Source organism: Eulemur rufifrons, chromosome 2 (assembly GCF_041146395.1).
Source record: "Eulemur rufifrons isolate Redbay chromosome 2, OSU_ERuf_1, whole genome shotgun sequence".
Taxonomy (NCBI): Eukaryota; Metazoa; Chordata; class Mammalia; order Primates; family Lemuridae; genus Eulemur; species Eulemur rufifrons.
In genome coordinates this window covers 116,098,560-116,155,113 of record NC_090984.1, presented here as the reverse complement: position 1 = coordinate 116,155,113, position 56,554 = coordinate 116,098,560, and the positions used below count along the sequence as shown (strand labels likewise).

General features: G+C 42.8%; 5 protein-coding genes across 6 annotated transcripts in view; 3 read left to right on the top strand and 2 right to left on the bottom strand.

The window, feature by feature from the left end:
- The window catches only part of BTBD7 (BTB domain containing 7), an 81,388-nt gene extending 79,014 nt beyond the window's left edge, over nucleotides 1-2,374 (top strand). The window contains exon 11 of the mRNA XM_069465251.1: nucleotides 1,236-2,374. Within this exon, the coding sequence (XP_069321352.1) occupies nucleotides 1,236-2,051 (816 nt within the window). The 3' untranslated portion in view covers nucleotides 2,052-2,374. The remainder of the gene's footprint in view (nucleotides 1-1,235) is intronic.
- Nucleotides 2,375-16,342: 13,968 nt separating this feature from the next.
- UBR7 (ubiquitin protein ligase E3 component n-recognin 7) lies at nucleotides 16,343-35,415 on the bottom strand. The gene is made up of 11 exons (XM_069465250.1): nucleotides 35,182-35,415; nucleotides 33,035-33,168; nucleotides 31,936-31,996; nucleotides 30,944-31,039; nucleotides 28,871-28,924; nucleotides 28,549-28,654; nucleotides 26,164-26,372; nucleotides 25,839-25,988; nucleotides 24,673-24,835; nucleotides 23,448-23,509; nucleotides 16,343-18,623 (listed from the first exon to the last, which is right to left on the bottom strand). Exons 1-11 carry the CDS (start codon nucleotides 35,329-35,331, stop codon nucleotides 18,531-18,533), a joined length of 1,278 nt encoding a protein of 425 aa, XP_069321351.1. The 5' UTR covers nucleotides 35,332-35,415; the 3' UTR covers nucleotides 16,343-18,530.
- A 109-nt stretch (nucleotides 35,416-35,524) lies between these two features.
- On the top strand, nucleotides 35,525-38,649 carry GON7 (GON7 subunit of KEOPS complex). The gene is made up of 2 exons (XM_069465249.1): nucleotides 35,525-35,793; nucleotides 37,859-38,649. Exons 1-2 carry the CDS (start codon nucleotides 35,586-35,588, stop codon nucleotides 37,951-37,953), a joined length of 303 nt encoding a protein of 100 aa, XP_069321350.1. The 5' UTR covers nucleotides 35,525-35,585; the 3' UTR covers nucleotides 37,954-38,649.
- A 10,783-nt stretch (nucleotides 38,650-49,432) lies between these two features.
- On the bottom strand, nucleotides 49,433-50,987 carry LYSET (lysosomal enzyme trafficking factor). 2 transcript variants are annotated; one of them, XM_069465248.1, is made up of 2 exons: nucleotides 50,940-50,987; nucleotides 49,433-50,031 (listed from the first exon to the last, which is right to left on the bottom strand). In XM_069465248.1, the coding sequence occupies exon 2, from the start codon at nucleotides 50,013-50,015 to the stop codon at nucleotides 49,620-49,622; it is 396 nt and encodes a 131-aa protein (XP_069321349.1). In that variant the 5' UTR covers nucleotides 50,016-50,031; nucleotides 50,940-50,987; the 3' UTR covers nucleotides 49,433-49,619. The 2 variants fall into 2 exon arrangements, with proteins under 2 accessions (XP_069321349.1, XP_069321348.1); XM_069465247.1 differs by lacking the exon at nucleotides 50,940-50,987 and adding an exon at nucleotides 50,483-50,933.
- Nucleotides 50,988-51,109: 122 nt separating this feature from the next.
- Nucleotides 51,110-53,234, top strand: MOAP1 (modulator of apoptosis 1). Its single transcript, XM_069465246.1, has 2 exons — nucleotides 51,110-51,365; nucleotides 51,567-53,234. The coding sequence occupies exon 2, from the start codon at nucleotides 51,687-51,689 to the stop codon at nucleotides 52,746-52,748; it is 1,062 nt and encodes a 353-aa protein (XP_069321347.1). The 5' UTR covers nucleotides 51,110-51,365; nucleotides 51,567-51,686; the 3' UTR covers nucleotides 52,749-53,234.
- The last annotated feature ends 3,320 nt before the right edge of the window (nucleotides 53,235-56,554 follow it).

The following is a 56,554-nucleotide window of genomic DNA, read 5'->3' as shown; positions in this document are numbered from 1 at the left end:
AGTCCTAACACATGCCTCTACACTCACAAGCTCATCCATCAGAGCACCTGTTTGACAGTAGCTAGTAGGGAATAAACTGAGACGATTCTTTGCTTGAGTTTGCACTGCATTAGAGATTGAACTTCTGTTTTCTGTAGTATATTGGGAAAAAAATAGTCTTCCTACTCAGTCACATGCCATCAATAACATTCAACACAGAGAGGCCAGGTGCGGTGGCTCATGCCTGTAATCCTAACACTCTAGGAGGCTAAGCCAGGAGGATTGCTTGAGGTCAAGAGTTCGAGACCAGCCTGAGCAAGAGCAAGACCCCGTCTCTACTAAAAAATAGAAAGAAATTATCTGGACAACTAAAAATATATAGAAAAAATTAGCCGGGCATGGTGGCGCATGCCTGTAGTCCCAGCTACTCAGGAGGCTAAGGCAGAAGGATTGCTTAAGCCCAGGATTTTGAGGTTGCTCTGAGGTAGGCTGATGCCACAGCACTCTAGCCTGGGCAAAAGAGCAAGACTGTGTTTCCAAAAAAACACAGAGAAAAACACGATTCATCTGTTCACAGAAGCTTCATTAAAATATGGCTTATTGGAAGCTCTGGACTAGTATACGCCTCAGGTCAAATTACGATCCTGCCTTATCTTATACGTACTGTCTGCCTGCGGTCCCTGCTTCCCCCCACCCCCGGAACAGCAAAGGTCGGTGGTGTTTGATAAACCAAATTCCAATCATATTGGCCTGGCGCTCAGTTCTACAGTTACAAAAGCTCCACTACTTTATATTTTAAATGAAACTCCCTTTAAGGAAATTTATTTGTATGTTAATTGCAGTGTTGACTATGGTAATGAAAATTGGAAATAACCTAAATGTCCAACAGTAGGAGAATGATTTAATAAGTCATGGTTCATGAATACAGTGGAAGGTTACATAATAAAATGGTGATCTCAAAGAAAATTTAGTGGCAGAATTATATATGCATTATTTTGTGAAAATTAATATACATGCAAAGAAAAAAAGGTGAGAGAAAAACCTCAAAATGCTAACAGTGTTATCTTTGTAGGGAAGGTTAGAGGTTTTGGTTTTGGGGGGAGGTTTTGCCTTTATAGTGTTTTGTATTTTTATAATTCTTAAAAATACGCATGTATTACTTTTATAATTGGGAAACAAAATCAATGAACATCATTTTTCCAAGAGGAATTCATGAGCCTTTTTTGAACCCTCCTGCCCTTTTTGTCCCTATGCAGCGAACACAGCCTGTGCTGAATGATCTGATGCCAGACATTGCCGTGGGTGTGTCCACACTGTCACTCAAGGACAGGAGGCTTCCAGAGCTTGCTGTAGACACAGAATTAAGCCAGTCAGTTTCTGAAGCAGGACCAGGGCCTCCCCCGCATTTGTCGTGTATTCCACAGAGGCATACACACACTTCTCGGAAGAAACACACACTAGAGCAAAAAACAGATGCTAGAGAAAATCAGCAGGAATACCCGGATTTCTATGACTTCTCTAACGCTGCTTGCAGGCCTTCTACTCCTGCTCCTGGCAGACGCACTCCTTCTCCTTCGCAAGGTGGATATTTTGGTCCTGATTTGTATAGCCACAATAAAGCATCACCAAGTGGCTTAAAGTCAGCCTGCCTGCCTAGCCAGACCTCTCCTAAAAAACAGGAAGAACCTAGGAGAGAATATCCACTTTCCCCTGACGGGCATCTGCACAGACAAAAGAACGAGCCAATACACCTGGACGTCGTTGAGCAACCTCCCCAGCGGTCAGACTTTCCTTTGGGAGCGCCAGAAAATGCTGGTACTGGCCCAGCCCATGTCAGGGGACGAACCACAGTAGAAACTGACTTGACTTTTGGGCTGACTCCTAACAGACCTTCACATTCTGCATGTAGCTCTGAAGCTCCAGAAGAGAGATCCAGTAGAAGACCGGCAGACAGTGAGTCCCTGGGCCATGGAGCTCAGAGAAACACAGATTTGGAAAGGGAAGATTCAGTTAGCAGAGGAAGGAGGTCACCAAGCAAGCCAGACTTTCTCTACAAAAAGTCTGCCCTCTGAGAGCAACCTTCAAGTCGTCTGTGCCTGAGATGTGAAACATCCCATTCTATGATGTAACCCAACAACTTACCAGTTTATCGATGCCAGCTGATAACTCAGTTTCACATTACTTTCTTCTAGTTTTTATGTGTGTATATATGTTTATTAGACATGGCATGCTAAGAGGGGTTTTTTGTTTTAATGCTGCATCTGTCTATTTTGTGTTTGAACAATTGTGTGGGAAAGCATTTTTAAGAGCAAGCAAGCTGGCACTTTTTTTCTCTTTACAAATGGAATTTTTTTGCACTTATACTTATTTTATCTGTATTGATTTTATATCAGTATGTTAAACTTTATTGCCACATTTAAAGGACTGTATTTTCATACTTTTTTGCATTTTATCTTTCATCTACCAATCCACGTGCATTGGATTGCACACTAAGATGTATTTTCTTATGAAATAGTTCTGTGTTTATTTTTTAATTATAGAAATTCCAAAGAACAGCACATCAAAATGCTCCTCTCTTTTCAGTAATTGTTTTAGTTCAGACATCTTCCTGCTCAGTCTCCATAAATCTCGTGTCATTTTTGTTTAATATGTCCTGGAAGCTGGTCTTCACTCCCCCAGCAGGAGTCCAATCAGGGTCCTGCAGTTTGCTGGTTCAGTAAAGAACAGGAAGGAGAGAAGCCTTTTGTCCCAGGCTCACTCCATTGCATTATTCACAACGTGGGCACTGTCAGATTCCCTGCAAAGTCCGGTAGTGGGGATTAGAGTGTCACTAGATAAGTTATCTTTAGAGATCGGATCCTTGGCATTACAAAGCAGTGGAAATAGTGAAATAACTTCCAAGGTCGCACTGATGGGATTTCAGGTCCTGAGCATCAGCTCTCAGCTGCGATGTTGAACTGACTGCTTGCTGCCTTCAGTTGTCTTGCTCTCTAGGGAAAAAAACAAAAAAACAAAAGGGCTTCAGTCTTATGGATGTTATTTGGTGTTTGTAAGCATATGTTTTCTTCCGAATGTTTTTCTAAGTATGTCTGCATCTTGGTGTCCTATACAAAGTTGTTGTATAATGCATAATGCTTTGTCACCAAAAGAAAAAATTTATTTTCAGTTAAACACTACATGTCCTACTTGAACTCCACTAGGGACGCTGGTTTGGCATTTACTGAACCACTGAGCACATGGGATCTTTTAAGATCCTCTCCCTTGGAAGGGCAACGTGTGAGCTAAGGACTGTTTTTTTCTTACTCTCCAGTGTAAATATATTAGTATTTGAGTTTTTAAATCACTTCAACATTATTTGAGCTTTCACTTTGTGTTTTTACAAACATACATACACAGCCGTAGCACTTAGAAGAAAAGAGACTTTCTGAACATTCCCTCACATGAAGGATATTTGGGAACCTCTTTTCTATGTATGTATATATATATATAAAAAACTATGAATCACTCACACTCACTCTAAAACTATGCAGGGCTAGGGAGCCTTTACAAGCTACCATATAAATGAATTACATGCACTTTGAAGTAAATAGGTTTCTATTGGGTGTCAACAACTCTAATTTCTCCCGAAACTGTAGTTTCTCTTACAATCTTTTCCTACTTTACCCTGTGGATATACACTCAGGAATAATCTGACGTTTTTTAAAAATCCTAACAGTAGATAGTCTCAAAGATGGGAACTTGTCAGTGTGTCTGTACACACCGCAAACTGCCGCCACTTGTTCTGCTGCCTGACTAGTTAGCTGCTGCTAGTGCACTTGTGATGCTGGTGACGGTGCAGACGAGCTCCCAGTCTCCCAGAGTTAACACTCGTCTACTGTAAGGTTGGCTGCGCATCACCTTTGGGGCTCCTTTTTTAAGACAGAAAAACACAGGACTCTGTTCTCATTTGTAAGAGGTTTAACTTTCATAATAGTTGATGGTGTCTTTTAAAGCCCAGCCTCAGTCTGTCTCTCTTCTGAAACAAGAGTTGTTAATTCCATCATATTCCTTAATATGTATTTATATATATGTGTGTTGTCATGAATTGTTTTGATATGGTTTTAAATTTCTGTTCCGAATCAGATTATACTATATTGGTACTGCAGATAAGAGTGAGTAGCCCTAATTTGGATGGGGAAAAAACTTTCTCATCTCTGACCTGTTTTGTTCTGTTGTTATTTGTTATTTTTTTTCTTTTCCCCCCTAAATGTTAGAACAGGGCTGTTGACCCCACACATTAATTTTTCTGAAAATTCATGAAGTATTCTTTAATTACCTAAAACATAATTATAAAAATAAGTGACCACTCTAATTTATGAAGTTTGCTTTTAATGGTTTAGTAGCTTCCCTGGCTAAACTACGTATAGAGGGAAAACTTGCTTTAATCTGTGGGATTGTGGACTGAGGTGACTTGCAGAAGATAAACAAATGTGGGTTTTATGTGCATTAGGGTGGTAGGTGTCAGTGAACTTTTAATGTATCTTGTGAAGTATGATTAATAGGCTAGGTTGAATAGCCATGTGCCTCTGGCTTTTGAACCCATCTATAATATTAAATCTTTCTTAATGCTGTCCTAAGATAAATATGAAGTCTGAGCGAGGTTGCTCTCAGAAAAAAAAAAATTATATGTATAATATAAAATTTAGGCCACGGGAACTGGCATTTTACTTGGTATAGAAGCTTAATGAGAACCAAATCACAAAAATACCAGATCTCCTTTTGAGGCCAAGGACAATCAGGCCGATGAGACAATCACCACTTCCGGTGCCCGCTGTGTGTTGAGGTCAGAGAACTGCCGTTCAGATGTTAGAGCGGAAAAAAAAGATTCGAGTCTCTTAAAGATGTTGTTGGTCTTTCTCCTATGTTATTGTTTTAGTTTTGTGATCTTGGTGAATAATTTACGTTCTGAGTCACCTGTGGCTCCTGAGGAAAATAGCAGCATTAAAGGCAAAAATTATCGAAAACATTGTTGACGTTCTCCACGCCCATTCTCACATGCCCCCCCTTTAGCTTTATTTCTAGAAACCCTGGCCCTAAGCCAGCCTGATGTTTCAACAACCCATTAGGCTTTAAGGATTTTTAGTGAGTTTTTTATATTCACATTTTTTTGTAGAATTCTCTATGAAGCTTTACCTAATTCTCGTTTTTGCTTCCTCAGAAACTCTGTTTTTGTTACACTTGTCATCCTTTATTGGGTTTTCTTTTGATTTGTTGTTGAAGCTCTAGCAATGGGCATGATACACGTATGTCTGAACTGAGACGATGGCGCGGAACGTAGAGAAGCAGCGGCGCTCCCTGAAAGCTGACCGCCGGGCTCAGCGTCTAGAGTTGAAGGGTTCCCGTTTCTCAGTAACTCCCCAGCAAAATAAATGTTTTCTTGTAATGTCGAATTTGCCTTTTAGGGAAAAATATGTTTCATGAAATACTCGTAAGATACTTATTTTGCAGTTAATTCAGAAGCATTCGTATTTTTGTGTTAGGACTGAATTCAAAGGGAAATGCTTCTTTGACTTTTTTTTAAGTGTCTGGTTGACTGTCAGCCCTCTGTAGTTCCTATCAAAGCAGCAGTCATGGGTGCTATTCCCGGTTCTGCAAGGGTTTACTTTGCCTGCTAAGTGATTTACTTTAAAACCTCATTACAGATAATCTTACTAAAGAGTTACCATGCACTCTGCTAAAAGGTGTTTTACTGTTTTCCATTAACACTGTTGTATGAACAATGTTTTATGAAATGTCTTTTTGTCCTGTAGATGGCCATAGCTGTTATGGAGTTACCATATTGGCAATCTTTCGATTGTTTTTTCCTCTAGAAAACCCTCAGACTGTATGTCAATCTTCCATATTCTGAATATTATAATGGTGTGGCCGTTTCTGTTGAAAGATTACTTGCAAGTGTGTGTCTTGGAAATAACCTCTTGTGTTTGTGTGTTTATGTGAGTTCTAAGAGGTCAGATAAGCTCTGGAAAATTCATCACATGTCCCTGCACGTGACTGTGTATCTGAGTTACATGGTCAGGCGGTATGGAATCCTGCTCTTAGACCAGGTGGCTGAAAGATAAGGGTTTCTGAACTCCACTTGCTGCGTATGTACCACATCTGTACTTCAGAGAGGTGACATCTTCTATAACATTGCATTTCCTCGTGGTTGTGCTGTTACTGGTATAAAGTCAAGTGCCTTCAATGCTAAAGGCTCAGAAATTTTTCTTAAACTGATTCCATGTCCTATGCAAGTGTTTTCTACAACCTGCATAACCAGTACTTTGTAAAACTTGTTTACGCTTCAATTGTACATAGTGATTTTTAAAGAAATATATAGTATTTTTATTTAGGTACCTCCAAACTTGAATTCGTCTGTGTGAAGCATTGTAAAACGATACATTTCTCTTTTGAGTACCATTACAGTTGTACAGAGGTTTTCACTGGTTCTATTTTTCTACTGTTACTGATAAGCATGTAACACTGACTTTATCCTACATATAGTTGGCATTTCAAATAAATGGCTTGTATAGAACCTGCTGAGTTGGATACAGTCTGTTTTAGCAGTGTAGCATATGGCCTTCAGTTAGAGAAGCGATTGTACCCTTCGAGGGTAGGATTGGGAGTTTTCTAGCCTGATTCCCTCTTCTGTGTCCCTAGGGTTTCAATCAAAGGCATTTAATTTTTATTATTATCATCATAGTTTTCTTAGAAATCACACTTTTATTCTGAATCATCAAGTTATTTTTTATTTCAGTGAAACAATTCTGAGAGATTTCATTTTACAAATTTGAGCAAAAAGTTACTTGCACAGGGTCTCCAGAGGAAGCTCAGCATAGCACCCAGGTGAACCAGGCACCTGGACGTGTCCCACTATTCAGGGACCTCCAAGTGTCAGAGACCTGGCTTACATTCTGAGCTTTCTTTCTCTTTTAAACACAGGCTCATTAATATTTTTCAATTTAAAAGGGAAATGGAGTCATCAGCTAGAGTCTAGGGTTCTGAAAAAGCATGCAAAATGGGAAGCTTTCTCATTTTCATTTTTAAAAATTGCTATCAAATAGCTCCTATTTTAAAATTTTGTTTTTATCATTTCACTGGTAAGTTCTGTCCTAGCATTTCACTCTTCATGCCTCACTATGGAATAATCTCTTTATATTTTGTAACCATCTTAGGTTTAACAGAGGAGTGTCAAGATAAAATAAAATCCAAGGTTTTTGTGGGTGAGCTTAAAAATCTAAAAAAGAAAATTGCATAAATCAACTTTTATTTCTGTACTTTTGGATTATCCCTGGAAAAGCAAATTCAGGGAGCTCTTCCCTAGCCACGTTGGGCCTTAGCTCTCCTCGGTGCACTAGGAAATAATTCTTGAGTCCACTCTTCCCAGGGTCTAGGAGTATGGAGCAGCAGACAAAACAGATACCTATTCTCAGAAACTTTAAACTCTAGCTGGAAATACTTTTGTCCTAAAAACAATCAGAACAGCACAGGGCAGTTACCATGGCTGAGGGGAGCCCTGGTTTGAAATGGCCCAGGAACGAATGAGTGGGAGGAGGAATGCTGGAGTCAGTGCTAAGCACTTCGTGTGTTTTTCTTTAATCCTTCAATGAACTAGGTACTGTTATTCGTGCCAGTTTACACAAAGATACGGAGCACTTGGTCCAAGGTCAAACAGCCAGAAAGTTGGCAGTGGTTGGGCTCAAACCCAAGCGGTCTGGCTCCAGAACCCAAGTCCTCACCCACCACGTGCTGCACAGCAGGAGGTGTGGCGGCCCAGGCAGGGCGTGTGTGCTGCCCAGGAGGTGGGAATAGGTGTTCGTTTGCTCCTCCAGGCAGCACCTACCCGCTAGAGACCGGAGCAGCAGTGATGAGCAAGACCGTCATGGTCCCACTCGATATTTTAGAGTTTCCGAGAAGAAAAGACTGAATCACCACAGAGGTAAGGCTGGGTAGCTATTAATAACTGGTCTCAGGGGTGGGAGGACATCATAGTGTGGGAGTGACCTTGAAGGTGCAGGTGAAGGAAGAGTCAGGACAATGGGGCGAGGAGGGGAAAGGGGGTTTCCAGGGAGAGGCAGAGCCAGGAAGCTCAGGGTGGTCAGACCTGGCTTGGGGCCTGAACTTTCCAGCCCTTATAAGGCAGACTAAGGATTTTGAAGTTGACGCTTACGGCAACACGGAAGCTACTACGGGGTTTTAAGCAGGTGCATAGTTAATCAGATGTGCATGTTCCCAAATCACTCTGGCCAACGTGAGAAGTGGGTTGAAGAGAAGCAGAAATGAAACCAGATAGGAGGCTGGCGCAGCCCTCCAGGGGAGAGCCGGGAGTAGCCAACAGAGGACAGATTCTGACTTTGATGAAGGGGCAATGTCTACATCACTTGGTGACTCTGTGCGCGTGGGAAAGGAGGAGGAATCGGATCTAGGGGAAAGATCACGAGTTTGACGTTGGTCATGTTAACTTGGAAATGACTGCCGGGCAGCCCGCTGTGAAATGGCAATTCAGTGTGAGCGGGAGGTCAGATATGCATGTTAGCCACGTATGTGGGTGGCACGTACGGCCTTGGGAGTAGGTAGAGTGATTAGTGGGAAGGTTTAAGGAGGATGAAGAGAGGGCTCGAGTGATGAATGTGGAGGAGCTGCAGCCTTTCCAGGTCAGCCAGAAGGAGTGGCGGCCGAGGCAGCCTACCAGGCAGAAGAGAACCAGCAGGGTGTGGTTCTCGGGCCAAGCAAGGACTGTTTGGAAAAGGAGGGACTATGATCTTTCAGTAAAGGGAAAGAAGTAAAATACAAGATAGCGTGTACATATCCTGCCAATTTGTGGAGAAGATAAGAAAAAAACGTATGTAGGAAACATATACATAAAGATTTCTGCAAGAATCTATGAGAATGTTTACAGGACTGCCTCTGGAGAGCGACATTGGCAACCTGGGGTCTGGTTGGGGGCTACTTCTCATCGCATCCTTTTTGTTCTGGTTGGAGTTTTAAATGATGTATTGCTTTTTCTAGTTAAAGGTAAGGGATTAAGGTTCAATTCCGCTCCTCCCCAAAAGCTAACTCTGGCTGCCGCTCAGAGGTTTTGGAAGATCAGGTCCCCAAGATGCCCTGGGTCGGCCGCGTGGAGAGGGTGCGGGGTCAGTGAGAGAAGGCTGGTGGCTGGCTGGAGAGAGAAGCCGGCTGGGGCAGGTGCGCGTCTGCATGGGAGATGGGAAGGTGGAGGCCAGCTCTGGAGACAAGCTCTGGAGCAGCTCAGTGGTAGAGAGGACGGAAACTGAAGGGGTCATAGGTGCGAGGGGATGTCGGAGGCACCCACGGAGGCTGGGTGGGCTCGTGGTTATTCATCGTTACTAGCCAGCCACACCTGCCATCCCACGGCCTGTCGTGACAGACCTTGTCACACGCTCAGGCTTTTCCTCCCACTAGAAGACGGCTGACCCTGTCGATGTGGAAGAGGAGGCCAGTTCAGCGTCACTTGTTCTTAAGGACTATCTCGGTTCCCACTCACGGCTGCGTTCTCCGGGTGTGCAGGAATCACTGCAGCGGCTGCCAGTTTGTTTTAGAATCCCCTGGGGAACACTGTTCAGATCACAGTGTCCAGAAGCCACCGTCCCCCGGCTAAAAATATAGAAGGAAATGAGACTTTTGGTCTTTTCTGCCACGTGGACCCCTGTCCCTTTCTCGGTCGTCCTGTCCAAACAGCCAGTCGCTTGCTCTGGGCCCCAAGGTTCTGCCCATTCTCGCTTCACATTTGCTCTGCTCCTCCGGGTCCGAGGCTGTTCCCTGACCGGGTGGAAGTGAGTTGCGTGGTTCTGCCCTCCCTGTCAGCAACTCGCCTTGCACTAACTGTCCTTGCTCTAAACTGGCTTTGTACATGACACTGATGACATTGCTGGGGCTTTTCATGGGCCTCACCTCAGTCTTTTTTCAGCTCACTGTAACCTCAAACCCCTGGACTCAAGCGATCCTCATGCCTTGGCCTCCGGAGTAGCTGGGACTACAAGCGCACCACCACGCCCAGCTAATTTTTTTCATTTTTTTTTTTTTCTTTTTTCCTTTTCTTTTTAGAGCTGAGGTCTCACTATGTTGCCCAGGATGGTCTCAAACTCCTGGCCTCAAGAGATCCTCCTGCCTCAGCCTCCCAAGGTGCTGGGGTTACAGGCATGAGCCACCACGCCCGACCCATCGCCTCAGTCTTGAGTTTGGCTCCATGACCCACCCAGCAGGTCCCTCTGTCTCCCTACCTCTTGCCTACAGTCCCCTTTTCAGTCCTGAAAACCGGTGCTCACCTGTTCCTCACAGCCACGTGCACGTCCTCAAAGCCCAGCTTGGGCCTTTCCGTCAGCATCATGACTGAGACGTCCTCCTCGGGGGTCTCTCCAGTGCGTTGAGCCTCTTCTTGCAGAGCCTGGGACGTGGGGCCGATGTGTCTTGTCTCCAGACTTTGGGGAATGTGCACCCACAGTCTCGTTCCGTGGTGCTGTGGCCACTGCTGGTTGGCGGCAGGCCTTCGGAGGAGGCCGAGGGCCTGCTGGGCGAGGGCCTGGCTGTGGGACCTGCGGCACAGCTGCTGACCCTCAGTTTCCTCATCCTTGGGTGACATTGGTTCACTTACTGAGCGCTGGGTATGGACTTTCTGTATCTGCTCACAGTCCTCACGTCACCCTGCGCGACAGGCCTTCTTGTCCCCATTTTCAAGTAAAGAAACTCCTCCTCGACACCTGCCTGAAGGGGCTGCTGCGAGTCCGCGGGCCTCGTGACATTGGTACTCTCTGAAGTCCCTCAGCCCTGAACCTATCTAGCTGTGTGAGTATCCTCCATCTCTGGAATCTTCTATCAGGTACACTGTAAATGCCTCCCAACCTCTGTGCCTGAACTAAAAGTAATTGTTCTCATCTCTCCGCGTTCTGACAGATCCACACAAACCCTTGAGGAGTCCGTGGTTAGTCCAGGTGTAGGTGACCCCAGAGAGACTTCAGTGTCCCCCGAACATCCCACCAATCCCCAGGGGCTGCTGGGACTGTGTTCTTTGCAACCTTGCTGTCACCTGTCCCCTGTGCCTGCCACTCCCGCTCCCCTGCGTCACCCGCTCAGCCTTCTGGACACCCGTGGGAGTCCCTGACTCCACCCACCCTTCCCCACCCTGCCGTGGCCCCTGCACCAGCACCACCCCTTCGTCCTGATCCTCTTCCTCCTCCCCCCCTCCTGCCCCCGCTGAGGCCCAGCTCGCCACATCCACTCGGGCTCTCCCAGGATGTGGCTCCTCTCACTCCTTCCATGGACTCTGGGTCAGGAAGGGCGGGGTGACGGTCTCCCTTTGTCACCCCCAGTCACTCCTCTCACATCCTGAAGGCCTTGGCTCCAGCCTCACAGTGTCCCCGTTCTCCAAGCCCTGCTGTCACCCTGGTAGCAGCCTGGGCCATATCTAGCCCCCTCCTCCATGACACAGCCCCTGGGCCCAGAGGGCTCCACCTTGGAAATCTTAACCTCCCTTCCTGCTCTCAGCCCAGATCTCCTCCTGCCGGCTCCTCCCAAACGCCTCCTTTGTCTCTCCAGCCTCTGCCCCCCACGGGTGTCAGCCACCTCACCTTACTCAACTCCTGACCCATCCTCCTGGCCAAACTCTGTCCTTAAATATTAGTGGACACGTCCATCTCCTGTGCTGGGCCCAGCCCCAGCAGACTAAGGACAGCTGCATGGGCCCAGCCTCTTGTGGCCTCAGTGTGCCTGGCCTTTGGGGTCAGCCAGGCCCTGTTCCCCCTGGGGCCACTTTTGCTCTCCCCCTCCTCTCCCTGAGCTGCCCCCAGCTCCCTTCTCACTCTCCAGCCTCTCTGGCAAACAAAGGCCTTCAGATGGGAGTTGCTCCACGTTGGGGGCTCAGACCACGCCCTCACCTGTCCTCCCAGCGCCCTGTCTGCCGGCCAAGTCCACCCTCCTGTCCCACCCCATTCTGTCTTCTCACGGCTCTTCCTTATCCGTGACCCGCTCTCAGCTGTGGCTCCACCTTAGAGATCTGAGTTGGCCCAAGTGTCACCGTCCGTAGCAGACAGGACCAGCCCTGTCCTATCCTCAGCCCCTCGCTCGCCGGCCTCTTGCAGTCCACACCCCGTCCCTCCACTCATGGAGGCTGCGCCAGCCAAGGTCACCCACTGATGACCCTCCTGTTGCTAAACTCAGTGGACACTGTCATGGGGCCCTGGGCCCAGCCACATTGTCCCTCCCCCTGGGAGCGCTCCTGCCTCTCTGCAGGCCCCGCTGTCCTCTGGCCTGCGAGCCAGTGAGTTAGGAACAGGCCTGAGGCCCTGCCCTGCCTTCATCCTTCCCCTGCCTCCCTCCTTCCTCTTAGGAACCAGCTTCCCAAAGATGACATAAGCTCTAGAGTGTCCCCAGCCAGTGGGGGGAGCTTGGCACAAGGGCCCTGGACTTTGTCCCGCGTGGAGGGGCCTGCCAGTGGGGCCATCTGCAGACTCCCAGGAGCCCAGCCGGAAAAGGCTGCGTTACCCAAAATCAGCTTTATCAGAACTAAAATGGCGGCGGCGGGGACAGGGTGGGGACTCATCTTACCTGTCTCATTTCTAAGTTGGCTTAGAACTTACCTAAATCTCCAGGGGCCCTTTTCCCCTCACGGATTCTGCCACTCCGCCGCCCCCGCGCCCCCAGCTCCTGCAACGCGGGCTCCTGGCTCCTCCTCCTCAACCTGCATCTCGGCTTCCTCCTTCCCGACTGGTCCCTTCAGCGCTGCTGTTCCCTGGGGTCTGTCCAAGGCCCTCTCTCCTCCTCACTTGTCATGTCCTCCGCAGAGAAGGGCTCATTCGTCTCCGTCGCTCGACACCCCGGGTGCTGCTAACTCCCAAGGGCCTACCCCAGCCTGGACCCCTGGGCCTCAGACCCATCCGCACACCAGCCCTCCGATGCCCAGCGGGCACCTCCAGCCTGCTCGGCCCCTGTTCCTCATTCAGCCTGTCCTGTGCCCTGACAAAACAGTTTGTTTCTCCCAAGCTCTTCCTCTTCAAAGACCTCAGCCTGCCACTGGGAGGGTGGCAGGTCCATGCCCACAGTTTCCTACTAGGACTCTGAGTTGTCACACACACTGCGGTCTCCCTTGATGACCTCGGCTTTGATGGATTCTTGTCCCTGCGGCTCCCACAGCACAAGCTCCAGGGAGTCAGCAGCCTCCCGGCTAGTTGGGTGTGGGGGGGGCGGCTCAGGCAGCAGCCCCCAGCCTCCCAAAGGCTGCCGGGCCCCAGCGCTCTAATAAGGGGCAGGAAAGACAATCCGTGACCTCACAGAATTTATGGTGCAGTGGCGAAGACACAGATAGTAGCAAATAAACTCACAAACACATTACCACTGGGGCCAAGTGCCGTACCAAAGTGAAATGGCCATTTGAGGATTAGCCACATCACGATGGGTCTAGTCTTCCCTGCCCATAATTAAGAGGTCCCTGAGTGAGAGGGGACGCTGGGCAGGAGTCCTCAGCCAGCAGCATGTGACCTGCAAATAGTCCAAGGAGGGCCCCTGGGGAATGAGATTAGTGACTTTTGCCTGTGCAGCCTCTGTGGATGAACCGTAGGGAGGCCAGTCCGTCGTTCTAAAGCAGCTCCTTTCCCCGACGCCGCCCCGTTCTGTGCACAGCTCCAGGCCTGCTCACTGGGGCCAGCTGTCCTGGGCGCGGGGAGGGGGGGCAGTGAGAAGTCCCTTGTCCCACACATGGGGTGCTGTGACCTTGAGATGGTCACCCCTCTGCTGTGTGCCTCAGCTGGCCTCCTACAGCGGGAACCGAGTTGCCCCTGGGGTGAGAGGACGGAAGGAGATGCAGCGCGCAGGCCACTGTTCACCCCAGGGGCTCAGGGCACCCAGCAGCCTCCCTCACTCCATGAACCGCACCTCGAGTGACAGGAGACCAAACAAACAGTTGCTTGTGGATCTTTCCTGTTTGGCTCATAGCACTGCTGGGCAGCTGAGTCCAGGGGCCGTCAGGCCTAAAGCGCAGGCAAGAGAGGGAAGCCGGGTCGGGTACAGTGGCTCAGGTCTGTAATCCTGGCACTCTGGAGGCAGAGGCAGGAGGAGCTTGAGGCCAGGAGTTAGAGACCAGCTGAGCAAGATCAAGACCCTGTCTTGGCCGGGCACGGTGGCTCACGCCTGTAATCCTAGCACTCTGGGAGGCCGAGGCAGGAGGATTGTTTGAGCTCAGGAGTTCGAGACCAGCCTGAGGAAGAACGAGACCCCGTCTCTACTAAAAATAGAAAGAAATTATATGGACAGCTAAAATATATGTAGAAAAATTAGCTGGGCATGGTGGCACGTTCTTGTAGTCCTAGCTGCTCAGGAGGCTGAGGCAGGAGGATCGCTTGAGCCCAGGAGTCTGAGGCTGCAGTGAGGTATGATAACGCCACTGCACTCTAGCCTGGGCAACAGAGCAAGACCCTATCTCAAAAAAAAAAAAAGTAAAGAGAGAAGCCAGGACGCAGATGGGGCCATGAGGGAAGGAAAGAGAGTGGCAGGAACCGTGGGCCTCATGCAGGAGGAAAGATGGCTGAGGAAAAGCCCAAGCGGGGTCTCCCAGTGGGGGAGTCAGAGCAGAGCTTTGAGCGGGTGCCAGAGAGGACTGTGAACAGCCCCCCACTCCTGCCACGGAGGAAACACTGGGAAGAGGCCAGAGCAAAGATGTGGATGGAAGGCTAGTGGACAAGTCCAGGAGAGGCCTCCAGCCTTTTTCTGTGGGAAAAGACCTCAGGGCCCAGGACAGCTGGGAATGAGTGCTGTGCGAGGTGGTGAGTGCTCTGTCGCTGGCGTTCAAAAGCAGACAGAAGCCAGTGACCTGCACAAGTGTTCTCTGCTATATAGTCTACTAGTTGTATGAGCTTCAGGCAAGGCTTGATCCCCAGTGGCTTAATGCCCAGAATCACCAAAGACCTGGCTTCTTTCTCTCCTCTGCCTGCCAGGACACTGGCTTCCTCCTGAGTTTGGCACCCCTGGCACTCACAGGCTTTGTGCCCGCAGCTGGAATGGGCACAGCCGATGTCTATCAATCACACAAGGGGGTGGAGGGGCGGAGAGCTAGCTGAACACTGGGGCACTGCCCAAAAGAGCATGGAGGCGGGGAAGCTGACCAGACAGGACCAGCGCAGGTGCCCTGTGAGGGTCACCTGCACTGGGAGGGACTCCTGTCCTGAGAGATGAGGCTGGGTGACTTCTCACTTCCCACTGAGGGATGCTGTGATTGGAAGTATGGAGCGGACACCCCTATCTAATGCCCGCTGGTCCATGGGCAGGAGTGAGGGGCCTGTAGGCGTGGGTGCTGGATGCCCCCTCAGACCAAGGCTGCATCTGGCAGCAGCTTCAAGGTGACCGACTGGGAGGTGGCCTTGGGGGGTGCCAGGCTTCTGCCGGGTTGGTTTCCCGTAACTCTCACCTTCCCCAGAAGGCACTATCTTCAGTAGGGGGCTGGCCTAGGCCATTTCCTGGTCCTCTAACCACGAGACTGCCGTTTCAATTTTCTTCTGCTCTGCTAGGGTCCTTTAAGGGAGCCGGGAGCACTGCAGTTTCCCTGGTGCTGATGGTCATGCAGTGTTGAGTTTTCAGCTGTATGAGCAGCTCCAGGACTATACAGAATGCTCCATTCACCTAAGTTTATCTCACCAGGGTGATGCCCCCAAGTCTGTAGCCGTCAAGGAAGCAAGACTTGGGGGAAGGCTAAAGATGGGCCTCTACAGTGGCTTTTGGTTTGTTTTTGTTTACTTTGGACATAACGGCTACCGTGTAAGTGGCGCTCACCTGCTCCTTACACTGTGGGCTCCCAGCCCTGCCTTCTGCGCACGGCCCTTCCTGAACGCACTGGCCGCCACCCAGCCCTGGCTGCCACCCAGCCCGTCGCTGTGTGCCGTCCACTAGGCCCCAGCGGGAATTACGGCCCCTCCCTCCAGGTGTGGTGAAGGTGGGGGTGAAGGAGCTCTGCTCAGGGCATCTCAGATCAGACGTTTTATACAACAGCAGGGGAATAATGAACTACGACACCCTGAACTAGTCCCTCTGCTTGGAGAGCAGGACTCCAGGGCAGGAATACCAGTTAGAATATGCTCATATTATCTCATTTTCTTTTCTTTTTTTCTCAAAGAGACGGGGTCTCGCTGTGTTGCTCAGGCTGGAGGCAGCTGTGGCTACTCACAGGCATGATCGAGGCGCACTGCAGCCTCGCACTCCTGGGCTCAAGCGGTTCTCCTGCCTCGGCCTCCCAAGTAGCTGGGACGACAGGTGCACGCCACTGTGGCCGGCTATATTCATTTTCTTGTAACCTGCAGAGGGAGGCTGTGTAGACTTAAATGTAACTAAAAACAATCTGAAAAGCAACTATTTTGAATTGGTTTTATTTAAATTTTACAGAAACCTGATTGGAGTTAAGTATGTAATTATAAGTCCAGTAACAATTTCTACAAAAATGCACACACAATGCCAGAATTCCTTACAAGCAACTAACATCATATTTTTGTTCTGCATAAAACATGCATTCATATCAACTGCCACATGTTGGCCAAAATCAGTCTCTACAAGCAGAGACAGTCCAATATAGTCATAAGAAAACTAGTTGTGAACAACAGGTTAAAAAAAGAGGTTTTCTGGTTAATGTGAGAGAAGGAACAGTACCTTTCATAGAACAAGCCCTTCAGCACTGGGGTAATTGGGACTGTTGTGCTGCACGTAACACGTCACCTCTGAGACTTGGTCCTGACCTGTGATAGGAAGTGAGGAACTTTCTGGTAGTCAAATCAGACATTTGAGAAGCCATAAACTCTCAGGACATGATGGCACACGAACAGTGCAGCCCTGCAGAAGGGGTTCGACACACCCTCGGACTTGGAAGCCTTCCCAAGGTGCTGACTGTAAACAGCCTCAAAGACACCCTGAGCCTTTCAACCGGGTCCTCCCCACAAGGCTGGCTCAGGGCACACGGCATCTCCTGCTGCCACGAGCCCTTCCAGCGCCACACACCACTCTCCACGAGGATCTCGAAGAGGCTGAATGCCAAAAAACATGGGTTGTCCCATTTCTTTGAGGCCTTGACTTTTTATAGACCGAGTTCACCTTGTCTAGGGTTGGTGGGCACTCGTATACACGACTGCTGGACACAAAAGGAACAGTAATATACATGTGTGGCTCCAAAGCGTAAAATGCTTTTGGTAACACACCTCAAATATGTCACCTACGGTCAAGAAAGACCTTGTTCCTCCAGAGGGAAAGAGCAACTGAGGGCTCTATATTTACCAAAAGGTGTTTTCCACCTAGATTGAGGGGTTTTAAAGAGATTTCAGATCAACTGAAAGGACTTCCCCTCAGATACGGGGTTTTATACAACATTTCACGAGGATCTTCAAAAGAAGATCTCACAGTCACTAGGGACCAGCTGTGGACACTAACATTTATATACATAAACCTCACTCGTGCAGCCTAGGGCCTTGTTTGGAATCTCTTCCACAGACTCTGTCTCCTCCAAGACAGGGCCGTCATCACCCTGCTCATCAAGTAAGCTAAATCAGCATCTTTTCTTCTTCAGCACAGATTCGAGGGGAAAAATAATAATCTACTGGGGTTCTAACAACATTTTCATAATAGAACAATATCAAAATAGGTCCATTTTTAATATATGCTTATGAATATCCCTGATAATATAAAGAAATCCAGAGGACTTCGTAAACCACCAAGATTTCACAGGGGTGATACCCGGTCTGTTTTCTAGGCAGCAGAGAAGGGACTAGTATACTGGCAGATTTTCTCCAGGAAGCCCCGGGAGTGCTACAGTACTGAAATTCTAGTATTCTAGTGCCAGTAGAATCATGAGTGAAAATTTCACTTTAAATTTCTTAGTAAAATTCGTAACAAAGGTTTGCTTCCTCAACCTGTCATCAGCCAATCTCCCTGCCTGTGAGAGACATCAGGCTAGAAAACCATCAGTCTTGGCTACTCTGGACGTGGGCCCAGAGAAACCAAGTTCCAAGATCCGCTCTAAGCCATGACCAAACCTCGGAGAGCAGGCACGTGGGAGGAGCAGACGGGCCTGAGGAAGCTTTGAGCCAAGGCACCACGATCGCAGGGGTGAGGACCTGCGGAGCTTCAGCTGACAGGAAGAGTACCTTCTGTGATGCCTACAGAGGACGGCCTGGCAGGCAACAGCTCTGTGGCAAAGTACACATATTTGGGAGTTAAAGAACAAATCATTAAAAAAAAAAACCAATTTGCTTTCTCAAATCAAACATCTTAAAATACATAAGCAAATAACCCTGCGTGTACTAGGGTGGGGGCTGAAGTCTGTGGAATGAGTCGCATTTGGCGGAGTCGTAAAGAATGCCGGGCGGGCGGGACACCAGCATCGACACTGTGGCTACTGCGGTTCGGGAGAGGGAAGGGAGCTGGCGGCCAGAGGAGGAGGCCCCTCCGAAGAGCAGAGGATGGAAAGGGGACTGACTGCGAAATATGCCTCTTTTATTCCTAGACTAGGAAGTGGCATTTTCACTGGCCTGAGGGAGGAGGCTTCGCACTCCACTCTAGCTGCAGTAATACTGCATCCCATCCACTCTTCTTCTCTTTTTTGACTGAAATTCTTCAAAGAACTGCTGGATGTCCTCTCTCTTAACAACCTGTTGAAAGCAAAGCAAAGATTAGGAAAGGGCCTCAGTGACAGGACAGCACACAAGGTCACAGCATTCATAAACAAGTCCAACGATACTGCCGCTAAGAATCACTGTAACGGGTAATTAGTGATACTGCCTCCGTGGCTCACAGAGGCTGACCTGTTCAGAGTCACACAGCTAGGCAGAATGCTCCAAAGCTGCGGTTCCACCACCTACCTCAGTTTCCCCATACAAAATGGGATAAAAGCGGCACCTATCTAAAAGGGGCCTTTGAAGATCAGATGAGCTATCATGCCTGGCATGCAGTACGTTCTCAGTAAACATTAGCTGACAAGAAGAGTGGCAGGGCCAGCACACGAACTGAGAACCCCAAGGTCTCCTCAGCCCGCTACCTGTGCTCCTTACCACAGCTGTCTTTCTGAAACGTGCTCCGACTCTGCAAAAGCACTCACAGAAAAAAGTCTCTTTTCCTTTGAGATTTGTGCTTTCTTCTTTACCAACAGCAGAGAAGGTTAAAAAAAAAAAACAAAAAACTTTTCCCTATTCATCTTTGGGAAAAAATATATACCTTTTTTTCTTGAGGAATATAAAATTAAAGATGTTTGCTACGTAAACAGAAAAATAAGTGGAAAAAAAATTACAAGCACTACTTTTAATAAATCTCTTTTATGCAATAAAAATGACAAATTGGCCAGGTGTGCCTGTAATCCTAGCACTTTAGGAGGCCAGGGCAGGAGGATCGCTTGAGGCTAAGAGTTCGAGACTAGCCTGAGCAACATAGCAAGACCTTGTCTCTACAAAAAATTTAAAATATTGGCCGGGTATGGTGGCATTCGCCTGTAGTCCCAGCTACTCGGGAGGCTGAGGCAGGAGGATCCTCTGACCCCAAGAGTTGAGACTGCAATGAGCTGTGATCACACCACTGTACTCCAGCCTGAGAGACAGAGTGAAACCATCTCTAAAAAAAAGAGAGAGAGAGAAAATTGTCTTCTATTTTATTAGAAAAAGGATTTAGGGCTGGGCGCGGTGGCTCACGCCTGTAATCCTAGCACTCTGGGAGGCCGAGACTAGCGGATTGTTTGAGCTCAGGAATTCGAGACCAGCCTGAGCAAGAGCGAGACCCCGTCTCTACTAAAAAAAAAAATAGAAAGAAATTATATGGACAGCTAAAAATATATATGCAGAAAAAATTAGCCGGGCATGGTGGCGCATGCCTGTAGTCCCAGCTACTCGGGAGGCTGAGGCAGTAGGATCGCTTAAGCCCAGGAGTTTGAGGTTGCTGTGAGCTAGGCTGACGCCACGGCACTCACTCTAGCCTGGGCAACAAAGCAACACTCTGTCTCAAAAAAATAAAAATAAAATAAAATAAAATAAAAAAAAAGCAAACTGGAGCCACCCAGGAGTCCCTGCTCACCCCAAAAGTGAGTTTATGCCAGTTGATCAGATGGAAAGCTATCCACCAGCCACAAGAGACAGGTTTGTTAACTTATGTTTTAATTACAAAGGTACACATGCCTATTGTTAGGAAGGAAGACAGGTAGGGCAGGAAGAATGAAGGAAAAGGAAAGCAAGCATATGGGCTGGGCACGGTGGCTCACTCCTGTAATCCTGGCACCCTGGGAGGCCAAGGCGGGAGGACTGCTTGAGGCCAGGAGTTCGAGACCAATCTGAGCAAGAACGAGACCCCATCATAGCAAGACACCGTCTCTACAAAAAATTTTAAAAAATCAGCCAGGCGTGGTGGCCTGTGTCTGTGGTCCCAGCTCCTCCAGAGGCTGAGGCAAAAGAATCACTTGAGCCTAGGAGTTTCAGGTTGCAGTGAGCTGTGATGATGCCACTGCACTCCAGCCAGGGTGACAGAGTGAGACTGTGTCTCAAAGAAAAAAAGAGAGAGAGAGAGGGAGAGAGAGCATGTGAATGCCTGTGAGCAAAAGGGGAGAGAGAAAGAGAAAGAAAAAAAGGTGTATAAAGTGAAAACCTCCTGCTCTTGTTCCCCAGGAGTAAGTGCTACAAACATACTCAAATGGCCATACTAACTTGCAATAATTTTCATGGGGTAAGATCCTTATTAATCTTCTAAGCAAAAGAATGTTAACATTTTGTCAGTACTCTGCTACAGATCAGTAGCTGCTACATCAGCTTTACAAGCACCAAAAGTAAAACTGCTGGTCAACTGGTAATGAATTAGAACCCTAACAGAGTCAAGATCTCGAAGGCGAACACATCCTGGAATAGCTGCAGCTCAAAGCTCTAATGTACTTTACTAAACAGCTTGGAAGTTTCCACTTTATAAAATGCTAATGAATATGACACTTGAAAGTTCCAAAATGAAGAATCTGTCCCTACCTTGGCTTATAAATATTAACGACCAAAAGCCAGTAGAAGGAAATATCTCTGGCAAGGATATTGTGGGAGAAGACCCAACAACACACAAATTGAGTGTGCAAGTTCTGGTTTCCAGATGTCCTCAAATAGTCACAGCCAACATGCAGAGTAGAAATGCTAATGAATAAATACTTGGGTTCAAGTAATAAATCATTTTATTGGTTTGTCTCGGAATATTTGTAGTTTCTAAGTTTTTTTTTTTGTATGGTCAGATATAAACATTAAATAAAAGATAGTCCATCATCTGAGAACAAACAAAACTTATTTACATTATGCCCTTGGACAAATGCAACCAGAATAGACAAGTCTTAAGGCAACTTAGGGTTTTATTTGTTTTTCTGTAAAGATCTAGTTAGTAATGTCATGGATTAAACAATTAAAAAAACACATTTTGCTATCCTTTTAAATCATCACATCAGACAAAAACATTCTCTCTTCACAAAGACTCATAAAAAGTGGCTCCAGTAATAACAAAGTCCTAGGTCATGAAGATGCACATGAAGACTTTGTAAACTAAAAATAAAATCCTAAGCCCCCGCCAACTGAATGGACCCTGCCTTGGGCAAAGGGACCCCAGAAAAACTTACAACTGAGTTCTCAGGCATGATGGGGAGGGAGGTCAAACACACCTCCTCATACCCCCTCCCTCTGGAGTTTAAACTAATTGCAAACAGCACCTAAGCCCAGGCAGGGCAAAAGTTAAGTTGTGCCTAACAAACCATAAAATCTCCTTAAACTTTTCCAACCTGACTGGTATAACATCACACGGCAGATAGCAGACCCCATTATCTTAACTCAAGCATTCCTTTCGACTGATTCCCAGTCTTTACATAAAGCTTTATTTCTTTAACCAAGTTCAAATCAAAGAATCTCTGAACCAACCTATAACTGTAACCCCTCACTTCAAGATGCCCCACCTCTCAGGCCAAACCACTGTATACCTTCCATTTATTGATTTATGATTTTACCTACAATTCCTGTCTCCCTAAAATGTAAACACAAACTGTAACCTGGCTGCCTCGGGGCTACTCAGGCTTCTGGGGTTTATGGATCCTCAGGCCACTGTCACTCATACTGGCTCAGAGCAACTTCTTTGAAATTATTTTACAGAGTTGTTTTTTTTTTTTCTGTTAATCATTTTGAATAAAAGTCTCAAAACTAAATGAAAAAAGACAACATAACTAATTTTTTATGTGATTTTAAGTATGTGTAAGATAAAATTAATACATAGCACTGTAACCACCAACCGCAACAGAGGCAACAGCCCCAGGGGCAAGAGCGCACGCTTGGACACTATTTGAAACACCTCCAATGTCCATTAATAGTGCAGAGGTTAAACAGTGAGGCAAAGTCCCCCATTACACCCCTCAACACTCTTAGTTCTAGGAAGAAAGAAGCTTGAGTCTACATAAACCAGAGAATAGCCTTTACAGCAGGAACAAGAATAACTATAGTTTAAGAATGGTGGGAAAGTAGGAAACGTTCACAATGATAGTGAAGAACGTTCTCTAAAAAAAGAAAACCATTTAGGAGAAGGCTCTTTTAACCTCTGTCTACCATTCATTTTGCAGAGAGGCAGCACTGTGACCTTGTCCAGAAATCTGGGCAGCTAAATGTTCTTTCCATATTTATGAGAAAGAAGAAAATGACCTAAAGTCCCCTGGCAGAGATTTCTTCCAAGAAAGCAAGTCTCAGAGAACTTCTTGGGTATCCCTTAGACCCATATCTGGCTATAAGCAGAGCAAAACATTTCCCGTTTATAAGGACAGCCTTAGGCCATGAAGAGAAAAGTTAAATTTTGCTTTGCATCTGCCTTTGGAAGATTAAAAAAAGATTTTAGAAAAAAAAATTCTGTCACAAACACATGAATAGGAAAGGAGTGGGAAGTACAGGTATTTGTAAATTTACCTGGAAGCCTATCTTAAGACATTACACATTTTAGAGTCAGCTTTTAAAGTATAGACTCTTCCAGCAAGAGAGATTTTTTAGCCCCAATGATAAAGTTCTTCTATTCTAAACTATGGAACTCAAAATCGCAGAAAATGAGTCTAGTTTTAATGTTTCCTGCCCAGTTGTTTCTCCCTTACCCTCCCAAGGATCCACGCTTCAAGGTCAAGGTCAGCAGAATCAGTGATTCTGGAATCCTGATTCCTTCCAATCTTCTTCTAAGCTACAACTACTCTCTCCAGATCTTGTGGGACTGCTCCAACCCTCGTCCCTCCTGGCCCAGCTAGAGTCGGTAAGGACTCCCACCTTGACCCTTGGTGTTTCACTGCCCGTTTATGATTTTCCCTTAGCCTGCTAATAACCCTATAAACAGTCTCTGCAGGAAACTCTCAAGTACTCCACATTTATGTTGCACAGTCATTTCTTTATCATCAAAGCAAATAAACAGTTTATTCAAAACTTACAAGGCTATGATTAAAATTTTTGGACTCAACATACCGTGCCTTCATCAGCAAATCTCTTGAGATAGTCTTTAAGTTCAGTCTTCAGGTCATTGTATTCTAAATCAAAACCACAAAGGTACTTACAATTAAGATAAGCCATTTGTTTTGAAAACAAAATATTCCTTTGCCACTGACATTTCAGTAAGTTAATACTGTTGTTTAAACCAAACTTTTCTTAAGTGAAACCTGCATAGAAACTTGTTCCCAATTTCTCTGGACTTTCTCCATGTTGATAGCTGGGACCCTTTTTCTTTCTTTTTTTTTTTATTTCAAGATATTAGGGGGGTACACATGTTTTTGTTACATGGACACCTTGTTTAATGCTTAAGTCTGGGCTTTTAGTATGCCCATCACCAGAATAGTGTTCATTATACCCAATTTTAAAAAATAAAAATAAAATAAAATAAAATAAAAAACCCACAAAAAGCAGAGATATCCTTCCTCCTATAAAGATTAGCTAAGATTTTTTTTCAAGGGCTTTCTATTTCTCTGGAATTATAGTAGTTGAAATAACCTTGACTCGTTAAACATTAATTTTGAAACTCATTCAGTCAACAGTTTATATTATGTACGAGCATCTTAAGGACTACAAAATCTTTTAGATACAGCCTGCATCCTGAAAAAGCTTTTAGTCTATTAAAGGGAAATGGAAGTTAATCAAAGTTACAAATAAAAGACAGAAATGATCAATGTCATAAAAGAAATAGGTGGTGGCACGGGAGTGGAACCGGCTGGGACAGAAATCGTGGCAATAAGCTGGGCATGCCGGCAGGAAAGTGTAAAAGCCTACAATTAAGGGTTAGGACATATTTTCCCCTCTAGTGGTTTCCTGTGACTCACTGAAGCAACCTCAATAATTGTCAAAAAGATGACATGCTTTGCTCAAAAAGATGACACGTAGTGCTCAAGGAAAATTATTTCAATGGATGGAAAATTTTTCTATTATTCTTTATTCATATATCTAGCCTTAATCAAAATAGCACAAGCTTTGGTTTCTCAAGAATGTAATTATTCTAGCACATAAGTCTGATTCAGTGGTAATAGCAGCTGAATACTCAGCAATATGAAAATCAAGCATCTGTAGTTGGGTCCTACTGTACAATTCAAAATTTTAATTTTATTTGTATTAAATTAAAAATATAGGTGTTTATTGCCCTCTTTATACATTTTTTTTTTACATGGTGAAGGACACTTTATGAATTTCCACTAATAGTACTCACCACAGATAAGCTCGACTTGCTGGACTCTGTTCATGCTGTTGAGGGTATCCATTAAAGGGTCCCTCCTATCAGTTGCCTGGTCAATCTTGCCTTTGTTTTCATAAGCCAGAACTGTGTCATATTCATCTGTCAGGAACAGGACATCCAGATCTCCATACATTTTCTTTAAAAAATAAACCAGTTTCCTCATTAGAACTGTATTATCATTCTCAGAAAGTCAACTTCGTGAGAATTACTAAAATTTTAATTTTTCTAGATTAACACCTAGAAAAACCAAAGCCTCTTAGCAGAGTTGCTTGAAGAACTTCTTTTCTTTTAATTTCCAAATATTAAGGGGGTACAAATGTCTTTGTTACCTGGATACCTTGTATGATGCTTAAGTTGGGGCTTTTAGCACGCCCATCCCCATAGTAGTGTTCATTGTATCCAACAGGTAAGTTTTTACCCCTCATCCCCCTCCCACCCTCCAGAAGGACTTATTCTTTTGTCCCAAATTTCCTTTAGAAATCTCCCAACTTTTAGTAGATGTATGATCTATGAGCTTTTATTTTAAAACCACTGATTTACTGTAACTTTCAAGCAATTTATGTTTCCAAGCAACTATGTGATATAAAAAAGATAAGTAGAAAATTGCTATTTTCTACTAAAATAAAGATAAGTGGCCGGGCGTAGTGGCTCATATCTATAATCCTAGCACTTTGGGAGGCTGAGATGGGAGGTTTGCTTGAGGCTAGGAGTTCGAGACCAGCCTGAGCAAGAGTGAGACCCCATCTCTACAAAAAAATAGAAAAATAAGCTGGATATGGTGGCTCACACCTGTAGTCCCAGCTACCAGGGAGGCTGAGGCAGGAGGATCACTTGAGCCCAGGAGTTTGAGGTTGCTGTGAGCTACGATGATGCCACTATACTCTAGCCCAGGAGACAGAGTCAGACTCTGTCTCTCAAAAAAAAAAAAAAAAAAGATAAGTAAAAACTATTACACAATTACTTTCTTACACAATCAATCATATTGCAAGTACTGTTTCATATATTTGCTTAACATAAAAATTTTGAAAGTCTCCTATACTCCTATATTAATTCCATAAGTATATTTTTCAGATGTTCTTATCTTGGGCATCAGTACATAAAACACACTAACACTGAACTTAATAAGATAAGATACTTACCATACAGTCTTGGCAGGTACATAACTTGCTACGCCAGTTCAGGGGCCAGTAGGTGGCAGTGTCTTTCTTTATGAACTGCTTAGCTTTTAGCTCCAGAAGTTTGCAGGCTGATTGTGACTCCATGTTGAGGCTTTGATTCTTAAACACTGTCTGAAATAGAATTAAGTTCTGAAGTGTGTTTTTTAAACTATCATAGTTTTCCTAGTTTAGATTTTGTAAATAGATTTATTTAGGCAAAGGATACAATTGAAATCCAAAGCTATAGAGCTTACAGAATTAATTTTGCTTAAGTTTCATTTCTTTCAGGCTGTACTTCATATATTACCTGGAGATCAGATTCAGAACTAGAGCTAGTACATGGTTCATTATTCTGCTCTGCTTTAACTTCCTTTATGGCATCCTTTCCATGTTCTGGAACATCCTCTTTGAGGGTACTATCCTGATGATTTCCATTTTCAGATTTGGTAACGTCCTGATCACCTATTCCATCAACATTCCGAACCAACACATCATCCTCAGCAGGTATTTTGGTTACTGTAGGTTCAATGAAAAAACAGACACATACATACACATATCCACAGACCTATCAGACAATGAAATCACTTATTCTGATTTTAAAATATTTCAGAATCTGTAAAAGGAGAAAAGTCAACCTTAATCTCTGGAATAAGGAGAAAGGAATATCAGCCCTTCTTTAAGTTGTGCCTGCCTAATCCAAAGAATTCAAATAATTGAATAGTTCGTTTGAAAACATCAGTCACTACATAAGCACTTTATACATAAAGGAGAAAAGAATATCCTGTAGGATAAGATTTAGCTGTGAACACAGGTGGAAGAGTAGTTTTGAAAAAACCACCAGCTTTTCTTCATGAGAGGAAGAAATAAAAACAATGAGTGTACGCTGCGCAGGGTGCTCAGGCCTACAATCTCAGCACTTTGGGAGGCCAAGGCAGGACTGTTTGAGCCCAAGAGTTTGAGACCAGCCTGGGCAACATAGTGAGACCCTGTCTCTACAAAAAATAAAATTAGCCAGGCATGGTGGCACACACCTGTAATCCCAGCTATTCAGGATGCTGAGGCAGGAGGATCACTGGAGCCCAGGAGTTTGAGGCTGCAGTGAGCTATGATCACACCACTGCACTCCAGCCTGGGTGACAGAGTAAGATCCTGTCTCCAAAAAAAAAAATGGGGGAGTGGGGGAGGGGTGTAGAGGCAGAGGCAAATACCGTGAAGGAGAGAAGAGAAACGGTAAGGTAGCTCATGTTGGATGATGGCATTTCTTTTTTCTTTTTTTTTTGAGACAGGGTTTGCTCTGATGCCCAGGCTAGAGTGCAGTGGTCACAGTCATTGCAGCCTTGAACTCCTATGCTCAAGTGATCCTCTTGCCTCAGCCTCCTGAGTAGGTAGGACTACAGTTGCATGCCACTATGCCTGGCTAATTTTTAAAAAATTTTTTGTGGAGACTAGGCCTTGCTGTGTTGCCCAGGATGGTCTCAAACTTCTGGCCTCAAGCAATACTGCCACCTAAGCTACCGCACCTAACCACATTTCCATTTAATAGGAGATAAAGCCATCTGCTGAAAGGAAAGGAAATGAAGAAAGAAGCGGATGATCAAGTAAGAAAACCCAATGAATAAGAAATACGTATGGATCCAGTGTCTGCAGAAAGTGAGAGAGATAATTGGAAAGGGTAAGAACAGAAAGAGGGAACACCAAGTTAAAGAACTTTGAGGGCTGGGCATGGTGGCTCACACCTGTAATCCTAGCACTTTGGGGGACTGAGGGGGTAGGATCACTTGAGCCCAGAAGTTTGAGACCAGCCTGGGCAATAGTGAGAACCCCATATGTACAAAAAAAATTTTTTAAGCTTAGCTGGGCCTGTTGGTGCGCACCTGTAGTCCCAGCTACTTGGGAGGCTGAGGAAGGAGGATTGCTTGAGCCCAGGAGTTTGAGGGTGCAGTGATCCATGATGACATCACTGCACTCTAGTCCCTACAACAGGGTAAGACCCTGTCTCAAAAAAAAAAAAAAAAAATACTTTGAAGCAAATCAAAAGTGTGGGACAAGACCTTAGGTGTAGCTATGCTGCCTGTGGTTTGTGTGGAAAAGTGGTCCCAAGAGGTGAGAAAGGGCAAGAAATTAAAGGGCAGAGCCCTCATGAATGGGATTAGTCCCTTATAAAAGAGGCCTGAGGGTAGCTTGTTTACACTTTCTGCCATGTGAGGACACACAGAAGTTTCCATCTATGAGGAATGGGCCTCACCAGACACTAATTCTGCTAGTGCCCAGTTCTTGAACTTCCCAGCCTCCAGAACTGTGAGCAATAAATTTCTTATTGTTTATAAATTACCCAGTCTAAGATATTTTGTTATAGCAATACAAATGAACCAAGATGCCACCCTCCCCCAAACCAATAGCATGTCTTATATTTAACTATAACTTATTTTAATTCTATTTATCTTTCAAAATTCTGTTCAAAACTGCCTCTTCCATTTTCTCTAATTCTGATCTCATCCTTACCATGCCATTTAAGTACAAATTTGTTCTTGGTAGTCTCTCAACCAATCCATAAGTATCTTGTGTAGAAGGAACATATACTGTTTTCTATACCTCAGAATCCAATTAAAAATAGTTGCTAAAAATCCTGGGTTGAACATACATAGTTCACAAGCGCAAGTTTGTGGCACACCAACTTCACAGAGATACCTACCTGCCCATTGTGCAGCATAAGCCCACAAGAAAGAACAACGTTTCATACAAGCCTGGCACACCATCTCCTGGAAATCCCCGCTCTCAGGGGGAATGGCACCAAGATGCTGTGAATACAGAAAACCAAATATTTTTCTTGTGATTGTCAAATTGCCCCAAATGCCCATTATTTTATAAACAAATACTGCAATAGTACACAGATCATATCTTTATAGTTTATTTTTAAAGGAGTAATTATAATGTAAAATATGACAATTCAAAAGGAAAAGATCCTCTATCTTTTTGTGAAGACAATAGCTTTAAAAGGTGAAAGTTTTCCTTACCCTTCCATGGAACCAGTCTTCACAGACTACACACTGGATCATCTCATCTGGAATCTAACAGAGAAAAGCAGTTGGTTTGTTAAAGATTACACTGAATCATGGGACGTGGAAGTAAACCTGACACACAGTAGAAACAGGTATTAAATAACTCTCTACCAACACTGTGAGACCCCCTATCTATGTAATAGTAGTCAAGGACACAGAGAAATTCATTCTACAAGAACTGGTCTTACAAAGGGTTACATGACATAAGTACTTTACAAGCAACTATCAAAGCTCTTTCACATCAGTTACTTAATAGCTGATCTCACAAGACTTTACAGAGAGGTAGGGCATTCCTACTTTTACACATAAACCCAAGCCCACAGAAGTAGTGTGAATTGACCAACGTAGAATGTGACAACTGGGAGTTTTTACCAATCACACTATGCTGCCAAGTAAACTGAAAAGTAAATATTATAAACAATCTCTTGACAATATAGACAATAACAACTTCTCTAATTTAAATAAATTCAATAATTAAATAATTAAATGCTGGGCCTGGGAAAATTATATTTGAAAGGACACAGACTATGATTTTCCTTTTATTTTCAGGTTTTCATATCTACTAATACATACACACACACACACATACACAAAACAATTTTATTCTTTTTTCTGCCCTTATCAACTTATTCATCATTTTTTTCTTTTGATTCAATAGTATTATAAATAACACTTTACCCCATATTTTAAAATATCCAGTTTTAAGGTTTTATTTTTGTTAACTCAAAGATACCTTCAACTTGTTCCTCTATATAATTTGGTTCAATAGTTATAGTTTGAAGACAATTAGAAAGGCAAAAGGAAAAAGGCTAACTTCTCTAAATACAAAAAGCACTCTAACAAATCAGTAAATATACAAATAAAACCCACCCCAATGAAAACACAGGCTGAGGATATAAAGGGCGATTCAAAGAGAATGTTGTTACAAGTGTCCAATGAATCCATGAAAAGATATACAACCTCACTCAGGATCAGGGAAAGGAAAAAATTTTAAAGATACTATTCTTTATTTATCAGAATGGCAAAATTTTAAAGAACTGGTAATAAATAGTATTGACAAGACTATTGGAGAAAAAACCCACTATCATATACTATTGGTGTTTGAACCCTTTTGGCATACATGATCATAATTTTAAATGCTACAAATATCCTTCGACCTGTCAATTCCACTTTCTAGGTATCCATTCTACATAAACACTTTCAGGAGTATACTCAGTTATATTACTGTATAAAGATGTTCATTGCAGCCTTCTTTACAATAGAGAAAAATTAGACGATGCCATTCTGCTACAGAAGAACAGTTAGGTTAACTAACTTATGGTATATCAAATTAAGGGAAACTCTGCAGCAGTTAGAACGAGGCAGATTTGTACTGCTGACATGAAAGAATGTCTATGATACACTGATAAGTGAGAAAAGCCAGATGCAGAAGTGAATGTACAGAATTTTCACTTTCGTTAAAGAAAGGAAACTACACATTAAAATGCAGTCAATCACTTTTATGTGCAATGAAAAAGGCCTAAAAATATACACACCAAAAAGTGTTAACAATGGTTATGCCTGGAAAGTGAGAAGTGCAGGAGTACAGAGGAACTCTTTTCAAATTGTGCATACATTTCTAATTGAAAGTTTTTCCCCAATATGATCTGCAGGAAGTACTTGACATACTTAAGGGGATGCAGTTTGTAAATCCCATTTCTTTCCTTCAAGGGTGGCAAGAAGTGGAAGGTCATTTCTTAGTAAGTGTTTAGAGGGTGGGGTAGGCAGACAGGAAAGAGGGAGAAGGAAAGAAGTTGTGGCCTTGGGAAAGTCCTCTTCAATGTTTCATTCTTATAAGATGAGAAGAATAGTTGAGATCTGTACCAGTTACAGATCCAACCCAGATTCATAATGGGTAAAACTAGAACCCTTTCACAACCCTGCAATCCTTCCTGAAGAACTACAGAGGCCCAGATATGACAAGAGGCTGAAGAGACAAGGCTAGAGATGACACATTCAATCCCAGGTTTTAAACTCCAATTCTCTTACCTCGTCTTCAGGATCAGGATAGGGTCTCTTGCAAACGCAATACAATCCAAAAAAGTTGTCATTGTACTTATTGCCAGAATTTACTTTTGCTTTGTCCTGAAATATAATATTGATTTCAATATATAATCTGGTCTAATTTTAACTATAATTTCATACATCATAAAATTTCTGCATTCAATAAATTTCTACACTAAATATTTTCCCCCTAGAAGCTGGTCTTTAATTTTCAAAGTATGAAGAAAAAAAATTTACTCCCATTAAAGGGGATACTTTTTCCAGGATACAGGGAAAAACTAAAATTTATTTTTTGTACCTTTTTTATAGCAATTAGAGGAAATTAAATATACCTATTCAAGAAAATGGAGATAAAAGTTAACCATAAATATTAATTATCAACCTATGTGAACTGATATTGGCTTGGAATTTCAAAGTACTCCTTTACAAACTTGGCTGTGAGAGCCAAGACCCCCAGGTTACTAGACAGGAAAAAGTTGTCTAAAACTAACCTTCAAAAGAAGGGGAAAGGATGACAGCTTTAACAACTATGTTTGAACAATATAACATTTCTTTCTCTTTTATTTCTGTTAATTCACTAAAAGTTATTGTGTAAGCATAGTTTTTATTAGCTAAAAAGCAGTGAAAAAGTCCTATGTGTTTGTAGCCCACATTCATTATTACCAAGTTTTATTTATTCAGTTTTGAGTCATAGCCTTTGTTTTAAAAGCCTCAGAGAATGAGCACAACCACATAATTAAACCTGAATCACTTTAAAAAACATTTTCTCCCAAACCTTTCATATTAACTACAATCTATATTATAGGCTCTGAACGGGCTATTTCGCTTTTCCAACAAAAGGAAAAAAGGAAATATATTCCATCTGCAAAGAATAAGAACTTCTTTTTTGGAAAATACAGGTATTTGTTTTTTACTCACTCTGGCAAATATCAACCTCAGCTCTTTTAAATACATTTATAGTTATAGTGCTTACTTACAGGAAATAATTTGCATTCCAAATTTTTAAACTTGCTGTTTCCACAATCGCAACGAAAATTTCTGAAAAAAGGAGGAAAAGCCACTTTTAAATCTAATGAAGTGCTCTTTAAACTCAAATCATAGCCTCTTCCTTTTTCAACTCATTTCTAGAATGGAAAAAGTGGCTTCGGTTGCTGTTCATATATCCAATTTGGAATTTCTTTAAGCATACAACAGATTTTACAATTCTAGAAATTAATATATATAAAGTCAAATATCTACATTATACACACACACACAAACACACAAGTAAAATAATGGCAGAGGATGAGTAGTTTGAGTTTGTACCATAATTACATTTTAAAAGGCCCTATGGAAAAACTATTCTCTCCAGTTATATAAAATAATTACATTAAATTTCATGGCTGGGTGTGGTGGCTCATGCCTTTTATCCCAGCCATCCCTTTGGGAAGACCAAGGCAGGAAGATTGCTTGAGCCCAGGAGTCCAAGACCAGCCTGGGCAACACAGTAAGACCCTGTCTCTATAAAAAAATTTTCAAGGGCGCAGTGGCTCACTCCTGTAATCCTAGCACTCTGGGAGGCCGAGGCGGGAGGATCACTCGAGGTCAGGAGTTCAAGACCAGCCTGGGCAAGAGCGAGACCCGTCTCTACTAAAAAAAATAGAAAGAAATTATCTGGATAACTAAAAACATATAGAAAAAATTAGCCGGGCATGGTGGCACATGCCTGTAGTCCCAGCTACCAGCTACTTGGGAGGCTGAGGCAAAAGGATTGCTTAAGCCCAGGACTTTGAGGTTGCTGTGAGCTAGGCTGATGCCATAGCACTCTAGCCAGGGCAAAAGAGCAAGACTCTGTCTCCAAAAAAAAAAAAAATTTCAAAACTAGCCAGGCATGGTGTCATGTGCCCATAGTTCTAGCTACTTCGGAGGCTGAGACAGGAGGATTACTCAAGCTCAGGAGTTCAAGGCTGCAGTGACCTATGATCACACCACTATACACCAGTCTGGGCAACAGAATGAGATCCCATTTCTTTAAAAAAAAAAAAAAAAAAATTCACTAATACACAACTACTTTGAATGAAAAAAAAGCATGTTTACCTTTTTGTATAGAGCTCAAATAGTTTATGACTTCCATGACATTCATAACTGCAAGCTAGACAAATTCCTGCTGGTTCTTCTCCCTCTGGGGTGCAGGTACTGCAGGCATATAGTGCTTGTCTCTTTACTGAGCCCTAAAAGACAGCCCCAAAATGGAAAAATTAATGAAAGAGAATAAATTAATGAAACAGCATAGTTACCTAATACCCATACTATGATCTGAAAAATAATTAAAATCAGATTATCTGTGGTCAAGATCTTTCTGTAAAAATCATTAAGCCTATTCAAAAAGTATAAACTTAAGATACACAGATACTGGCAGGGGAAAAAAAAGAAGAACAAAAAAGAAGTATAAACAACAGAGTACTAAAACACTGTTGAAGGTTCATATCTATACTAGCACTTGTTTTCATACTATTTTTTCTTAAAGTGAAAGGCAGTTTAAATTTGTCAATCAGCTGTAAGTTGGTCTGCTTAATCATTTTAACATATGAAAAGGTAGGAGAATGTGTATAGATTTATTTAAGTAATATCACACTTTAATTTTGGAAAATGTTTGTAAATCAAGCAAAGAGAAAATCAATACATGAAAAGATTCTTTGATATTTAGGAGACGCATGCTTAAGTATTTAGAGTTGCAGTATCATCATGTCTGCAACTTATTTTCAAATAGTTCAAAATTTAATAAAAGCAAAATGTATTATATAGAGGAGAGAAAACAAATGTGGCAAAATGTTAAAAAAGTAAATACATGTAAAAGATATACAGGTGTTCACAATACTATTCTTTCAACTTAGCCATAAATTTAAAATGTTTCAAAATGAAAAGTTGAAGGAAAAACAGGCAAAACTTCTAGAAATCTTGATAATGGTTACTCCCCTTTAGGAAGGAGTCTGACACACAGGGAGGCTCTGGGATACCAGTAATGTTCTATTTCTTGATCTGGGTGGTGGGTACATGCATGTGTTCACTTTTTTCCCAAGTTGTACACATGATGTATGCAAACTTCTATATATTTCACTAAAAAAAAAGAAAATGTTAAGGAAGTCCATTATATAAAGCTAACTATATTTCAAAAATAGCTTACATATAGACAGGACTACTTCTTCTTCTTCTTTTAAGGGAAACAGGGAAAGGGTGTTTTAGTGGTGACCAAAGGTTTTAAATACCAGCCAACATCTGGGACTATCTCTGGACACTAAGTTTATTCAACAATATAACCACTTTGTAAAGTTAACTAACTTGATTAACGACAACTGGTTATTATGATCTCAGTTCATACCACATAATGAATGCCAAGTCTCTCCCCTCATCCCCCAGTGTTCCACTCCACCCCTCTGCCTAAGTAAACCTCTCCCTCCTACCAATCAACCCTTGTTAGTTTTCTTCCTACCCACCCTTCTCCATTTTTGTACTTAGAAATACAGGATGAGTCACCAAACACTACATCACACCCCCTCAAACCCTTGTTCACTACATCTTCCAAATGCCAAACAGAATATTTTCTCCTCTCCTCCCCTCCCTCGCCAGAGCTACCTGCTATTCTGTTCCTGTCTGTTTCCAGAGGAGGCGGGACAGACTTCATATAGACATGGTACTGGCTTCGTTTTGCAAAAACAAAAACAAAAAAAGTACTAGCCAGCACTTCTCAAACTAAAATAGCAGATAAATTAGTAATCAAGGAGCCCACCCCACACAGGGAGAATTTCAAATCCAGGGCCCTCTCCTTTGACTCTACTTTGCCTCTCCTATTCGGTCCCTAATAAATACATACTCTTAGGATGGGAAAAGTAGGGGAAAGATATCTGGATTTGACAAGTCATGGGGATAGTTTCGTGAAAAGCAGCGGGGACACCAAAAAGAGACGAGAGGAAGGACAGAGGAGCTGCTCCAGGGCCAAATACTGAAAGGGCCGGGCAGAGTGAGGGAGGTGAGGGGCCTCTTGCCAGCCATAAGCTGAAGAAGGGGGCCCAGAAGGCTAAGGATCAAAGGGCAGCTGGGCTTGGGATGAGCAAGGCCAGGACGAACGGCGGCCCGGGACTACCACTTGGGGAACGACTGCGGCCGATGGGAACAGGGAAAGCCCGGCCGGGAACAGGAGGTTCTGCTGGAGCTGCGGGGAGACGAGGCCCGGGCCGCGCGCCCACCTGCGAGTAGGAGCACTTCTCGGAGTCGCTGCCGCCCAGGACGGCACACGCCTCATTCTCCAGCTCTTCGTCCTCCTCAAGTACATCGACCAACGATACCACTGGCTCCAGCTCCGACTGCCGCCCAGTAGACCCCTCAGCTCCAGCCATCCTCAACTGTCACCCGGACCACGGTTCTAACCCGGCGGAGGCGGGAAAAGCAGCCACGAGGGGCGTAGCCGGAGGAGGCGGAGGCCTGAGTGCTATTAACCAATCCCAAAGAAGGAAAGCAAAGGAAGGGGGCGGAGCGACTCCGACGAACGGAAGTCACTCCTCGCCCCTCTCCCGCCGGCGCCCGCGGCGGGCTGCTTTCCGCTTCCGGGTAGCGCTCCCCTCCGGCGCGTTCTTGAAGCTAAGCGGTCGCCATGGAGCTGTTGGGAGAGTACATCGGGCAGGACGGGCAGCAGCGGCGGCTGCGGGTGTCCTGTGAGGCGCCGGGTGACGCTGACCGTTTCCGGGGCCTGTTGTCGGGAGTGGCCCAGATGAAGGAGCTGGTAACCGAACTCTTCGGCTCCCTGGTACAGCAGGAAGCGCAGCACCGGCTGGCGGCGGCTCCAGACGAGGCCTTGGACGGTGAGCTCTGAGACAGTGCTGGAGCGACTGGAGGGCGGGGCGGGGCGAAATCTGCTTGGGGAGCCGGTGTAGAGTCGTGGACATGGAGAAAGTGAGCCTCAGGGGAAGAAAAATTGTATCTAAAAAGTATTGGCACTCACCGTCACATTTATCCGGGCTGCTTCTACTCGGGCATTTTCACAACTCATTTATATCACAGAAAATGTGCTGAAGGCTACTACCCTGTGCCAGGCACTGGGCTGAGCTCTGAAGAAAGGACGAGATGAATGCGACTCAGTTCCTGCCATAGTGGAACACAAGGGGATTAGACAGGCAAACACTTGTTAAAAGAGTGAAAATGTGATTCTGTGGTCCTCTATAGTTATTGCAAACAGAGAGAACGCAGGAAGGCTTCTTAGAGGGCATAGTTCTTGAGCTGGGTGTTGAAGGATGAAAAGGAGTTTTACCAAGCGAGAAATTACAAACATGTTTGGAAGAGTGCGATTTGTCGCAGAAGGTGGGGTGGGGAACCTGCGGCCTTCTGCTTCTAAGACTTCTTTTTTAAGCACCAAATGAGACAAGAAAAGCTTCATCTTTCTCTGCTGCACTCCTTTTAATAAAAGGATTTGTTCTGTAAAATTTGGATTCAATCGAGAGGGCGCACTTAAGGACCTAGAAGGCCACATTTTGCTTTAAGGGCGCAGGTTCACCACCCCTTTGACTTTTCCTTTCCATCTTGAGAATTAGGTCTTGATAATGTGGATGTTGGCTATAATCAAAAAGAACAATCAATAACAAGTATTAGCTAGAATGTGAAGAAATTGGAGACCTTGTACATCGTTGATGGAAGTGTAAAATGGTGTGCTCACTTTCAAAAAGTTTGGTAGTTAGTTCCTCAGAAAGTTAACATAGTTACCATATGACCCAGCAGTTCTCCACTGCTAGTCCTCCCAAGAGAACTGGAAACAAGCTCATACACAAAAAACTTACACCTGAATGTGCATAGCAGCATTATTCATAATAGCTAAAAAGTGGAAAAAACACAAATATCCATCAACTGATGTGTACGTAAACAAAATGTGATATATATCCATACAGTGGAATACTATTTAGCAATAAAAAGGAATGAAGTGTTGGTAGACGCTACAACATGAATACACCTTGAAAACGTTATGCTAAGTGGAAGAAGCCAGACACGAAGGGGATACCTGTTGTATGATTTCATTTATGTGAATGTGCAGAATAGGCAAATCCATAGAGATAGAAAATAGATTACTAACGTGGGCACAGTGCACACCTGTAGTCCCAGTTACTTAGAGGCTTCTGTGAGAGGATTGGTGTAGCACAGGAGTTGGAGTCCAGCCTGGGCAACAGAGCAAGACCCCATCTCTAAAAAAAAAATTTCTTTTAAAAAGAAAAGGCCGGGCAGGCAAGGTGGCTCACACCTGTAATCCTAGCACTCTGGGAGGCCAAGGCAGGCGGGAGAATCGCTTGAGCTCAGGAGTTAGAGACCAGCCTGAACAAGAGCAAGACCCCCATCTCTACTAAAAATAGAAAAAAATTAGCCAGCATGGTGGTGCATGCCTGTAGGCCCAGCAACTTGGGAGGCTGAGGCAGGAGGATCGCTTGAGCCCAGGAATTTGAGGTTGTGGTGAGCTATGATGACACCACTGCATTCTCGGTGGGGTGACAGAACTAGACTCCATGTCCAAAAAAATAAATAAAGGAAACTAGATTAGTGGTTGTCAAGAGGAATGACTGCTAATGGATACAGCGTTTCTTTTTGGAGTGATGAAAGTGTTCTAGAATTAGAATGGTGATAATTCCACAAGCTACTGGATATACTAAAAACCCCTAAACTGTACACTTTAAGAGAGTGAATTTTATGGAAAATGAATTAATACCTCCAAAAAAGAAAGTGATGGAAAAGAAACGTTTTGAACACTGACATTCTCAAAATCTTTTTAATCTAAAATATGCATGGTTTTATTAATCCCTAGATTAAAATAGTCTCATTATCAACCATTTTAGCTATCTGTATTTCTTTCACCCACTGAACATATACAACAAATATTTATTTTAAAAGGTGATGATGAAGATGATGCAGAAGATGAAAATAACATTGATAACAGAGCTAACTCAGATGGACCATCTGCAAAACGGCCAAAACCACCATCTTAACAATAGCCTTATGAAATTTTAAAGACTGCTACTATATCCTAATTATCACACACTGACATTTAAGGAAGACTTGTGCTCTAATTTGAGACAACTTTGTCAAAGAGAAAATGGTTTCTTCTGTTTGTAGCAAAGAAAGATAATAAATGTTTAGAAATGAAATTTGTTTTCTTGAATGAGAAATAAATTTCAGGCCATGGAAATAAAACAGAACATTTCATAATATATAATATCTTCTAAGTTGGCAACTGAATTTTTATCATTGTTTTCTATATTTAAAATAACCATTGAATTGTGTGGTGTCTGCATCTTTTACCTTCTGCTTCTGTTAAGAGTACATATTATATTTCATAGGCAATAACATTTCAAAGAACTGACATGAGCAAGATGAAATTGAATATTAAATATGAAAATGTCAGTTCTTTGTAAGTAGAAGGAAAATAAGGGAATAAAAGTACTGAAAAGGAAGGAGAATCCTTGAGAGAGACCCAAGAAAACCTTTAATTCACACCCACACCCAATTTACAGACATCCAGAGAGGATGCCCACTCAAGGAATGTGCACTAATTTTCTGATTTATCTTGTACTTTAAGAGAGCCAGATGGGGTGTGTTTTTGTGCTGTGATATGGTATATATACAAGTAAAAATATAAGACCTTAAGTAAATAATCTGTGTTGACTATAACTTAGATATTTCCTTTTCTCCTGTAGCCATACTTTGATTTGCTTAACAAAAGACTTGAATTCTTTTAAAAATATATATTCCTAAAATATGTGTGTGTGTGTGTTCCTTTTCTGCATTTCAGTGAGACTCGGGCACTTTTATTTACTGTGCATCTTTCCTGATTAGAATGCAAAGAAATCAAGTAGCATGTACCTAATGAAACACAAAATAGTCATAGAATTTTAGAGTTGGAAGTAACCTTACAAATTATATGATTTATTTCAGGGATAAATCAAATCTCAGAATAGGTATTTGCCTCCAGATTACAGAGCCAACCATTGGCAGAGCTGGGTTACATAAAAAGTCTTTAGTTATTTTGTTAAGCTGATAAAAGAATGGAGAAATCAGTAACTTTTATGAATCACCTTTATTATGAAATAATTTAAATGATATTACTGTAGTACTTTCCCACTTATACATCCTGAAAACTATAGCTTACAAAGTACTATATATTATTAAGAAATTTCAATTTACATACCTTTTCATATCCTTAAAATACTGTTTTACTTGGAACATCAGCTTTCCACTAAGGACTCTTAGATAATCAAAACAATGCCAACTAGAAGTTGTTGTAAACAGTCAGAAATTATCTTGTTTAGTTTATGATAATGTGTCTAATATTCAACTGTTATAATTCCATTATCTCTATACAGTCCTTAAAGAAAAAAACTTAGCCTGTATATACTTAAAATTGATCACATTGTTAAATTGATAGCTGAACTTTGCTCCTGAACATTTTATGTTTTCTTCTTTGTTTGGTAAATGTGTTTAAAAAGAAGAAATTTCAAGATAATATTTGTGCTTATGGCCTAATGTTTTGAGGTTCTGGTTATAGGTTTGATCTTTAAGTTTAATACTGATTCTAATTCTAATACTGTCTTCTTCATAAGCCATATGTTTGACAAAAAAAGCTCAGTTTCAAGGACCAATATAGAAGAAATGCTTTGCCAAGTTTTCTAATCTGCTGCCTTCTAGTAGTACAGATATTAGCCACAGGCAAGCAGAACAAATCTACTCTTTGAAACAGCTCCAACTTTACTTTTGTACAGGAAATTCAACACCACAATCTCACCTAAAAATAAACTTGACACTAGACTTACATAAATCTTTAAAAATGTGAAACATGGAATTTAGGCAAGATAGATCTCTTTTCTAAAAGTAAGTGCCTTTTGTGTCACAGTAAGAAATACTTATTTTAATAATAGAATTCTGTGGCCAAGGACAAGAACTTTTATAATAGGCTGTGATTGCCTGGCTATAGTATTAGGACATTTAAACCTTTTTTTTTTTTTTTTTTTTTAAATCACCTGGGAAGGCCAGGCACAGTGGCTCACACCTGTAATCCCAGCATTTTGGGAGGCCAATACCAGCCTGGGCAACATAGCAAGACCCTATCTATACAAAAAAGAAAGTTAGCCCCACATGGTAGTGTAGGCCTGTAGTCCCAGCTACTTGGGAGGCTGAGGCGGGGAGAATCTCTCGAGCCCAGGAGTTCAAGGCTGCAGTGAGCTGATGATGATCCCACTGCACTCCAGCCTGGGTGACAGAGTAAGACCCTGTCTCTAAAAAAATAATCACCTAGGAAGAAAAATTTACTTTGGAAAAAAAATAGGGGAAACAAAAAGTATGGGAGAAAATCATTATACCTCCTGCTGCCCTCCTGCCCCCACCCCCGAAACCAAACCCCAGTTTAGAAATGAGTGTTCACATTCAGGATTTATGCTTCTGCAACTAGTTGCCTTTCAAATCCTGGGACAAGTGGCCTCCTTTGTCTGCTCTTCTCACCCTTTAGGTTTCAATTTAAACATTTCCTCCTGGAGGACTTTTTAATTTTTTATTGAGAAAGCCTATCTTTTTTTTTTTTTGAGACAGTCTCACTCTGTTCCCCAGGCTAGAGTGCCGTGGCATCAGCCTAGCTCACAGCAACCTCAAACTCCTGGGCTCAAGCGATGTTCCTGCCTCAGCCTCCCAAGTAGCTGCGACTACAAGCATGTGCCACAATGCCCGGCTAACTTTTTGTATGTACTTTAGTTGTTTGGCTAGTATCTGTCTATTTTTAGTAGAGATGGGGATCTCGCTCTTGCTTAGGCTGGTCTCGAACTCCTGAGCTCAAACGATCCACCCGCCCCGGACTCCCAGAGTGCTAGGATTATAGGCATGAGCCACCGCGCCTGGCCTAGAAAGCCTATACTTTTATTTTTATTTTATTTTATTTATTTTTTTTGAAAGCCTATACTTTTAAAAGAAATAAAGTTTATATATTCTTTCAAATGAGAAAATCAGTTGGAGATGTCCATGGCCCTCAGCTTGTTATATAATACTTTTATCTATTCATAGTTCCTATTTAACCTATTAAAGATACAACTAATTCCTCAGTAGAATTATTCAATCTGTATAAGTATAGAATATTATTTCTTATATATTGCAGTAAGATTAATACATAAGACAATGTGAGAACCTAAGCTTTTAAACTCAATTATCAACCACTGTGTTGTGATAAAAGCCTTACAAGCAATTCCTGTATGAACTTACTGTGGTTGGTAGTTGAACACAGTTCAAAACAATATCCATACTGGTTATAGGTACAGATAAAATTAACGTGTTTTGGGAAATTACAATGTTATAAAAATATTTTATGATAATTATTTCTTGCATATTTATAGTAACAGTAGAATGTAAAATTTTCTATTGGAAAAATTGGAGAGTATTTGTAAAATAACACTTTCAGTTTTAATGAGAAAAGAAAGAAATAGTTTTTGTGATGAAGTTGGGTTCTTTTCTAACTCCTTAGAACATAAAAAATTTCAGGTTTGGGATAGATTCCAAGATTTTTAGTGTAAAAGACAAACCCATAAAAGTACTAGAAGAAAATGGCATAATGGTTTTTATAGTTTCAGAATAAGGAAGTTTTCCTATGCAAAAGTTTTCCTATGCAAGATTTTTAAAAATTCAGAAACCATAATAGAAAGATTAGTAAATGTGATTATATAATAATGAAAACATCTGATCATTCTGTAAATAATGTGAAAATATAGAGGGAAAAAGTATTTTTAGCACAACTGACTAAGAACTAATTTCTTTTTATAGATCTTTTCTGTACCAGTCTGGAAAAGACAACAGAAATAGGCAAAGGGGAGCAGGGAGATGGGTGAAAACCTACAGCAGGTACAATGAACACTAACTACCTGGGCACACTTTTAACCCTGACTCAAGCATTACAAAGTGATCTATGTAACCAAAAACACTTGTACCCCCGTAATACTTTGAAAATGTTTTAAAAAGCTAAACAAAAGAAAAGAAATGGGCAAAGGAAGGAAACAGGAAGATCACAGGAAAAGAAATACACATGGCTTTTAAGTGAAAAAGTATGCACTTCAGAGAAATTTAAATTAAAACCACAATGTGATACCATTTTTCACTTTTCAGACTAAAAGATCAACAGTTTTCATGTTGTATTAAGCTGGAAAGTATATTTCATTTGTTTGACCCAAGCAATCCTCCCTACCACCAGCCAGTCAATAGTGTATTGATGAGGATGGTGCGTGGTGACTCACGCCTGTAATCTCAGCACTTTGAGAGGCCGAGGTGGGAGAATCCCCTGAGCCCAGGAGTTTGAGGCCAGCCTGGGCAACATAGCGAGGCTCCATCTCTACAAAAAAAAAGTAAAAAAATACAGTGTATTGATGGTGACAGTATAAACTGGAATAAGCTCTTTGAATGTCAAGTTGATGATGATATTAAAATGTTAAATGTACATGCTCTTTGACTCAGCAATTTCACTCACAGGAATTTATCCTATAAATAATAACACACATGTGCACAAAGATCTATTCATAACATTATTCATTGCAGCATTAGTCTTGGTAACAGAAGACTGTAAACAACCTAAATGTCCAGCAGAAGACTAGTTAAATAAAAATAGAGGAACATGAGTACAATATTGTTCAGCCATTAAAAAGGCCAAGGTATAGCTCTATATGCTATTAGGATCAATCTCTGATATGTTAAATAAAAACTAGTAATATACAGAACTCTGTAGAATGCTCTTATTGGAGAATACAGGCTACATATGCATATAATATCTCTGAAAGCATAATCCAACTACCTCTGGGAAGAGGGAGTGGGAGTTAGAAGAGGGAGATTTTTCATTTTATACCCTTTCCTTCTCTGTTTTTTTTAATTGTATGTATTCTTCTACACTAATAGAGAAAACAATGTGAGACTTTGTTTTTAATTTTAAAAAGTCATGCTTTAAATTTAATAAAGACAGCAGCCATATTAACGTTTTAAAACACTGTCATGTAAGTAATTCAGGACAAAAAAATTCAGATTTTAAAAGCAAAACAAAAAATCCACATTTCCCATCCGACTACATTGTCAAAAGAGGGAGTAGAATGCAACTTCCAAGAGAGGGGAGGAGAGCTGGGCTAAATACGAGGTAGGGTACCATAAAAAAAGGAGGAGTTTCTAAAATCAATATCCCTCGCCTTAACCTTGAAAAAACTGCCCTATCGCCAGTGCATTATTTTCAAAGTATAAAATGGACTTTACATTGTTGCCTTAAGTATTCCAGTACTCAGGTAATTTGGGATCAGAAATGCTCATTTAAAAACATGGCCCAGGGCCAGGTAATCCCAATTCTCCAGAAACAGGAGGATTGCATGAGGCCAGGAGTTCAAGACCAGTTTGGGCAACATAGTGAGATGCTGTCTCTATAAAAAATGAAAATCAGCCAAGTGTGGCAGCACGTGCATGTAGTCCTAGCTACTCAGGAGGCTGAGGCAGGAGGATCACTTGAGCCCAGGAGTTTGAGGTTGCAGTGAGCTATGATTGCACCACTATATCCCAGCCTGGGTAACAAAGCAAGAACATTTTTCAAAAAAAATAAAATAGACATAGCCCAGGAAACAGTGAATGCTAGATATTAATAGCAAGCCTTTATTTAAATCTTTTAAAAACTAACATGGTGGCTCAGGCCTGTAATCCTAGACTCTGGGAGGCCAAGGCAGGAGGATCACTCGAGGTCAGGAGTTCAAGACCAGCCTGAGCAAGAGCAAGACCCCATCTCTGCCAAAAAGAAAAAATTATCCAGGCATGGTGGTGTGTGCCTGTAGTCCTAGCTAGTTAGGAGGCTGAGGCAGAGGAGTATGGTTTGGGCCCAGGAATCTGAGGTTGCAATGAGCTTTGATGATGCCACTGCACTCTACCCAGGGTGACAGAGTGAGAGTCTGTCTCAAAAAAAAAAAAGTAGCAGCTCACATTACCAGGTCATTGGGGTACAGTTTTAAAATAGAAATTTACTCTGATGCCAAAAATTCTACTAGGAATAGAAGTAACTTCTAGAAACAGTAGTTTGAGTAAGTGCATTATGGGTCCAAGGTATTGAACACCATAGTCCTGGAATTGTGCACTGTGGCTCTAAGAGTTGTGACACTTGGTGCATCACAGGTCGTTTAGGAAACCATTATCTTCATGATTTTAACTTGAGAGTCTCTCAGGGGCTCTAACCACCACTGCAAACCTTGTCTGTGAATGTGCATGTTTTTCTCTGCATCAAAAAGGAAAATTCCAAGACAACCAATATCACAAGAACTGCTGGCAAAAATAGAGAGGCTCATTTTAAATCTTGGCCTTGAAAAGAATATGTCACTACATGTTGAAATATGAAGAGCTTAAGAACTAGAGGCCATGCGTGGTGGCTCACGCCTGTAATCCTAACACTCTGGGAGGCTGAGGCAGGTGGATCGCTTGAGCTCAGGAGTTCGAGACCAGCCTGAGCAAGAGCGAGACCCCATCTCTACTAAAAAATAAAAAGAAATTAGCTGGACAACTAAAAGTATATAGAAAAAATCAGCCAGGCATGGTGGCACATGCCTGTAGTCCCAGCTACTCGGGAGACTGAGGCAGAAGGATCGCTTGAGCCCAGGAGTTTGAGGTTGCTGTTGAGCAAGGCTAACGCCACGGCACTCTAGCCAGGGCAAAAGAGCAAGACTCTGTCTCCAAAAAAAAAAAAAACTAAATTAGAACATGTGACAGATTATGCTATGTACTTAATAGTAAATGTTAACTTTTAACCTTTATTCTTTCTGGAGAGTGAAGCAGATTGTTTGGCAGTCTACCGAGAGAAGTTTTCAGTGGCAGTAAGAATTACTCATCCAATAAAAAATTACTGAGTACCTTTTATGTGCCAGATATTGTTCCAGGCATGAAGCCTACAGCAGTGGACAAACAGACAAAATCTCTGCCCTCAATAGTTTAGATTCTGACAAAATATATAACATCATGTGATAAGTGCTATGGAAAAAAATAAAGGATGCTGCTTAATTTTAAATAGGGTAGACAGGGTAGCCTCACTAAGGTAACATTTGAGCAAAGGTTTGAAAGTGATGGAGCAGGCCAGGGCTAAGCATCCAGAGGACACACTGCATGCAGGGCCCCTAAATCAGGGTTTTCCAGCATGTTCAAGAATCATCAAGACCAGCGTGGCTAGAGTGGGGTCAGGGCGGAGAGAGTAGTAGAAAATGAAGTAAGGAAAAGGGCAGGGGAGAACCACTTATGTAGGATTTTGTACGCCATGATAAGGACTGTGCCTTTTATTCTAAGAGAAGCTATCAGAGAATTGTTGAGAGGGATAATACTTTTAAAGGATCACTCTGGCCACTGGGTTGATAACACATTTGTAGGGGATTCGAGTAGATCTGGGTAGGTGGAGAGAAGATCAGCAGCTTGGTTTGGATGGGTTAAATTTCATGCACCTGGTAAGACATCTTAGTAAACATATCAAGCAGGCAGTTGGGTATTCACATCTGGAGCTCAGGAGAGAAATCCAAGGTAATGACATAAATTTAGGTATTTGAAGCCATGAGCCTGGATGACATGATCAAAGGAATATGAACAGAAAAGAGAACTGGGGCACAGCAACATTTAGAAGTTGAATGGATCCCGAGCAAGGAACCAGCACAGGCGGCATAAGAAGCTGGTGAGGCAGAAGGCAAACAAGAAAAATTATCTAGAACTGAGCCGTGGAATACATGCTAGCTACTTACCACATGTGGCTATTTAAATTAATTAGAATTGAAAATTTAGTTCCTCATTTACATTTAGCCACATTCCAAGTTCTCCTTTCATGCAGCTAGTGGCTACTGATTTGAACAGCACAGATACAGAACATTTCCATCATCGCTAAAATTCTACTGGACAGCGCTGGTCCAGAAGCGAACTGAAGGAAGTATCTCAACAGGAAATGTCAAAAACTGCTAATAAGTAAATTGAGGACTGAGACTTGACTGTTGATTGGATTTCATTATGTGTAAGCCACTGGCAACTTGACAGGAGAACAGTTTTGGTAGAGTGGGAGGCAAAAGCCTGACAGAAGTATTCAGGACAAACTGCAGGAGAGGACTTTAAATCAGAAGATAGAACTCGTTAATGATTTGCAATTAGAACAGCTGCAGTGAACTTACTGCAAAGTATTTGTTGAAGCCATTCCAAAGATAAGCACAGCTCTCATGCCTAACAGTTGAGTCTTTGGCAAATGATACATAAAAATCCCATGGACCAGTGATTCTCAACCCTAAAAGAATCATTTGAAGATTTTTAAAAACACGATTGCCTGGAGCCCACCCCAGAGACTGATATAACTGGTTGGGAAAGGATCCTGGCATTATTGTTTTGTTTTGTTGGCATTGTTTGTATGTGAGATGTTTTTCGTTTTTTGTTTATTTCCTTGGGTAATTTCAATGTACAAAGTTCAAGACCCACTCACAGCCTTAGACCAAAACATAAATACTTATACATGATGTTTCCCAATCATGGTCCAAAATTGTAAGGAACTTTGTATGATGGAGAATTAGCAAAGTGATGGCACATAATTGAAGCAAAGATGAGTCATGTGGTATTGTGGTTAGCTTTTCTGCCAGTATTTCAGAGATTGGGAATGTTAAATCCATCAAGAAAATCAACACTAGATAATCTTAATAAAAAACACCACCACCACCCATGATGAACAAACATACTGGTTTGATTATTTTATGGGTGCTGTTACTCATAGGAACATGTTATCTGATGACTCCACTTCTCCTTTCCCCAGAAAAGCTTTTTGTTAATTGAAAAAGTTTTGAAATAGAATCAAATTCTAAACTCTAAGGAAGCACAATTTTTGCTTTAAAACTGATAGTGTGTTTAAAACCAGAAAATGTATGTGGTAACTAAAGCTCCATGAATTTACATTTCTTCCATTCAGTTATCTAGTCCCTATACCAGCACATTTGAAAAAATAAAATACGGGGCATGCTTCCTGAAAAAATTCAACAGGGTTACTTCACTTTGCATGTAGTTGCAAACAAAATGACTTAATAAATCATTGTGAGATACAGCTCTATTTTTCTCATATCTAAAAACAAGAATTTACTAGTCATGGATCCTAGGATATTTGTCCCTTCCCTAAAATCCCTGAAGCATTTACTATATTTGCCTTTCCTCTTGCTACATAATTCTGTATTCACTGCATTTTGTAGTGTGATGTCAATATGAATAAATGATAATCTATTACACACAGATCTCCTATTCATCAATTTCAACCTCCTCCTCAATCTAAGAGCTAAGAGATTAAAAAAATATATTCCACCTTTCCCTCTTTAGCCCCTAAAGAATGCTTTGAACAATTAAAACCATAAACAAACTAGGAATGATCCACTACTTAGATAAATAATTCCTAGATAATCAAAAAGCAGATAAACCCAGCAATCTGAAACTTACTAATCACATTTGGGAATACTACATTAATCTTACTCTAATTATTTTAATACTTCTATTGTCAAGGCAATTTGATCCTGAAAGATGGAAATGAACTGAACATTTACTTACCAAATCCCAACACTACAATTTGAAGTATAAAAGAGATAGAATCTACTTCAATAAAAAGGAATTACCACAAGTGGCACAATCACAAACCTTGCATCACATCAAGCATTTATAAAACCAAAAATAACTGAAATAATTTTCTTAAATGACCACCTCAAGACTAATAATACAGGAAACTCCTCAATGATTTTCCTCAAATTATCATCTTTTTTGAGAAGCAGTAGAGTGGAATAATAAAGAGCTGCAGATTTGAAGCCAGACATCCTGGGTTCAAATCCTGGCTCTTCCACTTACTTGCTATGTGATCATGGGCAAGTTATTAATGCCTGTGCTTCAGGTTTCCTCTTCTGTAAAATGGCACTAGTACTGGTATGATACTTGCCTTACTTACCTTGTAGGACTATTGTGAAGAATGAATGTAGTAAATCACTCATAAATAATGCCTGCAGCATGCCTACTAAGTACTCAGAAGATGCAAGTGACTTGGTTATCTGACCCTCACAGAAACAGGTATTTCAAACTGCTGCTTACTTTGAAGATTCAGTATATTGTATCAAAAGATACATCGTTTCACTTAACTAGAACTCTGAAGGTAGTAAGGGAGATAGACTAGGTGGAGAAGGATCTGATCCTGTGCTTTTGCATTACAAAGGTACTAGCTTTCTTTTGAGTACAAGCTTGCTATGGAATACTCTGGTCAAACCAGATACAGCATGAAGGTGAGGTTGCTAGGAAACTTTCAGATTTTTCAGTAGCTCAAAAAATTGAGAAAAACTTTTTTTAATAATATTGCCATCTCCATTCTTTGGCATGACTAGACAAACAGTACCCAGTGCTAAAACATTTGTCATTTGTGAGAAGCACTATAGCTAAGTGGTTAGTAACAAAGACATCAGAATGCCTACTTATGACCCTAGCTCTGCTACTCACTAGCTGTGTGACCTTTGGCAAGTTACTTAACTTCTCTGCCTCAGTTTCCTTATCTATAAAATCTTAATAATTGTCATCTCATAGGGTTATTGGAAAGATTACATGAGTTAATTAACGTAAAGCTCTTAAAACAGGGCCCAACAGACTAAGCACCAAAAGATGTTATGATTATGAAAACAATATAAAATGTTTCCCCGTATTAATGACATAACTGTATAAAAATATATTTTGATCTCACCCAGAAAAGAAAAAAATCTATTTCCATTTTTAGTTATTTGTATTGGTACCAAACACGAGGTAGTACAAATGCAAAGGAGGAGGTACAGGGATCACATCTTCATGCAATTAACCTATTGCCTGAAGACCTGACCTTGGGCCAGGAAAGAAAATCAGAAGGATGATGACTTGATAGTATCTTTTAGAGGGGTATCATGCATCTGATAAGGACTGGACTAAATTACCTGCAATATTTTCACTGAATGCTTTGTTTCTGTCTTCTGGGTATAAGTTATTTACAGACTTTCAAACATGCAGTCTCTTCCCAAGTAGTTTTTTAAAACCAGTAACATTAATGATTTAGCTAGCTATTACCAAGAAGAAGAACAAATTCTGCTTATCAAGACAGCCATCACCTTAATAATTTTATACCAGTTCCTCATAAGCTGATAGCAAGCAAGTATAAACAGTTGTCTTAGCTACAACAGGATAAATTGGTGTTTTAGTCTGAAGAATTTTAAAGCAAGCCAAGTAATTGTATAAAATTTAAATTTTATGACCATGTTTGGACCTTTGTACACTTAACACAATGGAAATGTTCATATTCAGTTTTTCCCCCCAATGGAAAAAATTGTGATTCATCACTATGTTGCACAGTAGATTAGAAATATGAGTTCAGGTTACTAAAGAATGCAAATAACAGATACGATTTTACTTCCAAAATCTGAAGTCATCAACATGATTCTGTAGTACTATATGTCAGGCTTTACCTAAAAACTCATTATTATTCAGATAAAGATAGCCCCCTAGTCACATTTTTTAAAAAGCCTCTGCCCCACCACAACTTCCTGAGATCTGTGAAGAAACTGCAGTCTTGTGATCAGACTCCATATAGTACTGGCAGTTTTGTAATCGTAGGGAAAAAACGGTGACGATTTTATGTGTCAATTAGTTGTAGTCTGCTGATCTGATTAGAAGCCTTGACAAATGCCTGGTGGCGATTGCAAATAACTGCCAAGCATATGGGGATGATACAGTAGCCCACCGTTTTGGGATCAGCTCTTGTACAAGAGTAAAGGAACAAAAACATCTGTAAGTAAGGTATCAGAAAAATAATTGTCCACAACCAAAAAGGCAGGGAGAGTAACCGAGCTTTCAAGGAGTGTGTCCATGTGGTTCCTTCAAGGGGCTCCTCAGGGTGCTGTTGAATGTGTTCCAAGGCCAGCCTGTTGTAAGTCTCATTGATTTCAAAAACATAGTAAAATGCTGCTGCACTTGCTAAAAGATACAATCCCACTCCAATCCATCCCATCCGCTGACGGAAATTCATCATTCTCCATGCTCTGTGCCTTCAAGTTTAAAAAAAATACAGTTAGGGTCTAGTAATGCTGTCACAGCAACTATTCCAAATGCATTTTCTTTATTTCCAAGAGTTCTAAAACATCCCAGTAACATATTAAAGATTCAAAATAATCAAATTACATTTATTAAGAAATGTAAACAACTTACAGGTTGTTGTTTTGTGTAAGTTATGAGCAAGTAAAAACACTGGTTTCTGTATGTATTGAGTTCTGCTTTTTATGTGAATCCCACAGAATAAATAAATCATTACACCCTACTTAAACAGGTCCACTTTTCCTTCCAAAACTGGAATTAAACCAGTTTCCTACGGTACATTTCACTTTTAGCGTTGAAATACTTTCTCGCTTAACAGTATTGCTTCAGACGGGAACACTCGGTTGTAAAAGTCAAGCCAACGTTGGAGCCCCCAAGTTAAGACGGTAACTCTTAAACACTTACAATGGTCCCGAAAATCTTCCTGTTCCCACGGCAAGCGTTAAAGAGTCACTCAGTTCTGAATAATCGGGTGGTTTTGGCATTTCAGAGAAAGCGACCATAAAAGAAATCCCCTGGGTCACCCGGCTCGGAGAAAGGTGAGCGCCGCCAGCCTGGAGCGCAAGCTAACTGTGATTAAGTACAGCGTGACTGCAGCCGGTCACGCGGCGGCCCGGCCCCTATCGCCGCTGCCGGAGCCCCATTCGGGGCACCCGGCCCGGCCGGGAGACTTCCCAGCCACCTGGGCCTCCCAGCAGCCGGCCCCGCCCCCTGCCGCGCTGCAGCGCCGGCCCAAGGCGACCAAAGCTGCTCGGGCAGAGCCAGGCCCAGGCCTCACAGCCCTGCGACGCCGAGAGAGCTGCGCCCCGCAGTTACCGCCGGCCTAGCCTTCCGGCAAATCTGACTAGGTCCCGGGTCTCACCTTCCTGTCCCGGCTAGCCAGCCCGCCTGCCCTCCCGGATGCCGCCGCAGTCGGAGCTTCCGGCTCTGGCCGGAAGCAAGCGCGCCCCGCCCGGAAGGCCCGGCTCTTCGTGGCGTCAGGGCGCTTCCGCCGCTGCCCCGCCTCCCAGAGCAAGCCGAAAGCGACTCGAACTGGGACTCGGGCTGGGGCCACTGCGGCGCGAGTGGTGGCCGGCCCTTCAGGTGGGCAGCTGTCTGGGCCTGACGACCTCAGCCTTGCCCCCTGGTGCCCGGCTCTGATCACCCCTCACTCCTTGCTGCGGAGAGCCCCGCAGGGACGAGGCGGTACGGCAGCGATCGCCTTGGCCCCCAGAGCGTCCATCCGAGCCGAGTGGAGCCGGCCTGGCGCCTCGGCCGCCGGCGGACGGACGCGGGCACCGAGCACTAGGTAACGGTGAGGGGGAGCGGGTCCCGCGAGCGGCCCTGCAGGCCCGACGTGCGCAGGGGCGCCCGAGCTGGGAGAGGGTGAGATGGCTGCTTGCCGCAGGGCGCTGCAGTGTGTGGGCCCGGTGGGCCCGGTGAGCCCGGTGGGGGCTTGCACGGGCGCCCTGAACGTCGGCACGTTTAACCTGACTGCTCTGTCCTGCAGGCTGCTGGACCTCGGCACATTACGAGACTCACCTGGGGTACCGCGGAGGATTACTCTGAATTGCGGTGGGCATCTGTGTCCCGAACGAATTAGAACTTAAAATCTATTATTTCGGGCGCCATGACGTTGAGACTCTTAGAAGATTGGTGCAGGGGGATGGATATGAACCCTCGAAAGGCGCTGTTGATTGCTGGCATCCCCCAGACCTGCAGTGTGGCAGAAATCGAGGAGGCTCTGCGGGCTGGTTTAGCTCCTTTGGGGGAGTACAGACTGCTTGGGAGGATGTTCAGGAGGGACGAGAACAGGAATGTAGCCTTAGTAGGCCTTACTGAGGAGACTGTTCATGCTCTGGTCCCTAAGGAGATACCGGGAAAAGGGGGTATCTGGAGAGTGATCTTTAAGCCCCCTGACCCAGATAATGAATTTCTAAGCAGATTAAATGAATTTTTAGAGGGAGAGGGGATAACAATGAGTGAATTGACTAGAGCTCTAGGGTATGAAAATGACCCCTTTGACCTAGACCAGGACATGATCCCAGAAATGCGGGCCCCTATGTTGGCACAGGCATTGGATGAGGCTCTTCAGCCTGCCCTGCAATACCTGAACTATAAAAAGCTGAGAGTATTCTCGGGCAGGGATCCTCCAGAAGCAGAAGAGGAAGAATTCGGACCCTGGTTGTTTCATACTACTCAAATGATGAAGGCATGGCAGGTGTCAGATGCAGAGAAAAGAAGGCGATTGCTAGAGAGCCTCAGAGGCCCAGCATTAGATGTTATTCGTGTCCTCAAGATCAGCAATCCTTTAATTACAGTCCGTGAATGCCTGCAGGCTCTTGAGCAGGTATTTGGGGTTATAGATAATCCTAGGGAGTTGCAGATCAAATATCTAACCACTTACCAGAAGGATGAAGAAAAATTATCTGCTTACATACTAAGGCTGGAGCCTTTGTTACAGAAGCTGGTCCAGAGAGGAGCAATTGAGAAAGACATTGTGAATCAGGCCCGCTTAGACCAAATCGTTGCTGGGGCAGTCCACAGAACAGTTCGCAGACAGTTTGATCTGCCAGAGGATGGCCCAGCCCCTGGCTTTTTGCAGTTACTGGCACTGATAAAGGATGGAGAAGCAGTTGAGGAGGAGGAGGAGGCCCTTCTCCAGGCAGGATTAGGAGAGCATTTCACCTGAATCTCCAGGAAGGGATATCTGTCAATAAGTGGAGCATGAAAGTAGAAGAGTCTGTGTACTCCAGTGATGGACGTTAACCAGTCCCTGCCTGTGCTGCCAAGTAACTGATTTTTGTGCAGGTCTCAGTATAAACCCTTTGTCATTTCTGTGCCTGTTTAATGTCTCCTAAGTGTGTCATTGACTAGGAAGGGTGTAGTTCTGCACTGCTATTTATTTAAAACTGCTATTATCTATTTAAATTAGTCCCTGTGAATTTTTTATCATGCAAAATTGTACAAAAGCTCTGTCACTACATACGTGTAGTGCTCTGAGAGGACAGGGAAGGCTCAGGTGCACATGCTGACCCGATCTCAGTGAGATGTCAGCTTGTTTGATAACATGTGCAAGTGTAGCATGTCACATGTGATGATGTTACATCAATAGTTTTTAGGTGTATATTGCCCTACATTTACGATGAAGATCAAGAGCAGTGGTTAAGATAATTATTTTTTGTATGAATCAGAATTATATTGGTTCTGTGCAATCAAAAGGCATAATTGAATGCTGAAGTTGATAAGTTTGCAGTGACCACCTTTAACCCCAGATTTGTGATATGTGTCATCAAAGCATCCAGTTCTGAATGTCATTTTCATGGTTTAAAATTATAGTTATAAAATAAAGGAATGCTAGAAAAAAAAGACTTCTTTTATCTGTTTTGTTTATATCAAGGTTCTAAGAAAGATTTCATTTGAACAAAGGATTCCTAAAGCAGGAATCTGAAAACCACTGAACTTATACAGACTCAGTTCCTTGGATTCTTTCTTCTTAGTGCCCAGGGGATAGGAAATCTTTTTCTAAGTGAGATTGCTAGAGGGACCCACTGAAGCAATTAAACAATGAAATGAAACAAGACAGTACACAGATTAGCAAAAGGTCCAGACACATCAGTGCATTGAATTTGGAGGGAGAAAGGAAAGAAATGAACATTGCATGCCTGTGCATGGCAAACTAGAATAAAAAGTTTTTCCATGTACTTTCTCATTTAATCCTCTTAAAAATCCTACAATATAAGAAAACTTAGTTTCACATTTGTGGAAATGGGCACAGCAGATTTAAAAACTTGGCCAAGGTGAAATAACTAGTAAATGGCTGGGCAAGGCCCATGTTCTTTCCACTGCCAAGAAAGAGAAGCAGTCGTGAGGGTATCTGTACCAAACAGCCTCACAAGGGAAGCAAGACAGGTAAGAGCCATATTTTGTAAATTTACATCTCATATGCATTGGAGTATAGTGCCTTTGACCTCGAATAATAGGGGTTTGGGGAGCCAACCCACTGCCCAGTCAAAAATCCATATATGCCAGCCTGAGCAAGAGCGAGACCTCGTCTCTACTAAAAATACATAGAAAAAATTAGCTGGGCATGGTGGTGCATGCCTATAGTCCCAGCTACTTGGGAGGCTGAGGCAGGAGGATTGCTCGAGCCCAGGAGTTGCAGGTTGCTGTGAGCTAGGCTGACGCCACTGCACTCCAGCCTGGGGAACAGAGTGAGACTCTGTCTCCAAAAAAAAAAAATCCATATATGACTTGGCTGCCCCAAAACTTGACTAGTACTAATCTGTTGACTGGAAGCCTTACTGATAACATAAGCAACATTTTGTGTGCTACATGTATTATATTCTTAAAGTAAGCTAGAGAAAAGGAAACATTAAGAAAATCATGGCCAGTCACAGTGGTTCACGTCTGTAATCCTGGTACTTTGGGAGGCCGAGGCAGGAGGATCACTTAAGCCCAGGAGTTGGAGGCTGCTCTGAGCTATGATCATACCACTGTACTCCAGCCTAGGTGACAGAGCAAGACCCTGTCTCATATATATATAGTAAGGAAAGGAAAATATGTTTACAATTCATCAAGTGGAAGTGGATCACCATAAAGGTCTTCATCCTTGTCATCTTCACAAGGAGGAGGAGGGGTTGGTCTTGCTGTCTCAAAAGGGTGGCAGAGGCAAAAGCAAATTCACATATAAGTGGACGTGTGCAGTTCAAACCCACGTTGTTCAGGGGTCAACTGTACATTATTCTGGATTACAAAGCCCTGCTGGTGTCTAGCAAACTAGACACTATTAGCAGTGGGGAATATGAGAGCCTGGAGGACCAGGCGGGTGGCATGGGTTAGTGATTTATTCCCCTCAAAAAAGAATAAAGGTGATAGCAGGAAGAAAGTTTGAAAGTTGCTGAAAGGTGAGATAAAGTCTTTAATAAAAGTACTCAAAAGAACCAAATTTGTAATGTACACCTTTGATTTTAAATTCAAAGACCTCCCATGATGTTTCTGTTATGACAAATGTCATGATTTCATTCTTTATAAGTTCCCATAAGTTTTCCCATGATGGAAAACTAAATGCGGCTGCCTCCTTTGGAGCAGTCTGCTCTCTACCATGTTTGAGAGCATTAAAAAAAAAAAAAAAAAAAAAAACGAAATGCTAGGTGCCATGGACTCTGAAGAGATCAGACTCAGAAGGTGTAATTCTGATCTTGTTTATATTTGTATATTCGTTTAGAGCGTACAAGGCCCTGTGACACAGGCCACCGGCTGCCTCAGTGGTGGGAAGCAGTATTACCTGTTTGGCTGATAAGCAGATGTTGTGAGTGTGTGCACCCAAAGGTTGCACGTCCCCTATATGCAAAGCACTGAGCTGAGGGCTTAAGACTGTGATTAAATCTAGAGTGTTAGTCCTGCCCTAGAGGTCTACTCAGGGTCAGTAATGCCTGACATCCAGCTCCTGCCATTGGCCAGATACTGAGCACCACTAAGTCTTTTATTTTCCCCACTTTACAGGTGAGACTGAGGCACAAAGAAATAAAGTAGCTTGACCAGAATTTCACAGCTAATGAGTGACAGGGCCAGGATTTACACTCAGGCTGTCTATTTCCACGGTCCTTGATCTTAATCTATTCTATTGCTGCCTTGTTAAATCCTAACAGAAACCTGTCAGAAACATGCTGTTATTTCCCCATTTTACAGATGAGAAGCTTGAGGATCAGAAAGATTTAATTTTAATGTCAGGCACAAGGGCACATAGTCTGATTCCAAAGAGCTTTTCTTTCTTTCTTTTTTTGGAGGGGTAGGGTGGGGGGAGACAAGGTCTCCCTCTGTTGCCTGGGCATGAGAGCAGAGGAATGATCATAGCTCACTAACCTCAAACTCCCGGGCTCAAGTGATCTGCCTACCTCAGCCTCCTGAGTAGCTGGCACTACAGGTGTGCATCACCAGGCCCAGCTAATTTTTCTTTTTTTTTTGTAGAGATGGGGTCTCACTATGTTGCTCAGGCTGGGTTCCTGACCTCAAGCAATCCTCCCACCTTGGCCTCCCAAAGTGCTAGAATTACAGGTGTGAGCCATTGCACCTGGACTCCAGAGTGTTTTTCTTAAGGTGTTCTGACGTGTATCTGCTAAACACTACATCTTTTTTTTTAAGTGGCAGTTATGTTTATAAAATCATGTGAAATAATAAAAATATATATGTTCTTTAAATAGCTATGTTTCAAAAACATGAATGACAGAGTACTAAAATGCTAACTGGTTGTATAAGGTGATGATATTTTAAGAATAATTTAGTTTTGTTTAGTAAATTTGTTGTTTATTTTATCTTTTTTTTTTTTTTTGAGACAGGGTCTCACTCTGACACCCAGGCTAGAATGCAGTAGCGTCATCATAGCTCACTGCAACCTCAAACTCTGGGGCTCAAGTGATCCTCCTGCCTCAGCCTCCCCAGTAGCTGGGGCTATCAGTGTGTGCCACCATGCCTGGCTAATTGTGTTGTTTCTTAAAT

Coding starts and splice junctions, on each gene's coding strand:
- LYSET (XM_069465247.1), bottom strand. CDS start 50,580: ATGGTCGCTTTCTCTGAAATGCCAAAACCACCCGATTATTCAGAACTG. Junction 50,032..50,482: donor GGAAGATTTTCGGGACCATT/GTAAGTGTTTAA, acceptor TTAAACTTGAAG/GCACAGAGCATGGAGAATGA.
- MOAP1 (XM_069465246.1), top strand. CDS start 51,687: ATGACGTTGAGACTCTTAGAAGATTGGTGCAGGGGGATGGATATGAAC.
- GON7 (XM_069465249.1), top strand. CDS start 35,586: ATGGAGCTGTTGGGAGAGTACATCGGGCAGGACGGGCAGCAGCGGCGG. Junction 35,794..37,858: donor TCCAGACGAGGCCTTGGACG/GTGAGCTCTGAG, acceptor TTATTTTAAAAG/GTGATGATGAAGATGATGCA.
- UBR7 (XM_069465250.1), bottom strand. CDS start 35,331: ATGGCTGGAGCTGAGGGGTCTACTGGGCGGCAGTCGGAGCTGGAGCCA. Junction 31,997..33,034: donor TTTGAGCTCTATACAAAAAG/GTAAACATGCTT, acceptor TCCTTTTTTCAG/AAATTTTCGTTGCGATTGTG. Junction 25,989..26,163: donor GTTCTGAATCTGATCTCCAG/GTAATATATGAA, acceptor ATTCTATTTCAG/ACAGTGTTTAAGAATCAAAG.